This window comes from Pan troglodytes, chromosome 14 (genome assembly GCF_028858775.2).
Source record: "Pan troglodytes isolate AG18354 chromosome 14, NHGRI_mPanTro3-v2.0_pri, whole genome shotgun sequence".
In the NCBI taxonomy this organism is placed as follows: Eukaryota; Metazoa; Chordata; class Mammalia; order Primates; family Hominidae; genus Pan; species Pan troglodytes.
This window is the reverse complement of record NC_072412.2, coordinates 2,927,464-2,999,552: the sequence shown is the minus strand read 5'-3', so window position 1 is coordinate 2,999,552 and position 72,089 is coordinate 2,927,464. Positions and strand designations below refer to the sequence as shown.

The following is a 72,089-nucleotide window of genomic DNA, read 5'->3' as shown; positions in this document are numbered from 1 at the left end:
CAGAAGGAGTGATCTGGAATCCCCTGTGAGGAATAAACATTCAGAACCCTGTAGTAGTAGCCTGGAATCCGATGTGACGGACAAACCTTTAGACCCCAGCAGCATTGATCTGGAATCCTATTTGAGGGACAATCATTCAGACCCTCTCAGCAGTATTCTGTCATCCTATGTGCGGGAGAAACATTCAGACCACAGCGGGGGTGTTCTGTAATAAAATGTGACAAACATTTCGATCCTCACAGAAGTGTTCTGGAATATTACATGAGGGACAAAGGTTCAGACAATTGTAGCAGTGTTCTGGAATCCTATGTGAGGGACAAACACTCAGAACCTAGAAGCAGTGTTCTAGAATCCTATATGAGGGAGAAACGTTCAAACAACAGCGGGAGTGTTCTGGAGTCCTATGTTACGGACAAACATTCAGACCCTAGCAGCAGTGTTCTGGAATCCTATGTGACAGACAAACACTCAAACAAGAGCGGGAGTGCTCTGGAATCCTATGTTAGGATCATACATTCAGACCCCCGTTGCAGTGTTCTGGAATTCTATGTGTGGCAGAAACACTCAGAGCCAGCAGCAGTGTTCTGGCATCCAATGTGAGGGACACGCAAGTAGACTGCAGCAGCAGTGTTCTGGAATCCTATGTGAGGGACAAACATTCAGACCCCAGCAGCAGTGTTCTGGAATACTATATGAGGCACATTCATTCAGACCCTCGTTGCAGTGATCTGGAATCCTATGTGAGGGACAAACAGAACACAGCAGGAGTGTTTTGGAATCCCCTGTGAGGAACAAATATTCAGACCCTCGTCGCAGTGTTCTGGAATCCGATGTGAGGGACCAACAATCAGACGATCGTAGAAGTGTTCTGAAATCCTATCTGAGGGACAAACATTCAGACCCTTGTAGCAGTGTTCTGGAATCCTATGTGAGGGAGAAACATTCAGACAACCGTAGAACTGTTCTGGAATGGGAGTGACAAATATTCAGTCCCCAGCAGCAGTGTTCTGGAATCTTATGTGAGGGAAAAACATTCAAAAAACAGCGGGAGTGTTCTGGAATCCTACGTTAGAAACATAAATTCCAAGTATAATAATAATAAATGAAATAATATAAAATAAAAAGAAACATACATTCAGACCCTCGATGCAGTGTTCTGGAATTCTATGTGAGGGAGAAACACTCAGAACCCAGCCTCAGTGTTCTGGAATCCGATGTGAAAGACATACACATAGACTCCTGCAGCAGTGTTCTGGAGTCCTATGTGAGGGACAAACATTAAGACCCCAGAAGCAGTGTTCTGGAATCCTACGTGAGGGACAGTCAATCAGACCCTCGTAGTAGTGTTCTGGAATTCTGTGTGAGGGACAAACATTCAGAACCTCCTTGCAGTTTTCTGGAATTCAATGTGAGGGACAAACTTTCAGACCACAGCAGGGGTGTTGTGGAATCCCCTGTGAGGAACAAACATTGAGACACTCGTAGCAGTGTTCAGGAATCCTATGTGATGGACAATCATTTAAACCCCAGCAGCAGTGTTCTGGAATCCTATGTGAGAGAGAAACATTCAGACACTCGTAGCAGTATTCTGGAATCCTATGTGAGGGACAAACACTCAGAACCCAGCTGCAGTGTTCTGGAACGCTATGTTAGGGACAAACATTCAGACCACAGCAGGATTGTTCTGGAATTCTATGTGAGGGACACACACTCAGAAAACAGCAGGAGTGTTTTGGAATCCAACTTGGGGGACAAATATTCAGACCCTCGTAGCAGTGTTCTGGAATCCTATGTGAGGGGCAAACATTCACATAATCGTAGCAGTGTTCTGGAAACTTATGTGAGGGACAAACATTTAGAACTTCATAACAGTGTTCTTAAATCCAATGTGAGGGACAAACATTCAGACTGTCGTAGCGGTGTTCTGGAATCCTATGTGAGAGACAAACCCTCGGAACACAGCAAGAGTGTTTTGGAATCCTATGTGAGAGACAAATATTCAGATCCTCATAGCAGTGTTCTGGAATCCTATGTGAGGGACAAATATTAAGACTATCATAGCAGTGTTCTGGAATCCTATGGGAGGGACAATCATTCAGACCCTCGTACCACTGTTCTGTAATTCCGTGTGAGGGACAAAGCTTTAAACCAAAGAAGGAGTGTTCTGGAATCCCCTGTGAGGAACAAACATTCAGACCCTCGTATCAGGGTTCTGGAATCCTATTTGACAGACAAACATATAGACCCCAGCAACAGAGTTCTGGGGTCCAATGTGAGAAAAAAAAATCAGACCCTCGTAGCAGTGTTCTGGAATCCTATGTGGGGGACAAACATTCAGAGAATCGTAGCAGTTTTCTGGAATGCAATGTGAGGGAAAAACATTCAGACCCCTGTTGCAGTGTTCTGGAAACCTATGTGAGGGACAAACATTCAGACCACTGCATGATTGATCTGGAATCCTATATGAAGGACAAACACTCAGAACACAGCAGGAGTGTTTTGGAATCCTATGTGAGGGACATTCAGACCCTCTTAGCAGTGTTCTGGAATCCTATGCGAGGGACAAACATTGAAACAATAGCTGGAGTGTTCTGAAATCCTATGTTATGGACAAACATTCAGATCCTCATTGCATTGTTATGGAATTCTATGTGAGGGAGAAACACTCAGAAACTAACAGCAGTTTTCTGGCATCCTATGTGACAGACAAACTTTTAGACCCCAGCAGCAGTGTTCTGGAATCCTACCTGAGGGACAAACTTTGAGACCCCTGCAGCAGTGTTGTTGAATCCTATGTGAGGGACAAAAATTAAGACCCCGGCAGGAGTGTTCTGGAATCTTTTGTGAAAGACAAACATTCAGACACAGCAGGAGTGCTCTGGAATTGTATGTTAGCAACAAACATTCGCATTCTAGCAGCAGAGTTCTTTGGTCCTATGTGAGGCACAAATTTCCAGACGCTCGTAGCAGTTTTCTGGAATCTTATGTGATGGAAAAACATTCAGAATCTCGTAGCAGTGCTTTGGAATCCTATGTGAGCACAAACATTCGGACCCCAGCAGCAGTGTTCTGGAATCCTATTTGAGGCACAAACATTCAGACCCTCGTAGCAGTGTTCTGGAATGCTATGTGATGGAGATCCATTCATACTACAGCAGTAGAGTTCTGGAATCTTGTGTGAGGGACAGACATTCAGACCACAGCTGGAGTGTTATGGAATCCTATATTAGGGACAAACATTCAGACCCTTGTAGCAGTTTTCTGAAACCCTATGTCAGAGAGAAACATTCGGACCTCAGCAGCAGCGTTCTGGAATCCTATATGAGGCACATTCATTCAGACCCTCGTTGCAGTGATCTGGAATCCTATATGAGGGACAAACACTCAGAACACAGCAGAAGTGTTTTGGAATCCCCTGTGAGGAACAAACATTCAGACCCTCATAACAATGTTCTGGAATCCTATGCGAGGGACCAACATTCAGACAATCGTAGAAGTGTTCTGGAATCCTATGTGAGGGACAAACATTCAGACCCTGGTAGAAGTGTTCTGGAATCCTATGTGAGGGACAAACATTCAGAAAACCGTAGCAGTGTTCTGGAATCCTATGTGAGGGACAAACATTCAAACAACAGCGGGAGTGTTCTGGAATCCTATGTTAGGAACCTATATTCAAACCGTCGTTGCAGTGTTCTGGAATTCTAAGTGAGGGACAAACACTCAGAACCCAGCTGCAGTCTTCTGGAACCCTGTGTGAGAGACCAACATTCAGACAATCGTAGAAGTGTTCTGGAATCCTATGTGAGGGATAGGCATTCAAACACTCGTAGCAGTGTTCTGGAATCCTATGTGATGTACAAATACTCAGAACCCAGCAACAGTGTTCTGGAACCCTATGTGAGATACAAACATTCCGACCACAGCTGTATTCTTCTGGAAACCTAAGTGAGGGACAAACCTTCAGACATTCGTAGCGGTGTTCTGGAATCCTATGTGAGGGACAAACATTCAGACAATCGTAAAGGGTTCTGGAATTCTATGTGAGTGACAAATATTCAGAGCCCCGTAGCAGTGTTCTGGAATCCTATGTGAGGGACAAACTTTCAGACCCCATTAGTAGTGTACTGGAATAACATGAGAGGGACAATCATTCAGACCCTCAGAGCAGTGTTCTGGAATTCTGTGTGATGGACATACATTAGGAACCTCGTAGCAGTGTTCTGGAATCCTGTCTGAGGGACAAACATTCAGACCACAGCAGGAGTGTTACGGAATCCCCTGTGGGGAAGACACATTCAGACCCTCGTAGCAATGTTCTGGAATCCTACGTGATGGACAAACATTTAGACCATAGCAGCACTGTTCTGGTATCCTATGTGAGGGATGAACATTCAGACTCTCGTAGAAGTGTTCTGGAATCCTATGTGAGGTACAAACACTCAGAACCCAGCAGCAGTGTTCTGGAACCCTATGTGAGGGACAAACATTCAGACAACTGCAGGATTGTTCTGGAATCCTATGTTAGGGACAAACACTCAGAACACAGCAGGAGTGTTTTGGAATCCTATGTAAGGGACAAATTTTGAGACCCTCGTAGCAGTGTTCCAGAATCATATGTGAGGGAGAAACATTCAGACAATCGTATCAGTGTTCCAGAATCGTATGTGAGGGACAAACATTCAGACCCTCGGAGCATTGTTCTGGAATGCTATGTTAGGGACAAACATTTAGACAATCGTAACAATGTTCTGGAATAATATATGAGGGACAAACATTCAGACAGTCTCAGCAGTGTTCTGGAATCCTATGCGAGGGACAAACATTCAGACCTCAGCAGCAGTGTTCTGGAATCCTATGTGAGGGACAAACATTAAAACAACAGCGAAAGTGTTCTGGAATCCCATGTTATGAACAAACATTCAGACCCTCGTCGCAGTGTTCTGAAATTCTATGTGAGGGAGAAATACTCAGAACCCAGCAGCAGGGTTCTGGAATCATGTGAAGAACATACATATAGACTCCAGCAGCATTGTTCTGGAATCCTATGTGAGGGACAAACATTCACACCCCAGCAGCAGCGTTCTGGAATCCTATATGAGGGACAATCATTCAGATGCTTGTAGCAGTGTTCTGGAATTCTGTGTGAGGGACAAACTTTCAGATGCTCGTAGCAGTGTTCTGGAATTCTGTGTGAGGGACAAACTTTCAGACCCTCGTAGCAGTGTTCTGGAATCCTGTGTGAGGGACAAACTTTCAGATGCTCGTAGCAGTGTTCTGGAATTCTGTGTGAGGAACAAACCTTCAGACCCTCGTAGCAGTGTTCTGGAATCATATGTGTCGGACAAACATTTAGACCTCAGCAGCACTGTTCTCGAATCCTATGTGAGGGACAATCATTCAGACACTCGCAGAAGTGTTCAGGAATCCGATGTGAGGGACAAACACTCAGAACCCAGCAGCAGTGTTCTGGAACCCTATTTGAGGGACAAACAGTCAGATCACAGCTGTATTGTTCTGAAATCCTATGTGAGGAACAAACATTCAGACATTCGTTACGGTGTTCTTGAATCCTACGTGAGGGACAAGCATTCAGACGCCAGCAGCATTGTTTTGGAATCCTATGTAAGGGACAAACATTCAAACAACAGCAGGAGTGTTTTGGAATCCTATGTGTGGGACAAAATTTAAGACAACAGCAGGAGTCTTCTGAAATCCTATGTGAGAAACAAACATTTACAACACAGCAGCAGTGTCCTGGAGTCCTATGTGAGGGGCAAATATTCAGAACCTCGTAGCAGTTTTCTGGAATCCTAGGAGAGGGACAAACACTCACAACCCAACAGGAGTGTTCTGGGAACCTGTGTGAGGGAAAAGCATTCAGACAACAGCAGGAGTGTTCTGGAATCATATGTGAGGGAGAAATATACCACAACAGGAGTGTTCTAGAATCCCCTTTGAGGGACAAACATTCAGACCCTGGTAAGAGTGTTCCGGAAACCTATGTGAGGGGTAAGCATTTAGTTCCTCCTAGCAGTGTTCTGGAATCCTATATGGGGGACAAACAGTCAGACCACAACAGGAGTGTACTAGAATCCCCTGTGAGGGACAAACATTCAGACCCTTGAAGCAGTGTTCTGGAATACTAGTGAGGGACAAAGATTCAGACTAGAGCAGAATTCTTCTGGAATCCTATGTGAGGAACGGATATTTAGACCACATCAGGAGTGTTCTGGAATGCTATTTGAGGGACAAACATTCAGTCCCTCTTAGCAGTGTTCTGGAATCCTTTGTGAGGGCTAACCACTCAGAACCCAGCAGCAGTGTTCTGGAATCCTATGAGAGGGACAAACATTCATACCACAGGAGGAAAGTTCTGGAATCCTATGTGAGAGACAGACATTCAGACCCTGGTAGCAGTGTTCTGGAATCCTATGTGAAGGCCAAACACTCAGAAACCAGCAGCAGTGTTGTGGAATCCTATGCGAGCGACAAACATTCAGATGGCAGAAGCATTGTTCTGGAATCCTATATGAGGGGCAAACATTCAGACCCAAGCAGGAGTGTTCTTTAATCCTATGTGATGGATAAACATTCGGACCCCTGCAGCAGTGTTCTGGATACCTATGTGTGGGAGAAACAGTCAGAAACCAGCAGAACGGTTCTGGAATCCTATGTGATGGGCAAACATTTAGAGCCTAGAAGCATTTTTAAGCAATCCTATGTGAGGGAGAAAACATCCAGACCCCAGCAGAAGTGTTCTGGAATCCTTTTTGAAGGAATAACATTTAGTCCCCAGCAGCAGTGTTCTGGAATCCTATGTGAAGGACAAACATTCAGACCCTCCTAGCAGTGTTGTGGAATCCTATGTGAGGGACAAACATACAGATCACAGCAGGAGGGTTATTGCGTCTTATGTGAGGGACAGCCAGAACCCAGCAGGGGTGTTCTGGAATCCTATGTGAGGGACAAATATACAGACCACAGCAGAAGTTTTCTGGAATCCTTTGTGCAGAACAAACATTCAGACCACAGCAAAATTTTTCCAGAATCCTATGTGAGGGACAAAGCTTCAGAACCTCTTAGCAGTGTTCTTGAATCCTATGTGAGGGACAAACTTTCAGACTCCTGTGGCAGTGTTTTAGAATGTGATGTGAAGGACAAACAATCAAAACCCAGAGGCAGTGTTCTTGGATCTTATGTGAAGGACAAACATTCAGACCCTCTTAGCAGTGTTCTGAAATCCTATGTGAGGGAAAAGTATTCAGACTCTCATAGCAGTGTTCTGGAATCCGACATGAGGGAGAAACATTCAGACCACAGAAGCAATGTTCTGGAATCCTATGTGAGTAACGTTCAGACCACAGCACGATCGTTCTGGAATCCCATGTGAGGTACAAACATTCAGATCCCAGCAGCAGTGTTCCGAAATCCTATTTTAGGTACAAACATTCACACCACAGCAGGATTGTTCTGGAATCCTATGTGAGAGACAAACATTCAGACCCCAGGGGCAGTGTTCTTGAATCCTATGTGAGGGACAAACATTCAAGCTCTCCTAGCAGTGTTCTGGAATCCGATGTGAGGGACAAACACTGCAAACCCAGCAGCAGTGTTCTGGAATCCTAAGTGAGGGACAAACATTCAGACCACAGCAGGAGTGTTGCGGATTCCTATGTGAGGGAGAATAATTCAAACTCTAGTAGCAGTGTTCTGGAATCCTATGTGAGGGACAAACATTTAGAGCCCAGTAGCAGTGTTGTGGAATCTTACTTGAGGGACAAACACTCAGACCATGGCAGGATTGTTTTGGAATCCTTTGTGAGTGAGAAACACTCAGACCACAAGAGGATTGCTCTGGAATCCCATGTGAGGCAAAACCACTGAGACTACAGCAGCAGTTTTCTGGAATCCCATGTGAGGGTCAACCATTGAGACTACAATAGTAGTGTTCTGGAATCCTATATGAGAGACAATCATTCATACCACAGCAGTAGTGTACTGGAATATTATGTGAGGAATAAGCATTCAGACCATAGCAGCAGTGTTCTGGAATCATACATGAGGGACAAACACTCAGAAGCCAGCAGCGGTGTTCTGGAATCCTATTTGAGCGGCAGACATTCAGAACAAAGCAAGAGTGTCTTGGAATCCTATGTGAGGTACAATCATTCAGAGCCTCGTAGCAGTGTTCTGGAATCGTACTAGAGGGACAAACACTGAGAACCCAACAGCAGTGTTCTGGATTCCTTAGGGGGGGGACAAACATTCAGAGCATGGCAGGAGTGTTCTGGAATCCCATGTGAGGGAGAAAAATTCAGACCTTCGTAGCAGTGTTCTGGAATCCTATGTGAGGGAGAAACATTGAGACCCCAGTAGCAGTATTCTGGAATCCTATTTGAGGGACAAACACTCAGACAATGGCAGGAAAGTTTTGGAATCCTATGTGAGGGAGAAATATTCAGGCCACTGCAGGATTGTTCCGGAATCCCATGTGAGGCACAAACATGGATACCAGCGCAGGAGTTTTCTAGAATCCTATGTGAGGGCCAAACATTCAGAACACAACAGTAGAGTTCTGGAATCCTATATGAGGACAAACTTTCAGACCACATCAGGCGTGTTCTGGAATCCTATGTAAGGTATAAGCACTCAGACTACAGCAGCAGTGTTCTGGAATCCTATGTGAGGGACAAACACACAGAAGCCAGCAACAGTGTTTCTGGAATCCTGTGTGAGGGCTATCATTCAGACCACAGCTGGGTTGTTCTGGAATCCTACGTGTGGGAAAAACATTCAGACCCTCGTAGCATTGTTCTCCAATCCACTGTGAGGAAAATACATGGAGAAAACAGCAGGAGTGTTCCGGATTCCTATGTTCGGAGCAAACATTCAGACTCTCGTAGCAGTGTTCTGGAATCCTATTGAGGGAAAAACTTTTAGACTCATGAAGCAGTGTTCTGTAATTGTACGTGAGGGACAAACACTGAGAACCCAACAGCAGTGTTCTGGAATCCTTAGTGAGGAACAAACATTCAGACCACAACAGGAGTCTCCTGGAATCCTTTGTGAGGGAGAATAATGCAGACCCTCGTAGCAGTGATCTGGAATCCTATGTGAGGGAGAAACATTCAGACTCAAGTTGCAGTTTTCTGGAATCCTATTTGAGGGACAAACCCTCAGACCACAGCAGGAATATTTTAGAATCCCATGTTAGGGGGAAACATTCAGACCACAGCAGGATTGTTCCAGAAACCAATGTAAGGCACAAACACGGAGAACACAAGAGTGTTCTGGAACCCTATATGAGGGTCAAACATTCAGACCACAGCAATAGTGTTCTGGAATCCTATGTGAGGGAGAATAATTCAGATGGTCATAGCATTGCTCTGGAATCCTGTGTGAGGGACAAACATTTAGAACCCAGTAGCAGCGTTCTGGAATCCTATTTGAGGGACAAACACTCAGAACACTACAGGGATGTTTTGGAATCCTATGTTAGGGAGAAACATTCAGATGACCGCAGGATTTTTCTGGAATCCCATGTGAGGCACAAACCCTCAGACAACAGCAGGAGTGTTCTAGAATGCTATGTGAAGGTCAACCATTCAGACCACAGCAGTAGTGTTCTAGAATTCTATGTGAGGGACAAACATTCATACCCTCGTAACAGTGTTCTGGAATCCTACGTAAGGGACAAACACTAAGAACCCAGCAGCAGTGTTCTGGCATTCTATCTGAGGGACGGAAATTCAGAACAAAGCAGGAGTATTCTGGAATCCTATGAGAGGTACAATCATTCAGAACCTCGTAGTAATGTTCTGGAATCCTAGGTGAGAGAGAAACACTCAGAACCCAGCAGTAGTGTTATGGAATCCTATGTGAGGGACAATCATTCAGACCATAGATTGGGTGTTCTTGAATCCTATGTGAAGGACAAACATTCAGACCCTCATAGAAGTGTTCTGGAATCCTATGTGAGGGACAAACACTCAGAACCCAGCAGCAGTGTTCTGGAATCGGATGTAAGGGATAACCATTCAGACCACAGCAGGAGGGTTCTGGAATCCTATGTGAGGGACAATCATTCAGACCCTGGTAGCGGTATTCTGGAATCCTGTGTGAGGGAGAAACCCTCAGAACCCAGCGGCAGTCTTCTGTAATCCTATTTGAGGGACAATCATTCAGACCACACCTGGGGTGTTCTGGAATCCTACATGTGGGACAAACTTTCAGACCCTTGTAGCATTGTTCTGGAATGCTAAGTGAGGAAAAGACATTCAGAAAACAGCAGGAGTGTTCTGCAGTCTTATATGCGGGACAAACATTCACACCCTCGTAACAGTGTTCTGGAATTCTATGTGAGGGACAAACATTTAGACCTACGTAGTAGTGTTCTGGAATCGTACGTGAGGGACAAACACTCAGAACCCAACATCAGTGTTCTGGAATAATAAGATAGGGACAAACATTCAGATCACAGCAGGAGTGTTCTGCAACCTTATGTGTGGGAGAATAATTCAGAACCTCGTAGCAGTGTTATGGAATCCTATGTGAGGGACAAACATTCAGACCCCAGTACCAGGGCTCTGGAATCTTATTTGAGGGACAAAGACTCAGTCCACAGCAGGAATGTTTTGGAATCCTATGTGAGAGAGAAATATTCAGACAACAGCAGAATTGTTCTGGAATCCCATGTAAGGCACAAACACCCAGACCACAGAAGAAGTGTTCTGGAATCCTATATGAGGTTCAACCATTCGGACCACAGCAGGAGTGTTCTGAAATCCTATGTGAGGAACAAACATTCAGAACACAGGAGCAGTGTTCTGGAATCTTATGTGAGTGACAAACATTCAGAACCCAGCAACAGTGTTCTGTAATCCTGTCTGAGAGACAAACATTCATACCACAGTAGGAGTGTTCTGGAGTCCAATGTGAGGTACAATCATTCAGAACCCAGTAGCAGTGTCCTGGTTTCCTATGTGAGGGAGAAACACTCAGAACCCAGCAGCAGTGTTATGGAATCCTATGTGAGGGACAATCATTCAGACCACAGCTGGGGTGTTCTGGAATCCTACCTGTGAGACAAACATTTAGACCCTCGCAGCATTGTTCTGCAATCCTATTTAAGGAAAATTCATTCACAATACAGCAGGAGTGTTCTGGAGTCCTATGTGCGGAAGAAACATACAGACCCTCGTAGGAGTGTTCCAGAATCCTATGTTAGGGACAATCCTTTAGACCCAAGTAGCAGTGTTTTGGAATCCTATTTGAGGGACAAACACTCAGACCACAGCAGGAATATTTTGGAAGCCTATATGAGGAAGAAACATTCAGAACACAGAAGGATTGTTCTAGAATCCAACGTGAGGCACAAACAGCCAGACCACAACACTAGTGTTCTGGAATCCTATATGACGGTCAACCTTTCAGACCACAGCAGTAGTGTTCTGTAATCCTATTTGAGGAACAAACATTAAGACCACAGCAGGAGTGTTCTGGAATCCTATGTGAGATACAATGGTTCAGACTCTTGTAGCAGTGTTCTGGAATCCTATGTGATGGAGAACCACTCAGAACCCAGCAGCAGTGTTCTGGAATCCTATGTGATGGAGAAACACTCAGAACCCAGCAGCAGTGTTCGGGAGTCCTATGTAAGGTACAATCATTCAGACCACAGCTGGGGTGTTCTGGAATCCTACGGGTGGGACAAGCATTCAGACCCTTGTAGCATTGTTCTGGAATCCTATGTGAGGAAAATACATTGAGAACACATCAGGAGTGTTCTGGAGTCCTATGTGCGGGACAAACATTCAGACCCTCTTAGCGGTATTCTGGAATCCTATGTGAGGGAAAAATATTTAGACCCACATGGGAGTGTTCTGGAATCGTTCATGAGGGACAAACACTCAGAACCCAACAGCAGTGTTCTGGAATCCTAATGAGGGACAAACATTCAGACCACAGCAGGAGTGCGCTGGTATCCTATGTGAGGGAGAATAATTCAAACCCTCGTGATAGTGTTCTGGATTCCTATGTGACGGACAAATATTCAGGCCTCAATACCAGTGTTCTGGAATCGTATTTGAGGGACAAACACTCAGACCATAGCAGGAATGTTTTGGAAGCCTACGCGAGGGAGAAACATTCAGACTACAGCAGGATTGTTCTGGAATTCTATGGAGGAACAAACATTCAAACCATATCAGCACTGTTCTGGAATCCTATGTGAAGGGACAGACACTCAGAACGCAGCAGCAGTGTTCTGGAATCCTATTTTAGGGACAAACACCCAGACAAGAGCAGGGGTGTTCTGGAATCCTATGTGACGGTCAACCATTCAGACAACAGCAGTAGTGTTCTGCAATCCTATAAGAGGGAAAAACATTCAGACAACAGCAGGAGTGATCTGGAATCCCATCTGAGGAACAAACATTCAGACCACAGCTGTGGTGTTCTGGAATCGTATGTGAGGGCCAAACACTGAGAACCCAACAGCAGTGTTCAGGAATCCTAAGTGAGGGACAAACATTCTGACCACAGCAGGAGTGTCCTGGAATCCTATGTGGGGTAGAATAATTCAGACCCTCGTAGCAGTGTTCTGGAATCCTATGAGAGGGACAAACATTCATACCCCAGTAGCAGTGTTCTAGAATCCTATTTGAGGGACAAACACTCAGACAACAGCAGAAATGTTTTGGAATCATATGTAAGGGAGAAACATTCAGACCACAGCAGGACTGTTCTGGAATCCCATGTGAGGCACAAACACCCAGACCACAGCAGGCGTGTTCTGGAATCCTACGTGAGGGTCAAACATTCAGACCACAGCAGTAGTCTTCTGGAATCCTAGATGAGGGACAAATATCCAGACCCCAGCAGTAGTGTTCAGGAATCCTACGTGAGGGACAAACATTTAGAACCCAGTAGCATTGTTCTGGAATCCCATGTAAGGGACAATCATTCAGCCCACAGCTGGTGTGTTCTGGAATCCTACTTGTGGGACAAACATTCAGACCCTCGTAGCATTGTTCTGGAATCCTATGTGAGGAAAATACATTCAGAACACAGCAGGGTTGTTCTTCAGTCCTATGTGTGAGGCAAACATTCAGACCCTCTTAGCCGTGTTCTGAAATCCTCTGTGGAGGGCTAACATTAAGACCCACGTAACAGTGTTCCGGAATCGTACGTGAGGACAAACACTCAGAACCCAACAGCAGTGTTCTGGAATCCTAAGTGAGGGACAAACATTAAGATGCCAATACCAGTGTTCTGGAATCCTATTTGAGGGACAAACACTCAGACACAGCAGGAATGTTTTGGAAGCCTATGCGAGGGAGAAACATTCAGACTACAGCAGGATTGTTCTGGAATACCATGTGAGGTAAAAACACACAGACCACAGCAGGATTGTTCTGGAATCCTATGTGAAGGTCAAACATTCAGACCACAGCATCAGGGTTCTGGAATCCTATATGAGTGACAAATATTCAGAACACAGCAAGAGAGTTCTGGGATCCTGTGTGTTGGACAAACTCTCAGAACCCAGCAGCAGTGTTCTGGAATCCTATTTAAGGGGGAAACACCCAGACCAGAGCAGGGGTGTTCTGGAATCCTATGTGACGGTCAACCATTCAGACCACAGCAGTAGTGTTCTGCAATCCTATGTGAGGGACAAACATTCAGACCACAGCAAGAGTGTTCTGAAATCCTATGTGAGGGAAACATTCAGAACCCAGCACCTTTTTTCTGGAATCCTATCTGAGTGACAAACATTCAGAACAGAGCAGGAGTGTTCTGGAATCCTATGTGAACTACAATCATTCAGACCCTCGTAGCAGTGTTCTGGAACTGTATGTGAGGGAGAAACACTCAGAACCCAGCAGCAGTGTTCTGGAATCCTATGGGAGGGACAATCATTCAGAACACAGCTGGGGTGTTCTGGAATCCTAAGTGTGGGAAAAACATTCAGACCCTGGTAGCATTGTTCTGGAATCCCATGTGAGGAAAATACATTCAGGAAACAGGAGGAGTGTTCTGGAGTCCTATGTGCGAGAGAAACATTCAGACCCTCCTAGCAGTGTTCTGGAATCCTATGTGAGGGACAAATATTTAGACCCACGTAACATTGTTCTGGAATCGCACATGAGGGACAAACACTCAGAAACTAACAGCAGTGTTCTGGAATCCTAAGTGAGGGACAAACATTCAGACCACAACAGGAGTGCTCTGGAATCCTATAGGAGGGAGAATAATTCAGACCCTCCTGTCAGGGTTTTGGAATCCTATGTGAGGGACAAACATTCAGACCCCAGTAGCAGTGTTCTACAATCCTGTTTGAGGGACAAACACTCAGACTGCAGCAGGAATGTTTTGGAATCCTATGTGAGGGGGAAACAATCAGACCACAGAAGGATTGTTCTGGAATCCCATGTGAGACACAAACACCCTGATCACAGCAGGAGTATTCTGGAATCATATCTGAGGGTCAACCGATGAGACCACAGCAGTAGTGTTCTGGAATCCTATATGAGAGACAAACATTCAGGCCACAGCAGCATTGTTCAGGAATCCTTTGTGAGGGACAAACACTCAGAACCCAGCAGCAGTGTTCTGGAATCCTATGTGAATGACAAATATTTAGACCCTCGTCGCAGTGTTCTGGAATGCTATGGTAGGGACAAACTCTGAAAACCCAGCAGCAGTGTTCCGGAATCCTATGTGAGGGACAATCATTCAGACCACAGCTGGGGTTTTCTGGAATCCTACATGTGCGACAAGCATTCAGACACTCATAACATTCTTCTGGAATCCTATCATAGGAAAATACATTCAGAACACAGCAAGAGTGTTCTGGAGTCCTATGTGCGAGAAAAACATTCAGACCGTCGTAGCACTGTTCTGGAATCCTACGTAACAGACAAACATATAGACCCACGTGGCAGTGTTGTGGAATTGTACCTGAGGGACAAACACTCAGAACCCAACAGTAGTGTTCTGGAATCCTAAGTAAGGGACAAACACTCAGATCGCAGCAGGAGTGCTCTTGAATACTTAGTGGGGAACAAATATTCAGACAACAGCAGGAGTGTTCTGGAATCCTACGTGAGGGAGAATAATTTATACCCTCATAGCAGTGTTCTGGAATCCTATTTGAGGGACAAACATTCAGACCATCGTAACAGTGTTCTGGAATCCTATGTGAGGGACAAATACTCAGAACCCAGCAGCAGTGTTCTGGAATCCTATGTGAGGGACAATTATTCAGACCACAGCTGGGGTGTTCTGGAATCCTAAGTGTGGGACAACCATTCAGACCCTCTTAGCATTGTTCTGGAATCCTAAGTGAGGAAAATACATTCAGAACACAGCAGGAGTGTTCTGGAATTCTACATGCGGGACAAACATTCAGACTCTCTTAGCAGTGTTATGGAGTCTTAGGTGAGGGACAAACATTCAGACCCTCATAGTAGTTTTCTGGAGCCCTATGTGAGGGACGAGCATTTAGACCAACGTAGAAGTGTTCTAGAATCGTATGTGAGGCAAAAAACACTCAGAACCCAACAGCAGTGTTCTGGAATCCTAAGTGAGGGATAAACATTCAGACCACAGCAGGAGTGTTCTGGAAACATAAGTGAGGGAGAAACATTCCCATGACAGCAGGAATGTTCTGGAGTCCTATGTGAGGGACAAACACTCAGACCACAGCAAGAATGCTTTGTAATCCTATGTGACAGAGAAGCATTCAGACCACAGCAGGATTGTTATGGAATCCCATGTGAGGTACAAACACCCAGACCACAGCTGGAGTGTTCTGGAATCCTATGTGAGCATCAACCATTCAGACCACTGCAGTAGAGTTCTGGAATCCGATGTGAAGAGCAAACATTCTGAGCCTCGTAGCATTGTTCTGTAATCTTATCTGAGGGATAAACATTCAGACTCTCTCGGCAGTGTTCTGGAATATTATGTGAGGAACAAATATTCAGACCCTCGTAGCAGTGTTCTGGAATCCTATGTGAGTGAGAAATACACAGAACCCAGCAGCAGTGTTCTGTAATCCTATGTGAGGAACAAACATTAGGACACTCGTAGCAGTGTTCTGGAATCATATATGAGGGAAAAACACTCAGAACCCAGCAGCACTGTTCTGGAATCCTATTTGAGGGAAACTTTCAGACCACAGCAGGAGTATTCAGGAATCATATGTGAGGGACAAACATTCAGACCCTCATAGCCGTGTTCTGGAATACTATGTGAGGGAGAATAATTCAGACCTTCATAGCAGTGTTCTCGAACCCCATTTGAGGGACAAACACTCAGAAGACAGCAGGACTGTTTTGGAATCCTACATGAGGGAGAATCATTCAGACAACAGCAGGATTGTTCTGGAATCCCATGTGAGGCACAAACACGCAGACAACAGAAGGAGTGTTCTGGAATCCTATGTGAGGGTCAACCATTCACACCACAGCAGTAGTAATCTGGAATTCTATGGAGGGACAAACATTCAGAATCTCGTAGCAGTGTTCTGGAATCATATGTGAGAGACAAACATTCAGACCCTCTTAGCAGTGTTTTGAAATCTTATGTGAGGGACAAACATTCTGACCCTCGTAGCAGTGTTCCCGAATCCTATGTGAGGGACAAACACTCAGAACCCATCAGCAGTGTTCTCGAATCCTATGTGAGGGACAAACCTTCAGACCCTCGTAACAGTGTTCTGGAATCCTATGTGAGGGACAAAGACTCAGAACCCAGCACCAGTGTTCTGGAATCTTATGTGAGGGACAAACATTCTGACCATAGCAGGAGTGTGCTGGAATCTTATGTGAGGGACAAACATTCACACCCCCGTAGCCGTGTTCTGGAATCCTACGTGAGGAACAAGCACTCAGACCACAGCAGGAATGTTTTGCAATCCTAAGTGAGGGAGAAACACTCAGACGACAGCAGGATTGTTCTGGAATTCCATGTGAGGCACAAACACCGAGACCAAAGCAGGAGTGTTCTGGATTCCTACGTGAGGTCAAACATTCTGACCAAAGCAGTAGTGTTCTGAAATCCTATGTGATGTACAATCATTCAGGCCACTGCAGGAGTGTTCTGGAATCCTATGTGAGGGAGAATAATTCAGACCCTCGTAGCAGTGTTCTGGAATCCTATGTGAGGGACAAACATTCAGACCGTTGTAGTAGTGTTCTGGAATTGTATGTGAGGGACAAACAGAACCCAGCAGCAATCTTCTGTAATCCTAAGTGAGGGACAAACATTCAGGCCAGAGCAGGAGTGTTCTTGAATCCTAAGTGAAGAACAAACGTTCAGACTCCAGCAGGAGTGTTCTGGAATCCTATGTGTGAGAGAAAAACTTAGACGCTCATAACAGTGCTCTGGAATCCTATGTCAGGGTCAAACATTCAGACCCTCGTAGCAGTGTTCTGGAATCGTATATGAGGGACAAACACTCAGAACCCAGCAGCAGTCTTCTGGAATCCTGTGAGAGAGACAATCATTCAGACCCTCGTAGCAGTGTCCTCAAATCATATGTGAGGAAAACACATTCAGAACAAAGCAGGAGTGTTGTGGAGTCCTATTGGCGGGACAAACATTCGGACCCTCCTTGCAATATTCTGGAATCCTATGTGAGGAACAAACATTTAGACACATGTAGCAGTGTTCTGGAATCGTAAGTGTGGTTAAACACTCAGAACCGAACAGCAGTGTTCGGGAATCCGAAGTGAGGGACAAATATTCAGATCACAGCAGGAGTTTTCTCAAATCCTGTGAGGGAGAATGATTCAGACACTCTTAGCAGTGTTCCCGAATCCTATTTGAGGGACAAACTCTCAGAACCCAACAGCAGTGTTCGGGAACCCTATGTGACTGACAATCTTTCAGACCATATCTGGGGTCTTCCGGAATCCTATGTGTGGGAAAATCATTCAGACCTCGTTGCATTGTTCTGGAATCCTATGTGAGGAAAACACATTCAGAACACAGCAGGAGTGTTTTGGAGGCCTATGTGCGGGACAAACATTCAGACCCTCGTTGCAGTTATCAGGAATCGTACTTTAGGGACAAACACTCAGAACTCAAAAACACTGTTCTGGAATCCTAAGTGAGTTACAGATATTGACACCACAGCACGATTGTTCTGGAATCCTATGTGAGGGACAATAATTCAGACCCTCACTGCAGTGTTCTGGAATCCTATATGAGGGAGAAACACTCAGAACCCAGCAGCTGAGTTCTGGAATCCGATGTGAGGGACAATCATTCAGAACACAGCTGGATGCTCTGTAATCCTACTTGTGGGACAAGCCTTGAGACCCTCGTAGCATTGTACTGGAATCCTATGTTAGGAAAATACTTTCAGAGCACAGCAGGAGTGTTCTGGGGTCCTATGTGAGGGAGAAGCATTTAGACCCACGTAACAGTACTCTGGAATCGTACGTGAGGGACAAACACTCAGAACCCATCACCAGTGTTCTGTAATCCTATGTGAGAGACAAACATTCAGACTACAGCAGGAGTGTTCTGGAATCCTAGGGAAGAAACAAACATCCAGAATCCAGCAGGTGTGTTCTGGAATCCTATGTGTGGAAGAAAAATTTAGACGCTTGTAATAGTGTTCTTGAATCCTATGTGAGGGACCAACATTCAGACCCTCGTAGCAGTGTTCTGAAATCCCATGTGAGGGACTAACATTCAGAACCCAGCAGCAGTGTTCTGGAATCCTATGTGGGAGACAATCATTCAGACCACAGCTGGGGTGTTCTGGAATCCTACGTGTGGGACAAGCATTCAGACCCTTGTAGCATTGTTCTGGAATCCTATGTGAGAAAAATACGTTCACAACACAGCAGGAGTGTTCTGGAGTACTATGTGCGGGACAAACATTCAGACCCTCGTAGCAATATTCTGGAATTCTATGTGAGGGAAAAACTTTTAGACCCACGTAGCAGTGTTCTGGAATCATACGTGAGGGAGAAACACAAAGAACCCAACAGCAGCGTTCTGTAATCCTAAGTGAGGGACAAACATTCAGACCACAGCAGGAGTGTTCTGGAATCCTAAGTAAGGAACAAACATTCAGAGTCCAGCAGGTGTTTTCTGGAATCCTATGTGACGGACAAACACTCAGAACCCAAAAGCAGTGTTCTGGAATCCGAAGTGAGGGTCAAACATTCAGACCACAGCAGGAGTGTTCTGGAATCTCGTGAGAGGGACAAACATTCAGATCACAGCAGCAGTGTTCTGGAATCCTAAGAGAGGGACTCATATTCTGAACCTCATAGCAGTGTTCTGGAATCCTATGTGAGGGACAAACATTGAGACCCTCGTATCAGTGTTCTGGAATCCTATTTGAGGGAGAAACATTCAGACCCCAGCAGAAGTGTTCTGGAATCTTATTGCAGGTACAAACACTCAGAACCCAGCAGCAGTGTTCTGGAATCCTATGTTAGGGACTCACATTCAGAACCTCGTACCAAGTTTTGGAATCCTCTGTGAGGGACAACCTTTCAGACCAAAGCAGCAGTGTTCTGGAATTCTATGTGAGGAATAAACATTCACAGCACAGCAGGAGTTTTCTGGTATCCTATTTAAGGGACAAACATTCAGACCCTCGTAGCAGTGTTGTGAAATCCTATGTAAAGGACAAACATTCAGACCACAGCAGTAGTGACCTGGAATCCTATGTGAAGGACAAATATTCAGAACCCTGCTGCAGTGTTCTAAAATCCTATGTGACAGACAAACATTCAAATCTTCGTAGCAGTGTTCTGGAATCCTATGCGAGGGACAAACATTCAGACCACAGCAGCACTGTTCTGGAATCCTATGTGAGAGATAAACACCCAGACCACAGCAGGAGTGTTCTGGAAGTCTATGTGATGAACAAACATTCAGAACACAGCAGGAGTGTTCTGGAATCCTGTGTGAGTGACAAACATTCACACCCAGCAGCATTGTTCTGGAGTCCTGTGTGTGGGACAAACATTCAGACCACAGCAGCACTGTTCTGGAATCCTATGTGAGAGATAAACACCCAGACCACAGCAGGAGTGTTCTGGAAGTCTATGTGATGAACAAACATTCAGAACACAGCAGGAGTGTTCTGGAATCCTGTGTGAGTGACAAACATTCACACCCAGTAGCATTGTTCTGGAGTCCTGTGTGTGGGACAAACATTCAGACCACAGCAGGAGTGTCCAGGAGTCCCATGTGAGGGACAAACATTCAGACCCTCATAGCAGTGTTCTGGAATCCTATGTGAGAGAAAAACACTCAGAAGCCAGCAGCAGGTTTCTGGAATCCTATGTGAGGGACAAAGATTGAGAACCCCGTAGAAGTGTTCTGAAATTAAATGTGAGGGACAAACTTCCAGACCCCAGCAGCAGTGTTCTTGAATCTTATGTGAGGGACAAACATTCAGATCAAATCAGGAGTGTTTTGGAATCCTATGTGAGGGACAAACATTCAGATTAAAGCAGGAGTGTTCTGGAATCCTAATTCAGGGACACACATTCAGACCACAGCAAGAGTGCCCTGGAATCCCATGTGTGGGAGAATAATTCAGACGGTTGCTGCAGTGTTCTTGAATCCTATGAGAGGGAAAAACATTCAGACCCTCGTAGCACTGTTCTCGAATCCTATGTGAGAGACAAACACTGCGAACCCAGCAGTGTTCTGGAATCCAATGTGAGGGACAATCATTCAGACCACAGCTGGGGTGTTCTGGAATCCTACGTGTAGAATAAGCATTCAGAACCTCGTACCATTGTTCTGGAATCCTCTGTTAGGAAAATACATTCAGAACACAGAAGGAGTGTTCTGGAGTCCTATGTGCAGGACAAATATTCAGACCCTCGTTGCTGTGTTATGGAATCCTATATGAAGGAAAAACACTAAGAACCCAGAAGCAGTGTTCCGGAATCCTATGTGAGGAACAAACATTCAGACCACAATAGCAGTGTTCTGGAATCTTATGTGAGGGACAAACATTCAGATCCTCTTAGAAGTGTTCTGGAATCCTATGTGAGGGGCAAAGTTTTAGAACAAAGCAGCAGTGTTCTAGAATCTTATGTGAGGGGCAAAGTTTTAGAACAAAGCAGCAGTGCTCTCGAATCTTATGTGAGGGACAAACATTCAGACCACAGCAGGAGTGTTCTAGAAACCTATGTGAGGGAGAAACATTCAGTCCCAAGGAGCAGTGTTCTGGAATCCTATGTGAGGGACAGACATTTAGACCGACGTAGCAGTGTTCTGGAATCGTACGTCAGGAACAAACACTCACAACCCAGCGGCAGTGTTCTGGAATCCTATGTGAGGGACAAACATTCAGACCACAACAGGAGTGTTCTGGAATCCTATGTGATGGACAAACATTCAATACCCAGGAGCAGTGCTCTGGAATCCTATGTGAGAGACAAACATTTAGACCCACACAGCAGCGTTCTGGAATCGTAAGTGTGAGACAAACACTGAGAACCTCACAGCATTGTTCTGGAATCCTAAGGGAGGAACAGATATTGAGACCACAGCAGGAATGTTTTGGAATCGTATGTGAGGGACAAACATTCAGACGACGGCAGCAGTGTTATGGAATGCTTTGTGAAGGACAAACAGTCACAACCCAGCAGCAGTGTCCTGGAATTCTATTTTGGGACAAACACTCAGACAACAGAAGCAATGTTTTGGAATCCTATGTGATGGAGAAACGTTCAGACTGCAGCAGGATTGTTCTGGAATACCAAGTGAGGCACAGACAACAGCAGGAGTGTTCTGGAATCCTATGTGAGGGTCAAATTTTCAGTTGATAGCAGTAGTGCTCTGGAATCCTATGTGAGGGACAAACTTTCAGACCCTCGTAGGAGTGTTCTAGAATCCTTTCAAAGGGACAAACACTCAGAACCCAGCTGCTGTGTTCTGGAATCCAATCTGAGGTACCAACATTCAGAAGACAGCATTAGTGTTACGGAATCCTTTGTGATTTACAATCATTCAGACATTCGCAGCAGTTTTCTGGAATCCTATGTGAGGGAGAAGCCATCAGAACCCAGCAGCAGGGTTCTGGAATCCTATGTGAGAGAAAATCATTCAGAGCACAGCTAGGGTGCTCTGGAATTCTACGTGTGGGACTAGCATTCAGAACTTCGTAGCATTGTTCCGGAATTCTAGGTTAGGGAAACACATTCAGAACACAGCAGGTGTGTTCTGGAGTCCTATGTGCGGGACAAACATTCAGACCATTGTAGCAGTGTTCTGGAATCCTATGTTTGTGGCAAACATTCAGACCCTCATAGCAGTGTTCTGGAATCCTATGTGAGGGACAAGCACTTAAACCCAAGTAGCAGTGCTCTGCAATTGTACTTGAGGGACAAGCACTCTGAATCCAACAGCAGTGTTCTGTAATCCTGAGTGAGGGACAAACATTCAGACCACAGCAGGAGTGTTCCGGAATCATAAGTGAGGAACAAACATTCAGACTCCAGCATGTGTGTTCTGGTATCCTATGTGAGGGAGAATAATTTAGACGCTTGTAGCAGTGTTCTGGAATCCTATGTGAGGGACCAACATTCAGACCCTTGTAGCAGTGTTCTGGAGTCCTATGTGAGGGACTAACATTTAGACCCATGTAACACTGTTCTGGAATCAAACATGAGGGAAAAACACTCAGAACCCAAAAGCAGTGTTATGGAATCCTACATAAGGGACAATAATTCAGACCCTCGTAGCAGTGTTCTGGAATCCTATTAGAGGGGCAAACATTCAGACCCTCGTAGCAGTGTTCTGAATTCTATTTGAGGGACAACACTCAGAACCCAGCGACACTGTTGTAGAATGCTTTGTGTGGGGCAATCATTCAGACCACAACTGAGGTGTTCTGGAATCCTACGTGTGAGACAAACATTCAGATCCTCGTAGCAGTGTTCTGGAATCTTATGTGAGGGACAAACATTGAGACTCTCGTAGCAGTGTTCTGGAATCCTATGTGAAGGACAAACACTCAGAACCCAGAAGCAGTGATCTGGATTCCTATGTAAGGGACAAACATTCAGACCACAGCAGGAGAGTTCTCAAAACCTAAGTGAGGAACAAACACTCAGACCACAGCAGGAATGTTTTGGAATCCTATGTGAGGGAGAAATATTCAGACCACAGCAGGATTATTCTGGAATCCCATGTGAGGCACAAACACCCAGACCACAGGAGGAGTGTTCTGGAATCCTATGTGAGGGTCAACCATTCAGACCACAGCAGTAGTGTCCTGGAATCCTATGTGAGGGACAAACATTCAGAACCTCGCAACAGTGTTCTGGAATCGTATGATAGGGACAAACACTCAGAACCCAGCAGCAGAGTTCTGGAATGTTATGTGAGAGACAAAATCTCAGACCCCAGCAGCAGTGTTCTGGCATCCTATGTGAGGGATAAACACTCAGAAAGTAGCAGCAGTGTTCTGGAATCCTATTAGAAGGACAAACATTCAGATGAGAGCAGGAGTGTTCTGGTATCCTATGTGAGGTACAATCATTCAGTCCCTCGTAGCAGTGTTCTGGAATCCTATGTGAGGGACAAATATTTAGACTCTCGTAGCAGTGTTCTGGAATCCCATATCTGGGAGAAACACTTAGACCCACGCAGCAGTGTTCTGGATCCCTACGTGAGGGACAAATACTCAGAACCCAACAGCAGTGTTCTGGAATCCTCAGTGAGGGACAAACATTCAGACCACAGCAGGAGTGTTCTGGAATCCTAAGTGAGGGACAAACATTGAGACCACAGCAGGAGTGTTCTGGAATCCTATGTGAGGGACAAACATTCAGACACTCGTAGTAGTGTTCTGGAATCCTATGAGAGGGACATTTAGACCCACGTACCAGTGTTCTGGAATAGTATGTGAGGGACAAACACTCAGAACCCAACAGCAGTGTTCTGGAATCCTAAGTAAGGGACAAACATTCAGACCACAGGAGGAGTGTTCTGGAATCCTAAGTGAGGGACAAACATTTAGACCCACGTACCAGTGTTCTGGAATAGTACGTGAGGGACAAACACTCAGAACCCAACAGCAGTGTTCTGGAATCCTAAGTAAGGGACAAACATTCAGACCACAGGAGGAGTGTTCTGGAATCCTATGTGAGGGACAAACATTCACACCCCCGTAGCAGTGTTCTGGAATCTTATGTGAGGGACAAACACTCAGAACCCAAGAGCAGTATTCTGGAAACCTAAGTGAGGGACACACATTCAGACAACAGCAGGATGGTTCTGGATTCCTAAGTGAGGGAGAAACACTCAGAACCCAGCATCAGTGTTCTGGAATCCTATGTGAGAGACCATCAGAAAGACCACAGCTGGTGGGTTCTGGAATCCAAGTTTGGGACAAAGATTCAGACACTCGTAGCATTGTTCTGGAATCCTATGTGAGGAAAACACAATCAGAACACAGCAGGAGTGTTCTGGAATCCTATGTGCAGGACAAACATTAGGACCCTCGTAGCAGTGTTCTGGAATCCTATGTGAGGGACAAACATTTAGACCCACGTAGCAGGGTTCTGGAATCGTACGTGAGGGACAAACTCTCAAATCCCAACAGCAGTGTTCTGGAATCCTAAGTGAGGGACAAACATTCAGACAACAGCAGGAGTGTTCTGGAATCCTATGTGAAGAGAATAATTCAGACCCCTGTAGCAGTGTTCTGGAATCCTATGTGAGGGACAAACATTCAGACCTTCGTAGCAGTGCTCTGGAATCCTCTGTGAGGGATAAACATATAGACCCATATAACTGTTTTCTGGAATCTTACTTAAGGGAAAAACTCTCAGAATCCAACAGCAGTGCTCTGGAATCCTATGTGAGGGAGAAACACTCAGAATCCAACAGCAGTGTTCTGGAATCCTATGTGAGGAACAGTCATCCAGACCACAGCTGGGATTTTTCTGGATCCCTACGTGTGGGACAAACATTCAGACCCTCATAGCATTGTTCTGAAATCCTATTTGAGGAAGAACATTCAGAATACAGCAGTAGTGTCCTGGAGACCTACGTGCGGGACAAACATACAGACCCTCGTAGCAGTGTTCTGGAATCCTATGTGAGGGTCAATCATTCAGACCACAGCAGTAGTGTTCTGGAATCCTATGTGAGTGACAAACATTTAGACAACAGCAGGAGTATTCTAGAATCCCATGTGTGTCAGAAACACCCAGACCACAGCAGGAGTTTTCTGGAATCCTATAAGAGGGTCAACCATTCAGACCACAGCAGGAGTGTTCTGGAATCCTATGTGAGGGACAAATATTCAGACCACAGCAGGAGTGTTCTGGAATCCTATGTGAGGGACAATAATTCAGATGCTCGTAGCAGTGTTCTGGAATCCTATGTGAGGGACAATTTTCAGACCCTCATAACAGTGTTCTGGAATCCTATGTGAGGGACAAACACTCAGAACCCAGGAGTAGTATTCTGGAATCCCATGTTAGGGACATTCAGACCACAGCTGAGTTGTTCTTTAATCCTACGTGTGGGACAAGCATTCAGACCCTCACAGCAGTGTTCTGGAGTCCTATGTGCGGGAGAAACATTCAGACCCTTGTAGGAGTCTTCAGGAATCCTATGTGAGGAACATACATTTAGACCCACGTAGCAGGGTTCTGGAATCGTATGTGAGGGACAAACAGTCAGAACCCAACATCAGTGTTCTGGAATCTTAAGTGAGGGACAAACATTCAGACCATAGCAGGAGTGTTCTGGAATCCTATGTGAGGGAGAATAATTCAGACCCTCGTAGCAGTGTTCAGGAATCCTATTTGAAGGAGAAACACTCAGATCACAGCAGGATTCTTCTGGAATCCCATGTGAGGCAAAAACCCACAGACCACAGCAGGAGTGTTCTGGAATCCTTTGGGTGGGTCAACCATTCAGACCACAGCAGTAGTGTTCTGGAATCTTGTGTGAGGGACAAACATTCAGACTTTTGTAGCAGTGTTCTGGAATCCTATGCGAGGGAGAAACACTCAGAACCCAGCAGCAGTGTTTTGGATTCCTATGTGAGGGTCAAATATTCAGACCACAGCAGTAGTGTTCTGGAATCCTTTGTGAGGAACAAACATTCAGACCCTCGTAGCAGTGTTTTGGAATCCTATGTGAGGGAGAATAATACAGACCTTCATAGCAGGGTTCTGGAATCCTATTTGAGGGACAAACACTCAGATGACAGCATGATTGTTCTGGAATCCCATGTGAGGCACAAACATCCATACCACAGCAGGAGTGTTCTGGAATCCTATGTGAGGTTCAACCATTCAGACCACAGCATTGGTGTTCTGGAAATGCTATGTGAAGCAGAAACTTTCAGACCCTCGTAGCAGTGCTCAGGAATCTTATCTGAGGGACAAACATTCAGACCCTCTTAGCAGTGTTCTGGAATCTTATGTGAGGGACAAACATTCAGACTTTCTTAGCAGTGTTCTGGAATCCTATGCGAGGGAGAAACACTAAGAACCCAGCAGCTGTGTTTTGGAATCCTATGTGAGGATCAAATATTCAGACCACAGCAGTAGTGTTCTGGAATCCTTTGTAAGGGACAAACATTCAGACCCTCGTAGCAGTGTTTTGGAATCCTATGTGAGGGAAAAACACTCAGAACCCAGCAGCAGTTTTCAGGAATCCTATGTTAGGGACAGTCATTCAGACCACAGCTGGGGTGTTCCGGAATCCTAAGTGTGGGAAAAACATTCAGACCCTCGTAGCATTGTTTTGGAATCCTATGTGAGGGAGAATAATACAGACCTTCGTAGCAGTGTTCTGGAATCCTATTTGAGGGACAAACACTCAGATGACAGCATGATTGTTCTGGAATCCTATGTGAGAGACAACCATTCAGACCACAGCAGTATTGTATTGGAATCCTAAGTGAGGGAGAAACATCCAGACCACAGCAGGAGTGTTCTGGAATCCTATGTCAAGGAGAATAATACAGACCCTCGTAGCCGTGTTCTGTAATCCTATGTGAGGGACAAACACTCATATCCCAGCAGCAGTGTTCTGGAATCCTATGTGAGGGACAGACATTCAGACCCTCGTAGAAGTGTTCTGGAATCCAACGTGAGAGACAAAGAATCAGAACCCAGCTGCAGAGTTCTGGAATCTTATGTGAGGGACAAACATTCAGACAAGAGTGGGATTGTTCTGGAATTAAATAGGATGGACAAACATTCTGACCCTCGTAGCAGTGTTCTGGAATCCTATGTGAGGGAAAAACTCTCAGAACCCAGCAGTAGTGTTATGGAACCCTATGTGAGGGAGAAACATTCAGACGACAGCAGGGGTGTTCTGGGATCCTATGTGAGGGAGAATAATTCAGAACCTCGTAGCAGTCTTTTGGAATCCTATGTGAGGGAGAAAATCTCAAAACACAGCAGCAGTGTTCTGGAATCCTATGAGAGGGACAATCATTCAGACCACAGCTGGGGTGTTCTGGAATCCTATGTGTGGGACAAGCATTCAGAAACTCGTAGCATTGTTCTGGAATCCTATGTCAGGAAAATACATTCAGAACACATCAGGAGTCTTCTGGAGTACTTTGTGAGGGACAAACATTCAGACTCTCGTAGCCGTGTTCTGGAATCCTATCAGAGAGAATAATTCAGACCCTCCTAACAGGATTCTGGAATCCTTTTTGAGGGACAAACACTCAGACCACAGCAGAAATGTTTTGGAATCTTATGTGAAGTAGAAACATTAAGACCACAGGAGGATTGTTCTGGAATCCCATGTGAGGCACAAACACCCAGACCACAGCAGAAATGTTCTGGAATCCTGTGTGAGGGTCAACCATTCAGATCACAGCAGTAGTGTTCTGGAATCCTTTGTGAAGGACAAATATTCAGACAAGAGCAGGAGTGTTCTGGAATCCTATGTGAGGGAAAATAATTCAGACCCTCGTAAATTTGTTCTGGAATCCTATGTGAGAGACAAACACTCAGAACCCAGCAACAGTGTTCTGGAATCCTAGGTTTGGGACAAACATTCAGACCACAGCAGGAGTGTTCTCGAATCTCATGTGAGGAACAAACATTCAGACCCTCATAGCAGTGTTCTGGAATCATCTCTGAGGGACAAACACTCAAAATCAAACAGCAGTGTTCTGGAATCCTTCTGAGGGACAAACATGCAGACCACAGCTGGGGTGTTCTGGAATCCTACGGGTAGGACAAGCATCAAGACCCTCGTCGCATTGTTCTGGAGTCCTATGTGAGGAAAATACATTGAGAACACGGCAGGAGTGTTTTGAAGTCCTATGTGAGGGATAAATATTCAGACCCTCGTAGCGGTGTTCTAGAGTCCTATGTGCGGGACAAACATTCAGACCCCTGTAGCAGTGTTCTGGAATCCTATGTGTGGGACAAACATTTAGACCCACGTAGCAGTGTTTTGGAATCATACGTGAGGCACGGACACTCAGAAGCCAACGGCAGTGTTCTGGAATCCTAATTGAGGGACAAACATTCAGACCACAGCAGGCGTATTCTGGAAAGCTATGTGAGGGAGAATAATTCAGACCCTCGTAACAGTGTTCTGGAATCCTATGTGAGGGACAAACATTCATACCCCAATGGTAGTGTTATGGAGTCCTATTTGAGGGACAAACACTCAGACCACATCAGGAATGTTTTGGAATCCTATGTGAGTGAGAAACATTCAGGCCACAGCAGGATTGTTCTGGAATCCCATGCGAAGTACAAACACCCAGACCACAGCAGTAGTGTTCTGGAATCATATGTGAGGGTCAACCACTCAGACCACAGCAATAGTGTTCTGGAATCCTATGTGAGGGACAAACATTCAGACCGTCTTAGCAGTGCTCTGGAATCCTATTTGAGGGAGAAAACTCAGACCACAGCAGGAGTGTTCTGGAGTCCTATGTGAGGGAAAAACATTCAAACCACAGCAGAATTGTTCTGGAATTCCATGTGTGGTGCAAACCCCCACACCACAGCAGGAGTGTTCTGGAATCCTATGTGAGGACAATCATTCAGACCACAGCAGGGATGTTCTGGAATCCTACGTGTGGGGCAAGCATGCAAACCCTCATAGCATTGTTCTGGAATCCTATGTGAGGAAAATACATTCAGAACACCGCTGGAGTGTTCTGGACTCCCTTGTGCGGGACAAACATTCAGACCATTCGTAGCAGTGTTCAGAAATCCTATGTGAGGGACAAACTTTCAGACTCTCGTAGCAGTGTTCTGGAATCTTATGTGAGGGACAAACATTAAGACCCTCTTAGAAGTGTCCTGGAATCCTATGTGAGGGAAAAACACTCAAAACCCAGCAGCAGTGTTGTGGAATCCCATATGAGGGACAAACATTCAGACCGGGGCAGGAGTGTTCTGGAATCCTATGTGAGGTATAATCATTCAGACCGTGAAGGCATTGTTCTGAAATCCTATGTGAAGGAGAAACAGTCAGAACCCAGCAGCAGTGTTCTGGAATCCTATATGAGGGACAAACATCAGACCCTCATATCAGTGTTCTGGAATCCTAAGTGAAGAACAAACAATCAGAACCCAGCAGCAGTGTTCTGGAATCCTTTGTCAGGGAAAAACATTCAGATCACAGAAGGAGTGTTCTGGAATCCTATGTGAGGGACACACATTCAGAACACAGCATCAGTGTTCTGGAATCCTATGTGAGGGACAAACTTTCAGACCACTGCAGGAGTGTTCTGGAATCCGATGTGAGGGACAAACTTTCAGACCCCAGAAGCAGTGTTCTGGAATCGTACTTGAAGCACAATCATTTAGACCCATGTAGCAGTGTTCTGGAATCTTACATGAGGGAAAAACGCTCAGATCTCCAGCAGTGTTCTGGTATCCTAGGGGAGGGACACACTTTCAGATCACAGCAGGAGTGTTCTGGAATCCTATGTGAGGGAGAATAATTCAGACCCTCGTAGCAGTGTTCTGGAATCCTATGTGAGGGACAAACTGTCAGACCCGAGTAGCAGTGTTCTGGAAACCTATTTGAGGAACAATCACTCAGATCACAGCAGGAATGTTTTGGAATCCTATGTGAGGGAGACACATTCGGAGCACAGCAAGATTGTTCTGGAATCTCACCTGAGGAACAAACACTCAGACCACAGCAGGATTGTTTTGGAATCCTATGTGAGGATCAGCCATTCAGACCACTGCAGCAGGGTTCTGGAATCTTATGTGAGGGACAAACATTCAGACCCTGTTAGCATTGTTCTGGAATCTTATGTGAGGGACAATAATGCGGACCCTCTTAGCAATGTTCTGGAATCCTATGTGAGGGACAAACATTCAGACCCCTGTAGGAGTGTTCTGGAGTCATACGTGAGGGACAAACACTCAGATCCCAAACTCAGTGTTCTGGAATCCCATCTGAGGGACAAACATTCAGACCAGAGCAGGAGTGTTCCGTAATCCTATGTGAGGTACAATCATTCAGACCCTCGTAGCAGTGTTCTGGAGTCCTATGTGAGGGACAAACACTCAGAACCCAGCAGCATTGTTCTGGAATCTTATATGAGGGACCATCATTCAGACCACAGCTGGCATCTCCTGGAATCCTACGTGTGGGACAAGCATTCAGACTCTCGTAGCACTGTTCTGGAATCCTAGGTTAGGAAAATACATTCAGAACACAGCAGGAGTGTTCTGGAGTCCTATGTGCGGGACAAACATTGAGACCCTCGTAGCACTGTTGTGGAATCCTATGTGAGGGAGAAACTCTCAGAACCCAGCAGCAGTGTTCTGGAATCCTATGTGAGGGACAATCATTCAGACCACAGCTGGAGTGTTCTGGAATCCTACTTGTGGGACAAGCATTCAGACCCTCGTAGCATTGTTCTGTAATCCTATGTTAGGAAATCACATTCAGAACACAGCAGGAGTGTTCTGGAGTCCTATGTGAGGGACAAAGATTCAGAGCCTCGTAACAGTGTTCTGGAATCTTATGTGAGGTACAAACATTCAGACCCCCCTAGCAGTGTTCTGGAATTGTATGTGAGGAACAAACACTCAGAACCCAGCAGCAGTGTTCTGGAATCTTATCTGACGGAAAAACATTCAGACTAGGGGAGGAGTGCTCTAGAACCCTGTGTGAGGTACAATCATTCAGACCGCAGCAGGACTGTTCTGGAATCATATGTGAGGGGCAATCATTCAGACCACAGCTGATGTGTTCTGGAATCCTACGTGTGGGACAGGCATTCAGACCCTCGTAGCATTGTTCTGGAATCCTATGTTAAGAAAATACAAATGTAAGGCTGAAAGCTGTAAAACTCCTACACAAAAATATAAGGGAAAAATATGCAACGTTATGCCATTGAATTTGGCAGTGGGTTCTTGACTGCCAGCTCCTCCACATCCCTGGAGCATCCATCTGCTCACCGCTGCCGCGTGCTGGGTCCTTCCACACCTGTCGCGCTACTTTGTGAGGGGCTCTGAGGGGCACCAGCCAGGACCCCACGCTGAGCACAGGGCACAGGCCGGGCATTGTAGTGCTATTCGCTGGCAGGCTATCCCCATGCCCTCCTCAGACGCCAGGAGGAAGGGCGGCCTGATCCGAGTCTGCGGAAGGAGGAAGAAGCACGTTTCCTGAGCCAACAGGGACACAGAGGCAGATGCCATAAAAATATATGGCATATATTTTGAAACATGGCCGCAATTTGAATAATTAGAATATCTAAAAACTCCAAAGATTATTATGCTGAAACGGCACCAAAAATTATCATTCCAGTGACTACAGGGAATTTTTAATAGTTGCTATTTTTATAATAAAATTAAACTTTAATGAAATAACTGACTTTCAAACTTCAGCAACAGGACAAATATTCAGCCAGAGATATCAGTTCCCAGTTTCTGCCCCGGGTCTTCTCTGGTCTTCCACAGCCCCTCCTGCATCACCCAGGGCTAAAGGGCCACCTGGCCTGGCCTGAATCCCCTCGTCCCTCCGCTTCCCCACTCAGCTCCTTCAGCGCCCTCCTGGAGCAGGGGCGGCAAACTGTCCAGAGCTGGAGTCTCCCTCGACCAGGGCAGCACCGCTCCGCCCCTCTCCTCACCTGCCCAGCCCCTGGCAAAGGACGTGCCTGGGCCTGGCCCACTGCACGTCCCCCAACGCCTGCCCTGTGCCTGCAACGGCGACGCTGCCAACAAGAGGTGCCAGAGGCTGAGGCGCAACCCCCCCCAGAGCGCAGGGTTCCCACTTACCTGGGAGTGGGGACACGCCCCTCCTGGTAGGTTGTACTAAGATTATTTCCTTATTTATTTTACTTAAAACTGGTAGAATGTTACTATTATATGACGCACCCATGATTCTGCCAGTAAATTTGGGCATACGTTTATTAGTTTTTGTTAGATTAACTAGTTCTTTTGTTTCTGTTATTAAGGTGAAATTTAAATTCTATCTGAAATCAGTAAGATACAGAGAGATTTTAATGAGAAGTGAATATTTTTTTCTAAAGGGGAACTGATATCTCTGGCTGAATATGTGTCTTCTTGCTGAAGTTTGAAAGTCAGTTATTTTATTAAAGTTTAATTTTACTATAAAAATAACAACTATTAAAAATTCCCTGTCATCATTGGAAGGATAAATTTTGGTGCAGTGTTAGTATAACAATATTTCGAATTTTTAAATGTTCTAATTATTCAAATTGTGGTCATGCTTTAAAAATATATGCCATAGAAGTTATGTTATTTTAAAATACCATTCTTTATTATGGGAAGAAGCAGTAAATTCACCGTAGCAGACTCTAGAGCTGGCTAAAACACCCTTTAGAGGTTAAATTGTAATGAGGTAGACCATCAATGCAAAAAAACAGTTTTTTTAGTTGTTCTGCTACCTGTACAAAACTTATTAGAAGAATGTTCAGAAATTAAAATCTGTGTTTGTTAAGACTTGTTTCTGCTGGGGGTTTTAGAATGTAATAAAAGCTAAAAATAAAATTCTAAGCCCCGTATCAACTGAACATACTTCCTCTTGAGCAAGAAGACCCCAGAAAAAAACTTAAAAACTGAATTTCTGGCTATGACAGCAAGAGAAGTGTTATGTGCAGGAGATGCTCCAGGGAAGAAGAAAACACACACACACAATACCTTTAAAGGTCAACAAACTCGATCCCACACAAATGGCAATGCAGATATAATAAGCAAATGATAGAATAAGCAAATTGATACAATAAGCAAATTGCAGTGGGAAGGGGAGAAGGAAAAAAATGTGTATATATATATATATGAGGATAGACTATGGAGGATTCATCACCAGACCGAGAAGCAACAGCCTGGGCTCCAGAGTCAGCCACTCATCCATGCACAAAGGAACACAAAAAGGTCAATTTGCTTTTGCCGTTGTCTGTTGTTTTTCAATAACTAAAGTATAGGAATAGATTGAAATAGAGATTTCTCTGAAACAGTGCTGGATGAATGCCTCAAGGGGCTCAGAAAACCTATTCCGAGACTTGGTGACCATTATTTGTGTCCATGTTCAATTGAGTTTAAATATATTATTTAACTTTTTCTGCGTATTCGGTCCCAATTGATACTCAATTGTAGGAAAATACCCTTACAGATATACGAGGAATACATAATTGGTAGAGGTTACAGAAGCAGGGTAAGCAGAGGAGAATTAAAACACAGTTAATAAAAACCGCACCCACCAAGGCCAACGCCAATGCCAGTTGGACAGCCAATTCATGATGGGGTCCTGACAGTTAGATTCTGTTTTGCTTGTCCTTGCATGTCTTGGGCGAGGAGAGTAATATTGTGAGAACTGTCAGGGATACACACACAAAATTCAGTATGCAGCAAGGCTGAAACGCTCCTTGGGCTGCGGTAAGCATACCTAATGCCATTTGATTTTGCAACACAACAGTACACAACTGAGCAAATTCCTCTGATAACAACATAAGTCCAGTGCTACTACCATTAAGAGCTTTTTCTACACGTAAGCTTAATATTTAAATTTTTTGCTGAAGCAGAATTGTACCAGTGGCAGAGGAGAACACTGTTATAGGGTACACCCCATCAGGGATTCTGGCGCATTTGTAACCAGTGATGTTTGGAAGCATCTAGATTTAGGAAAGAGGTTGTGTTTCATTGGGGACAGTGCTGTTGATTTGGAGTATGTGTTGACAATTGTCTGGTGGGAGAAACCCCAGAGTAACATTAAAAGAGCCATTTAAGGCCTCCAGACAAAGGGGGGTGCGGTGCCATATGGAGTTCAGCTACCGGTATGGTAGGTTCCCTGTATATGTCTTTCCAGGTATATTGAGTAGAATACAAAGGCCTTTGATGCATTGCAAAAGTGGATTTCTCCTTTTGTCAGACTTGGGCAAAAATAGACTCTTTGATTTGGTTAAAAGAAGTCCAGGTGGGATTACAGGTGCTATTCTCCTGACCCCCTTGGTAGTGATGTAACCACTTGGAAATGTTGGCAGAGACAATTTTTTAAGGGAGCCCGTTCCCTGCAGCCTGTGGCAATTCGATGAATAGGCAGCACTAACTGCAGTTGACTTCTTTTGCAGCGGTGGCTACCCAGTTGCTAAATGCATTCTTGGCCTCAGACACAAAGAAGCAGGTGCTGACCATCATTCGATAGGCTATTCCTTTTAATAACAAAAACAGAGGGGAACATAATATTGTTTTTAAAATTTTACTACTCCCCTCATTTTCTGCCCCCATACTGTGGCCCCAGGATTTAAGCTGCCCACTTTGGTGGACCCAAATCCTCCAGTTCTATATGATGTTCCTATTGGGGCAGAAATTTCCTCGGGGGTTAATTGGTGACAGGGTACTACCAGTAGCTGAGCAATCTGCATCTGCGGCTTTATGGCAAAAGAATTTTCGGTGGTATTGTGTTAAAAGATTTTTAACTCTCCCTGGTAATCACTATCAATTACACCACCATACACTATAATGCCTCTCATTCCAATGCTTGGACGTGTTGTAATCCATTCATCCACATTTGAGTTTGCAGTTATGGTGGAAATTTTGGCCTGTTGACCTGCCTGCTGATTAATTAGTCTGCCAAGAGAAAGCAGAGATGCATGAGCATCAACATAACAGTGTTAATGGTAGGGTGCACAGGGATTCAGATATCTTCCCTGTATTCTTTCCCCAAACCTCTCTATTCCCAATTAACCATTTGCCTCATTGCCATTGAGGCATCTAGGTAGTAAGACCATTTGCTACTGACCAAGAGTTGGTATACAAGTGTCAAATCCCTCTGGCCTTCTTCTGAATAGCTGGGAAGATGGCTACTAGCTCAGCCAGCTGGCTGCTCCCATCCCTTCCTTCATCAGAAATACTTATGTTTTTAACAGGATTATAAGCCACGGCCTCCCCGCATCGGGTCCCACCAATGTATTTGGCAGATCCATCAGTAAACCAAGCATGTTTCTGATGCTTTTGATGAGGCAGGTCTCTTTCCCTGCCTGCAGGACTTGTTCGGTGGCTTTCTGAGTTGGCAAATTTTTTAAAAACGATACCCCCTTTGGTCCTGGCTTTGCCCTATCTTGTACATACCATTCCATTATGTGATGCTACTTTCTTGAGCATGCCCTATTCGATGGGTTTTGGTGGACCTCATGACCCAAGTCATAATAGGAATTTCAGGCCTTATGAAGACATCATGGTTGAAACAGAGAGTCTCCATTTCCAGCAAAGCCCGATAGCAAGCTAACAGTCGCTTCTCAAAAGGATTATAAGCTTCGCCAGCCTCTGGCAGCTTCCAGGTTTGAAATCCCAAGAGTCCCCTCTTCCCATCTTGTTTCTGCCAAAGGCTCCAATTAGCATGTTAATCCAGGACACTTGTTTGCAATTCTACTGGCCCATCCCATATGGGCCATCCAGGGCCAGATGCACTGCTTTCTTAGCTTGCTCAAAGGCTGTGCTCTCTTTCTACCTCCAGTGAAAGTCATTATATTTTCTAGTGACTGCATACAGAGGTTGTGAGATGTTACCCAAATTGGGAAGATGTCTCCAGAATTCAAACAAGCCAATAAATTTCTGGGCCTCCTTTTTAGTGGTAGGGGTTGCAAATTCTAGTATTTTAATGATAGCCTTTGGTAAAATGGACTTTTTCCTTGCGTTCCATGGGATGCAAAGCAATTTTATAGTTTGTGCAGGTTCTTGAAATTTGTAAAGGCTAATTTCACATTCTTCAGATAGGAACTGGGTTTTTACCCACTCCAAGCCCCAGCTGACTCGTTCTTCAGTTTTACCCTGACCACACCACTTGCACAGCTGTTTTTTTCATCAATAATCTGTTAGCTTTGAGCCTGATCAGTCAAGACATAGGCCTGAAATTGAGCCAGGGCCAGTCTGGAAGTCAGAGTAGTGTTTTCTTTTTCCAGCTTACATTTATCTTGTAGCAATTGATTTCTATCTCAACACATTAACTTATAAGCAGTAAGCAAGCACCATCTATGCTAAGAGATCCCCCTGGCATCTCCTTTGCTGACTGAAATCCCCTGCAGCACTTCATGCACAGTCAAAGGTTCAAATTCCACTAATTTAGATACCCAATTTTCACTAAGGTCAGTTCCCCCGGACCATTCAATTGCCAAGAGGGAGAACTGAAGGAGTTTCTATCCTGGAAGGTGGGAAGTCCCTGAGCTTCCAGCCGTGATCTTGAAGCTGAAAAGTGAATCCTCCATAGTCTGGTGGGTGTAGTAGCCAACTCTGGAGCCTAGGCTGTTGCTTCCCCATCTGGCCATGAATGGTGTATAGTCTGGTGAGTACATATACATAGATATAGATATAGAGAGATAGATACATACATACATAGATATAGATAGATATAGATATAGATATAGATATAGATATAGATATAGATATAGATATCTGCAATGCCATTTACATGGGATAAAAAGTTGTTTACCCTTAAAGGTATTGTGTGTGTGTCTTTTCTTCTCCCATCAGCATCTCCCACACAGAACAGGAGGAGACAGACAGGCCTTGTTACACACCTGTTTGCTGTTGTACCTCTGTTTGCTCTTTAGGTACAACAAATCATCAGCACTAATGTTAAAATAGAGATCATAAGACTGACAAAACTGACTCTGTGGCAATATAATACCAAATTATTGTCACAATTTAAGGCAGTGCAAGGCAAGTGTTAAGCCATGCCTGCAGGTCAGCAATCTTGCTACATAGCATCCCTATCTCCACTTAAGAGTTAAAACTTTTATATCTGCTGACTCCAAGTTTTAGATAGAACATTACCCCTTTAACAGTTAAGCAAGAGGGAGGAGCCAAGATGGCTGAATAGGAACAGCTCCGGTCTACAGCTCCCAGCCTGAGCGACGCAGAAGATGGGTGATTTCTGCATTTCCATCTGAGGTACCGGGTTCTTCTCACTAGGGAGTGCCAGACAGTGGGCGCAGGTCAGTGGGAGCGCACCGTGCATGAGGCGAAGCAGGGCGAGTCATTGCCTCACTCGGGAAGCAAAAGGGGTCAGGGAGTTCCCTTTCCTAATCAAAGAAAGGGGTGATGGACAGCACCTGGAAAATCGGGAAAATCGGGTCACTCCCACCCAAATACTGCGCTTTTCCGACGGGCTTAAAAAACGGTGCACCACGAGATTATATCCCCGACCTGGTTCGGAGGGTCCTACCCCACGGAGTCTCGCTGATTGCTAGCACAGCAGTCTGAGATCAAACTGCAAGGCGGCAGCGAGGCTGGGGGAGGGGCGCCCGCCATTGCCCAGGCTTGCTTAGGTAAACAAAGCAGCTGGGAAGCTCGAACTGGGTGGAGCCCACCACAGCTCAAGGAGGCCTGCCTGCCTCTGTAGGCTCCACCTCTGGGGGCAGGGCAAAGACAAACAAAAAGACAGCAGTAACCTCTGCAGACTTAAATGTCCCTGTCTGACAGCTTTGAAGAGAGCAGTGGTTCTCCCAGTACGCAGCTGGAGATCTGAGAACCGGCAGACTGCCTCCTCAAGTGGGTCCCTGACCCCTGACCCCCGAGCAGCCTAACTGGGAGGCACCCTCCAACAGGGGCACACAGAAAACTCACACTGCAGGGTACTCCAGCAGACCTGCAGCTGAGAGTCCTGTCTGTTAGAAGGAAAACTAACAAACAGAAAGGACATGCACACCAAAAACCCATCTGTACATCACCATCATCAAAGACCAAAAGTAGATAAAACCACAAAGATGGGAAAAAAACAGAACAGAAAAACTGGAAACTCTAAAAATCAGAGCACCTCTCCTCCTCCAAAGGAACGCAGCTCCTCACCAGCAAATGAACAAAGATGGATGGAGAATGACTTTGACGAGCTGAGAGAAGAAGGCTTCAGACGGTCAAATTACTCTGAGCTATGGGAGGACATTCAAACCGAAGGCAAAGAAGTTGAAAACTTTGAAAAAAATTTAGAAGAATGTATAACTAGAATAACCAATACAGAGAAGTGCTTAAAGGAGCTGAAAACCAAGGCTCGAGAACTACGTGAAGAATGCAGAAGACTCAGGAACCGATGTGATCAACTGGAAGAAAGTGTATCAGCAATGGAAGATGAAATGAATGAAATGAAGTGAGAAGGAAAGTTTAGAGAAAAAAGAATACAAAGAAACGAGCAAAGCCTCCAAGAAATATGGGACTATTTGAAAAGACCAAATCTACGTCTGATTGGTGTACCTGAAAGTGATGGGGAGAATGGAACTAAGTTGGAAAACACTCTGCAGGATATTATCCGGGAGAACTTCCCCAATCTAGCAAGGCAGGCCAACGTTCAGATTCAGGAAATACGGAGAATGCCACAAAGATACTCCTCGAGAAGAGCAACTCCAAGACACATAATTGTCAGATTCACCAAAGTTGAAATGAAGGAAAAAATGTTAAGGGCAGCCAGAGAGAAAGGTCGGGTTACCCTCAAAGGGAAGCCCATCAGACTAACAGCGGATCTCTCAGCAGAAACCCTACAAGCCAGAAGAGAGTGGGGGCCAATATTCAACATTCTTAAAGAAAAGAATTTTCAACCCAGAATTTCATATTCAGCCAAACTAAGCTTCATAAGTGAAGGAGAAATAAAATACTTCACAGACAAGCAAATGCTGAGAGATTTTGTCACCACCAGGCCTGCCTTACAAGAGCTCCTGAAGGAAGCACTAAACATGGAAAGGAATAACTGGTACCAGCCGCTGCAAAATCATGCCAAAATGTAAAGACCATTGAGACTAGGAAGAAACTGCATCAACTAACGAGCAAAATAACCAGCTAACATCATAATGACAGGATCAAATTCACACATAACAATATTAACTTTAAATGTAAATGGACTAAATGCTCCAATTAAAAGACACAGACTGGCAAACTGGATAAAGAGTCAAGACCCATCAGTGTGCTGTATTCAGGAAACCCGTCTCACGTGCAGAGACACACATAGGCTCAAAATAAAAGGATGGAGGAAGATCTACCAAGCAAATGGAAAACAAAAAAGGCAGGGGTTGCAATCCTCGTCTCTGATAAAACAGACTTTAAACCAACAAATATCCAAAGAGACAAAGAATGCCATTACATAATGGTAAAGGGATCAATTCAACAAGAAGAGCTAACTATCCTAAATATATATGCACCCAATACAGGAGCACCAAGATTCATAAAGCAAGTCCTGAGTGACCTACAAGGAGACTTAGACTCCCACACATTAACACCCCACTGTCAACATTAGACAGATCAATGAGACAGAGAGTCAAAAAGGATACCAAGGAATTGAACTCAGCTCTGCACCAAGCAGACCTAATAGACATCTACAGAAGTCTCCACTCCAAATCAACAGAATATACATTTTTTTCAGTACCACACCACACCTATTCCAAAATTAACCACATAGTTGGAAGTAAAGCTCTCCTCAGCAAATGCAAAAGAACAGAAATTATAACAAACTATCTCTCAGACCACAGTGCAATCAAACTAGAAGCCAGGATTAAGAATCTCACTCAAAACCACTCAACTACATGGAAACTGAACAACCTGCTCCTGAATGACTACTGGGTACATAACAAAATGAAGGCAGAAATAGAGATGTTCTTTGAAACCAATGAGAACAAAGACACAACATACCAGAATCTCTGGGACACATTCAAAGCAGTGTGTAGAGGGAAATTTATAACACTAAATGCCCACAAGAGAAAGCAGGAAAGATCCAAAATTGACACCCTAACATCACAATTAAAAGAACTAGAAAAGCAAGAGCAAACACCTTTAAAAGCTAGCAGAAGGCAAGAAATAACTAAAATCAGAGCAGAACTGAAGGAAATAGAGACACAAAAAACCCTTCAAAAAATTAATCCAGGAGCTGGTTTTTTGAAAGGATCAACAAAATTGATAGACCGCTAGCAAGACTAATAAAGAAAAAAAGAGAGAAGAATCAAATAGACGCAATAAAAAAGGATAAAGAGGATGTCAGCACTGATCCCACAGAAATACAAACTACCATCAGAGAATACTACAAACACCTCTAGGCAAATAAACTAGAAAATCTAGAAGAAATGGATAAATTCCTCGACACATACACTCTCCCAAGACTAAACCAGGAAGAAGTTGAATCTATGAATAGACCAATAACAGGAGCTGAAATTGTGGCAATAATCAATAGCTTACCAACCAAAAAGAGTCCAGGACCAGATGGATTCACAGCCGAAATCTACCAGAGGTACAAGGAGGAACTGGTACCATTCCTTCTGAAACTATTCCAATCAATAGAAAAAGAGGGAATCCTCCCTAACTTATTTTATGAGGCCAGCATCATTCTGATACCAAAGCTGGGCAGAGACACAACAAAAAAAGAGAATTTTAGACCAATATCCTTGATGAACATTGATGCAAAAATCCTCAATAAAATACTGGCAAAACGAATCCAGAAGCACATCAAAAAGCTTATCCACCATGATCAAGTGGGCTTCATCCTTGGGATGCAAGGCTGGTTCAATATATGCAAATCAATAAATGTAATCCAGCATATAAACAGAGCCAAATATAAAAACCATATGATTATCTCAATAGATGCAGAAAAAGCCTTTGACAAAATTCAACAACGCTTCATGCTAAATACTCTCAATAAATTAGGTATTGATGGGACGTATTTCAAAATAATAAAAGCTATCTATGACAAACCCACAGCCAATATCATACTGAATTGGCAAAAACTGGAAGCATTCCCTTTGAAAACTGGCACAAGACAGGGATGCCCTCTCTCACCACTCCTATTCAACATAGTGTTGGAAGTTCTGGCCAGGGCAATTAGGCAGGAGAAGGAAATAAAGGGTATTCAATTAGGAAAAGAAGAAGTCAAATTGTCCCTGTTTGCAGATGGCATGATTATATATCTAGAAAACCCCATTGTCTCAGCCCAAAATCTCCTTAAGCTGATAAGCAACTTCAGCAAAGTCTCAGCATACAAAATCAATGTACAAAAATCACAAGCATTCTTATACACCAACAACAGACAAACAGAGAGCCAAATCATGAGTGAACTCCCATTCACAATTGCTTCAAAGAGAATAAAATACCTAAGAATCCAACTTACAAGGGGTGTGAAGGACCTCTTCAAGGAGAACTACAAACCACTGCTCAAGGAAATAAAAGAGGATACAAACAAATGGAAGAACATTCCATGCTCATGGGTAGGAAGAATCAATATCGTGAAAATGGCCATACTGCCCAAGGTAATTTACAGATTCAATGCCATCCCCATCAAGCTACCAATGACTTTCTTCACAGAATTGGAAAAACTAGTTTAAAGTTCATATGGAACCAAAAAAGAGCCCGCATCACCAAGTCAATCCTAAGCCAAAAGAACAAAGCTGGAGGCATCACACTACCTGACTTCAAACTATACTACAAGGCTACAGTAACCAAAACAGCATGGTACTGGTACCAAAACAGAGATATAAATCAATGGAACAGAACAGAGCCCTCAGAAATAATGCCGCATATCTACAACAATCTGATCTTTGACAAATCTGAGAAAAACAAGCAATGGGGAAGGGATTCCCTATTTAATAAATGGCACTGGGAAAACTGGCTAGCCATATGTAGAAAGCTGAAACTGGATCCCTTCCTTACACCTTATACAAAAATCAATTCAAGATGGATTAAAGACTTAAACGTTAGACCTAAAACCATAAAAACCCTAGAAGAAAATCTAGGCATTACCATTCAGGACATAAGCATGGGCAAGGACTTCATGTCTAAAACACCAAAAGCAATGGCAACAAAAGCCAAAATTGACAAATGGGATCTAATTAAACTAAAGAGCTTCTGCACAGCAAAGGAAACTACCATCAGAGTGAACAGGCAACCTACAAAATGGGAGAAAATTTTCGCAACCTATTCATCTGACAAAGGGCTAATATCCAGAATCTACAATGAACTCAAACAAATTTACAAGAAAAAAACAAACAACCCCATCAAAAAGTGGGCGAAGGACATGAACAGACACTTCTCAAAAGAAGACATTTATGCAGCCAAAAAACACATGAAAAAATGCTCATCATCACTGGCCATCAGAGAAATGCAAATCAAAACCACAATGAGATACCATCTCACACCAGTTGGAATGGCAATCATTAAAAAGTCAGGAAACAACAGGTGCTGGAGAGGATGTGAAGAAATAGGAACACTTTTACACTGTTGGTGGGACTGTAAACTAGTTCAACCATTGTGGAAGTCAGTGTGGCGATTCCTCAGGGATCAAGAACTAGAAATACCATTTGACTCAGCCATCCCATTACTGGGTATATACCCAAAGGACTATAAATCATGCTGCTATAAAGACACATGCGTATGTTTATTGTGGCATTATTCACAATAGCAAAGACTTGGAACCAACCCAAATGTCCAACAATGATAGACTGGATTAAGAAAATGTGGCACATATACACCATGGAATACTATGCAGCCATAAAAAATGATGAGTTCATGTCCTTTGTAGGGACATGGATGAAACTGGAAACCATCATTCTCAGCAAACTATCGCAAGAACAAAAAACCAAACACCACATATTCTCACTCATAGGTGGGAATTGAACAATGAGATCCCATGGACACAGGAAGGGGAATATCACACTCTGGGGACTGTTGTGGGGTGGGGGGAGGGGGGAGGGATAGCATCGGGAGATATACCTAATGCTAGATGACGAGTTAGTGGGTTCAGCGCACCAGCATGGCACATGTATACATATGTAACTAACCTGCACAATGTGCACATGTACCCTAAAACTTAAAGTATAATAAAAAAATAAAAAATAAAAATAAAAAATAAAACAACTGCCCATTTTACCATCTCTTCAGTCCTTGACAAGCACCATTCTAACTTTTTTTTCCTGTGAGTTTGTCTACTTAAGATACCTGATTATGAATGGAATCATAGACTGTCACTTTGTTCCTGGCTTATTTCAATTAACATGATCTTCTCCAGAATTATCATATAATGTGTCTTTTTAAAGACTGAATAATATTCGACTTTGTGTATGTGCCACTTGTTATTAATCTGTTCATTGGTCAAGGGACATCTGGATTGTTTCTGCCTTTTGGCTTGTGTTAATAATATTGCAATAAATTTGGTTGTGCAAATATCTCTTCCAGATCTGCGTGGTATATTTTAAGTACATAGCCAGAAGGGGGTTTGCTGGATTATATAATAATCTCATTTTAAATTTTTTGAAGAGCTGTCATATTATTTTAAATATCGGCTTGAGGCCATAGATTATTGTGACTTTGTTTTGCATTTTTCTAGAAGAGTGATGTCGAGTATCCTTTTATTTTTTTATTTTATTTTTTTAATTTCATAAACATTTATTCACAGCCCCTTTAAAAGTACAGCAGTGAAGTAAAACCCCAATTAAACAACTGCCCATTAACTTGTTACTTAAAATGTAGACTTAAAAACCAATAGACTTTTTTTTGGTGTGTATGCAATTACTTTCATAAACACAGTTTAGGTTGGAATAAGGAAGTCCTAATTCATCATGTTGGAACTTGCCCTCACTGCTGCAGGCTGTTGAAGTGAGCCTCCTTCAAGGTCTGGTTGATATGGGAGTAAAGACCTTGGCATGGTACATACCCCTCATGCAAGAACTGGGGAAAGTTTGCATTGGGTTCAGTAACAATGTGGTTTAAGTTGCCTTCTGGTCCACCTGCTGTCTCTGGGATATTAAGGCGGCTGCTGCTCCTTTCATTATCACTCCATGAAAACTGTGTCTTGAGAATCCTGAAAGATAGGGTTTCTCTTATTCCTTTTGGGCTGGGTGGAATGATGGTTGCCCTCTTTACTGCCATTTCTTCTTCTTTTCCGTACAGGGCAGCCTCCCATAGTCCTGCCCTCAGACGAGTATCCTTTTAAATACCTAGTTATTTCTATGTCTTCTTTGGAGAAAGGTCATTTCAAACATTTACCATTCTAAATCAAGTTATTAACATTTTGTTGTTGTTGAATTTTAGGAGTTTATATCTTTCGGAAATTAACACCTACCAAATATGTGATTAGAAAATATTTTTACATTTTTTTGTTATATGTATGTATGTATGCACATATATTACCCTATACAAGACAGGGTCTTGATATATTTTCATGGCTTGTCTCAAACTTTTGGCCTCAAATGATCATTCTGCCTTGGCCTCCTAAATTTCTAGAATTATAGGCATGAGCCAGCATGCCCAGGTTTCACCCACTTATTAGGTGACATTTGTATGCCACTAAATGTTTTCTTTGATGTGTAGAATACTTGAAGGTTAATGTAGTTCCTTTCTTTTTTGTTCTTTTCCTTGTTTCTTATGAATTTGATGTCATACTTAAGCAAAGTTTTAAGACTTATGTCATAAACTTTTCCCCTATGTTTACTTCTAAGAATTTTATTAGTTTTTATGTTTAAGCATTAAATCCATTAAAAAACAACTTTTCTTTTTATATATAATACAAAAGAAGCATCCAACTTTATTTTTGCTCTGTAAACATTCAATTTTGAAAATTCTTTGTTAAAGAGATTCTTATTTTTCTATTGCATGGTCATGAAAAGCATATGGAAGATTATTTTATCACGTATGCGAGGGTTTATTTCCAGGATGTCTATTCTGTTTCATCATCTATGTATCCGTTTTTGTGGCAATACCATATTGTTTTTATTTTTGTAGCTTTGTATCATGATTTTAAATCAGAAAATGTAATAACTCTTTGTCCTTTTTAAAGGATGTTTGCCTAGTCACAGTTCCTAAACAACTTTTAGAATTATACACAAAAATTCTGCAAAAAAAATACCATTGGGATTTAGATGAAAATTACATTACATTTTTATATCATCATGGGTAATACTGACAACTTTTTTTTTTTCCTTTGGAGATGGAGTTTTAGTGAGTCACTCAGGCTGAAGGGCAGGGGTGTGAGCTGTGCTCACTGCAAGCTCTGCTTCCCATGTTCAAGCAATTCTCCAGTCTCAGCCACCAGAGTAGCTGGGATTACAGTCATGCACCAACATGTATAGCTAACTTTTGTATTTTTAGTAGAGATAGGGTTTTGCCATGTTGGCCAGGCTAGTCTCAAACTTCTGATCTCAAGTGATCCACACACTTTGGCCTCCCAAAGTCCTGGGATTACAGGCATGAGTCACGCGCCGGCCCTGACATCTTAACAATATTAAATCACCTGACACTTGAGCAAGACTATATGTAAGATTTTGCTTAATTTCCTCTTATTTACGTATCTGAAACATTTTCTTGCTTTTGATTTCTAGTTTCATTTACATTGCATGACTTCAGTTTTCTTAAATTTAATAAGACATGTATCCTAACAGAATGTACCATGTGTGATTGAGAATATTGCATATTTTGCTGCTTTCGATCGCAGAGTTCTGTAAATGCTTGTCAGGTCTATAATGTTCAGGTTTGGCTTTCTTACTGATATTACATCTGACTATTCTAGTCATTATTGAAAGTGGAGTCTTGAAGTCCGCAATTGTTGTGTTGCTATATATTTCTTGCTTGATTTCTGTCAATATTTGTTTTACATATTTGAAAGACGAGAATCAGTTGAACCTGGGAGGCGGAGGTTGAAGTGAGCCAATCGCGAGATCGTGCCATTGTCCTCCAGCCTGGGAGACAGAAACTCTATCTCCAAAAAAAAAAAAATAAGAAAGATATCAGTGTTATTTATAGTAATATAAAAATTTAATGTAATTTTTATCAAAATCCCAATGGTATATTTTTGCAGATTTTTCAAATTATATATATGATTTCTAAATTATTGTTATGGATTTCTTGCAAGTTAATCCATCTCACCGTTACATAATAACAATCTGTCTCTTTTTAAAATTTTTAACTTAAAATATATTTTGTTTAATATAATTATGACCATGCCCCTCCAATTGTAGCTACTCTTTGCATAAAATATATTTTCTTTATACTGCTACTTTCAACTTATTTGAGTCCTTAGAGCTAAAGTGACTCTTGTAGAGAGTACATTGCTGGATCTTCTGTGTTCTTAATCCATTAAATCATTTTATGCATTTTCTTTAAGGTATTTAACTTTTTGTATTTGAAGTAATTACTGTAGTTAATGAAGTTACTATTATTATTTGTAATTGTCTTCTGTGTTTCTTGTAGATGTGTTATTTATCATTTTTTTCTCTTACTGCTTTATTTTTCTTCATTGATTTTGTAGTGACATGATTCAATTTCTTTCTCATTTGCTTCTGCATACCATCTACAGGTTTTTTTGTAATCATCTTGAGAAATAAAGACTTCATAAAACATCTTAAAGTTATGACAATATATAATGACTATATTTCAATGGAATGCAAAGCTTTACCTCTTTATACCCCCACTTTGTTATTAATATCACTTGTTATCTTTTCTTATTGAGTATCTATGAACCCATATTTATGCAGCTTTCTGCTTCATTTTTTAAATTCCATAGCAATAACGTGAAAGTTTTGTGCACCATCATTATGACAGTAGAGATTTCTATAGCTGTTTATGTATTTACCTTTAATAGAGAGCTTTCTATTTTCATATGCTTTTATGATGCTGTGCAGTATATATTGTCATTTTTGGACGTGATAGACTTTCTTTTACATTTCCTTTAGCACTGTTCCAGTGGTTAGTAACACACTCAACTTTTATTTGTTTTGGAAATGCTTAACTTTTTTTTCTGAAGTGAAATTATTCCAGTTGAAAGTTTTTGTTTAGCATGATTTCTTCTTGTTTAATTACCTTGTCATCTAGGGAGTTCTCAGCTACTTTTTAAAAATATCCTCTTTATTATTTTTCTCCTATACTGTTTTTCTAAGACTCCTTTTATAAATACAGTGGTCCACTTGGTGGTGTGCTGTAAGTCCCAATTTTCATTTTTTCTCTATTCAGTTTAAAAAATTTGTTTTCATGAATCAGTATTTATAAGTGCAATGTTATCAACTGTCTAATTTTTTCTGCTTTATTAAATCTGCTCTTCTGACTGCTGATTAAATTTTTAATACAGTTACTGTGTTCTTCAGAGTCACAATTTTTCTTGGTTTTTAAAAATCTTTTTATTGATATCTCGTTTTCTTCATGCATCACTTCTAATATTCTTTTGTTGTCTATGTTCTGTTTTTGTTCATTAAGAACTTTTTTCTAATTACATTTTAATGTAATTAGAATGTCCACCTTTACAATACACAAATACAGTAACGGTAACTCGCACTAAAACAAAGCATACTTCTGATAGTCGTTATTTTTCTCTTTGGGACAAATTTAAAGTTTTTCTTTTGTCACAAAAACAGGAATGTACTTATACAAAGGCTCAAAATAGGCCATCTTTTTAAACAAAAAGGCAATGATTCACAAAAGACTATGAATAGAACATGTAACTAATTGATACAAATCTAATAGGATTTGTGAAAATCAGCCACATCCAATACATCTGAAGTGTTCTTGTATAAAATATCACGTGAAGAAAAGAAGACTATCAATATCTTAAAAAGTGGGTTTGTTCATAGTCTGACAAGTTACCATTAAAAGTGTTTCCTGTGACATAAGGAAATGCAATATTATTTTTCTTGAACCCTTTCAGCGCAAGACTTTCCACTCAATAAAATCGCAGAGGATCTGAAACTGAGAAAATATACTTGATTACTAACAGCTTGTGAAACTTAATACTTTTTTTTTTTTTTGCATCATCAGCGGCTTTTACTGAACTTACAACCAACTTGCCCCTCAATATGCAGCTCAGATGTGAGAGACGCGTCTCTGTACAGGAGCCGGTACTGTCTTCAATCCTTCGCATGCAGGTGTTTACCACAGGCAAGCAGTTTACTCCACATTTTCTAGTAATGTAATCTTCCTATTAGCAAAAAGCGGTAACCAGTCCCTGTAGACTGAAGGGACTCAAGTCACAGGATGCAGATTTCCTCTTCATGGTTTTTATTTTGATATTTGAACTGCTGATGCAACATATAAGCAGGGTGTTCAGGACCTGCTGTGCCTAAGGGACTGATAAAGGGAAAAGTTCTATTTATTCTTTGTGATTTGATGCACAGATGAAAAACTTAACACACAATAATAGAAGTTGGTCGTTAATAAATCACACCCTAGTCTTTCAGAGCTTCCGTAAGCAGACGACATTGTCAGTTTTCTAGCTCTTGTTTTAACACTGCAACAACAATGATGCATATGTCCGGAATCAGCTAAAAAGGCCGTCAGATTCTTTTTCTCTTAGATTATCTATTTTTCACTGTTCCCAAGTATATCTGAATAATTACCTTCCAGCATTCTCTGCTATTGCTCGTTGGGATGCTCTCGATTGTCCCCGTGTTTTGTGGGCTGTTGGGAGAGGGCCCTTGGGAAGGATGTACCACTGTTGGGAGGTTGTCAGTCACTGGGATGTCTCCAGGGATGATGCCTTCCCTGGCTGCAGAAGTCCTCCTGGAGCCACGCCCACCATGCCTGGCAGATATCTGTAGGTAGCACCACTGAGCTCAGGATGAATTTCTTGCTGGTCTATTACGGACCAAAGCGCTGATGTGACAAAGAATTCCTTGTTCACACAGTTTCTTAAGCTTCCCGGGATGCGACTTATGATGGCTTGGCGGATCTCAGTGGCAACTGCCTCGCTCATCTCCAGTGACACCTGCTGGCTGTAGCAGGCAGTGAGAGGAGTGCAGATGAGATTCCAGGCATCTTTCAACAGACCCTGAGCAAAACTAAAGTGTTCCGACTCATTCACGTCGAGGGCTGCCCCTCGTATTCTGCCCTCCTTGAGGGTGTGTGCTCAGGCTTTCTCGTCCACCAGGCCACCACGGGCTGCGTTCACAAAGAATGCTCCCTGCCTCATCTGCTTTATGGTAAAGTCATGGATAAGGTGGTAGTTTTGTTCGTTGAGATTGCAATGCAAGGAGACGCAGTCGTTCTGATACAGCAAATCCTGCTTGGTGTAGACCCTATGCACACCCAGGGACCGCTCGATCCCATCCTGCAAAGGCCTTGGCTCGAACTGCAACCTCCTGCGTGCGACCGAAGCCGATGAGGCCCAATATCTCCCCACGAATGCGGGCCTTTACTGAGGCCACCTCGCCAATCTGCTCCACGCTCTGAACTCGCTTGCCTTCCCTCAGTGCCTGGTACAGCGACCTGTTCCCCCAGTACAGATTGAGGATGTGGCCGGTGGTGGAGTCGGCTGTCTCTTCCACGGCTGCGGACGGGATGCTGCACACAGCAATTTCGAGCTCGCCAGCAGCCTTGATGGCCACGTTGTCGTAGCCACTGCCCACCTGCACGATCACTCTCAGGGCCTTGAAATTTTCCAGGTCCTCCCTGGTGAGGGAGAAGGTGTGGTACATCATGGAGCCCACGACTTCGTTTAGAACTTTCTCGTGGATCTCCTGCATGGACTGAGCCTCACAGAAGGCCAGGTGGCCAGGTCCTTCAGGATGGGCATGTCCACAGTGCAGTCCCGTCCATCCAGCAGAGCCACCACGAGGCGGGGTTCAGGGTGACTTTCATGATCTGGGGGCGAATTCCTCACAAATTCTGTCCAATCGCTGTCTCTTGACTTAGCGCTTATCCACAAGGGCCATTCTTTAGGGAACTTTGCAACTCTCAGATCAAAAGGCAAAGCAGTCCTCTAAGAACTTAGGGGAACTCGCAGGAGTCTGCGTGCATGACGCCACTATGAACCCAATATAAATTTGTTCACAAACTCTATAATTCACACGATGGGCTGTCCGTCTTTTTAAGGGAATACAGCTTCTTTGGTACAAAACCATTTAAGGTGATGAAACCCGTTTGCTTGCAACTCCGCCACAATCGCGCAGCCACCAACGAATCTCACCACGACACCAGGCCGAAGACGCCTCCATTCCCAGGGATCGCGGACTCCGGGCGCTCTAGACCTGGGGTCGTGGTGAGATTCTCCCTTGGATGCCCCTGTTCTACAGTAAAGGAAATATCTTTTGAACGTAAAAAGAGAGAGAATAATAGGCATCACCCCAATAGGGAAGAATGAACAAATAACAAAGATGAGAGGTGCAAAGGCCAAGGAGGAAACTTTAAAAATGTGATGTGGGAAGTTCTGCTTCAATGAAATTGGTTCTGGAAAATCCTAGATTTACTTCTTTTGCTGCCACAGATGGACATTTCCTACCCTATGCTTATTATGCTCTTAAATCTTCTAAGGCTCCTCCTGTCCCTCCACTAACATTCCAGGGCATTCACAGTGACAGCCAAAGTTCTCCTCTTCTTTCTGTTATTCCCTTGAAGGCCTTGTGGTCTGAGTGCTTTTCCATTGTTTTGGAGGATCTGGGGAAATCTGCACATTTTGCGAGACTTCTATATTAAGCTATTTGGTAAAAATCTGTGCCTCATGTCAGAAGTTTTTGAGAGTAAAAGTGCAGGCATTGGGGTTTGGTTCACATATTTCAGAAACACCAAGGACAAATGTTTCTGCTTCATAATTTTCAGTCCTATGATTTCAAATGTGATCCTGCAAAAAAATCGGAAAAACTTTTATCAGAGCCCAAAACACCTCAGCACATATGATATAGTGAAGCTTCTATTTCACTTTATTCTTTTTTTTCATCTCTGGTAATGTAGGTCAAAAAGTTTTCTTTTCTTTGGTAGAAATTAACTTAAAAACGTGAACTCTCTATGCCAAGCACCTCACCTGTGGAATAGTTTATTGTATCTACTCACCTCAAAGAATTTTTAAAGACCTTAATGCCATAGAAAAACTTAGAAACCTGCCAAGAATAGAATAAATTCTTAATTGTTACATTATTTCTTATTGAGTTACTTTATTATTTAGTCTTATATAAAGCTTAGTGGGACTGTGATCTGCACGTTTTCACTTTTTGATTTTTATATATCCCAAATTAGCCTATAATTTTAGCTTCAGGGATTTCAGAATAGCATACTTGAATTTATATGTTATATAAAAAGTGAATTACTTAGTATGCACCTCATATTAATAAAATTTCAGTTTGTGTGTCTAAGTTTACTGCATAGAAAAACTTATCATTAGTGTTTCTATTTACTTTCCTCAACATTATCTGAATGATAGTATAATTTATTTCTCATTGCTTATTTAATAGTAGTGTTTCATTGCATATTTTTCAATATTCATGTTTTTCCCATATTTAAAAATGTAAAGCTTTTCTTTACTTAAAAAAAAATAAATTATAGGCCAGTGCGGTGGCTCATGCTTGTAATCCCAGTACTTTAAGAGGCTGAGGTGGGTGGATCACAATGTCAGGGGTTCAAGACCAGCCTGGCCAACATGGTGAAACCCCGTCTCCACTAAAACCACAAAAAGAATGAGCAGGGCATGGGGGCGGGTGCCTATAATCCCAGCTACTCGGGAGGCTGGGGCAGAGAATTGCTTGAGCCTGGTAGGTGGAGGATGCAGTGAGCTGAGGTCTCGCCACTACACTCCAGCCTGGGTAACAGAGCGAGACTCTGTTCTCTAATATCATTGAAATCTTCATTAAAATTTTCTTCTAAATGTTCTTTATAGAAGATTATAGTGCATTTGTTGTGAAATTTTGTTACTCTAACCATATGCTAATAATTCAAAATCTGTTCTTTATGGGTGTCCAGTTATGGTCGAATATTTCAGTTATCTAGAAAGAGTCTTCTTCAGTTGCATGATTTGTTTATTCAGTATTTCACAGGTTAATGTTTATCCAATTTTGTTTTGTAATATTTTATATTCCTGTATTTTCCTGTTAGGATAGGCTGTCTTACATCATTTAATTGTGTTTTTAGTTTCTGCTTATATGTTATAATTTTTTATGACTATATTTAACTGTGTACACTTTAAAACAGTGTAGAAAAAAGTCAAATATGAATCAACCATATGTGTATTGCCAACATAATTCTCTGTTCGTTTGACTGTATAAACATTACTCATGCTTTATTTATGACTTCTGTATTTATTTAATTAGTTGGTGGTCAATTATTTTTTTAATCCTCTCTGGGTGAGTAGTTGTGGAAATTGCCCTAATTTCCACATCTATGTATTAATGAATCTATATTACGTTTGCGTGAGGAGAACACCTCTGTGATGCGAGGGTAATTTTTTTTTTTTTTTTTTTTTTTTTTTTGACCACAGAAGTTTTTATTGCCCTCCTGCTCCGCAAAGGGACCTTGCTTCTGCTGGCTTAGCACCTCAAGACGTCTGTGATGTTGGTCTCAGACACCATTTTGCCGTCCTCTATCCTGTGGGTGTTGGTCTTTTGGAGGCTTTACAGGTATTTGCTGCTGTCCAGAATACCACCAAGATTGAAGTCCTCCCTATCTTCTAGCAGGCGGCAGTAGGTGGCAATCTCTGTGAAATGGGACACAGAGATCCAGGAGCCCCAGACCCCATGCCTGCATAGAAGCTCGCCGCGCTGCTGACCTGCTGAGCACTTTAGCTGGGCGACTGGACAGATCCCAGGGACAGGTAGTAGTTGATGGAGAAGGTGCGGAGCAAGTGGTGAAGCTCGCTGTGTACGGGGAGGAAAGCGAGAGGACAGGACTCAGGTTTTGCCGAGGTCCTGAAGATAATTATTGAAATGCATTAAAACGGTATCTCACTTAGATATTATTATTGTTTACATTGTTATAAGAAACATATAAAATTGACAATTATTTACAATTTTACAATAATTTACAATGACAATAATTATATAGTTTAGACTTTTCAGCACATTGACATTATTCGACATAACTCTAGAACATTTTTATCTTACAAAACTAAAACTCAATACACCTGAAACAACTGCCTGTCTTCTCCTTTGTTCAGCCCTTTACAAATGCTATCTCATTCTCTGTTTCTAAGGATGTTACTACTTTAGATATTTTATACATGTGGATACACTCAGTATCTGTCTTGTAGCTGGCTTATTTTATTTAGCATAATGTCATCAAGATTTTATTTTTATTATAGATAAAAGGTTTTCTTCTTTTCAAAAGCTGGGTAATATTCTATTGTTTTTATATTCCAAATTGTACCCATTCATTTGTTTGTTGAGGGAAGTATGGATTGCTTTAACCTATTGATTTTTGTAAGTAAAGCTACAATAAATATGTGAGCGTTTACATCTTTTTTGCATTCTGTTTTATTAGTCTATTTGTCTGTCTTTATGCCAGTAACAAACTACTTAGATTACTGTAGATTTGTAACAGGTTTTGAAAACAGGAATTGTAATGTTTCCAAAATTTTTCTCTTTTTGAAAACTATAGAGTTCTTTGTGGTCTCCTGAAATTCCATATACTTTCGGGAGTCACATTTTCTGTATCTGTCAAAAATAAAATTAAGAATTTTATAGGGATTGTATTAAATCTGTAGGTCACTTTTGGCATTATAGACATGTTCAAAATATTAAGTTTTCTAACTGTTGAACAAAAGCATGTTCAAGAGTAAATTGCTTAATTTTTACATATTTGTGAATTTTATTAATTTTCTTCTGTTATCGATTGCTAGTTTTAATCCTTTTTGGTCAGAAATTATAGTATGTAACATTCAATTTTTTTATTATACTTTAAGTTCTAGGGTACATGTGCAGAACGTGCAGGTTTGTTACACAGGTATACATGTACCATGTTGGTTTGCTGCTCCCATCAACTCATCATTTACATTAGGTATTTCTCCTAACGCTATTCCTTTCATAGTCCCTCACCCCCAAACAGGCCCCAATGTGAGATGTTCCCCGCCCTGTGTCCATGTGTTCTCATTGTTCAACTCCAACCTATAAGTGAGAACATGCGGTGTTTGGTTTTCTGTCCTTGTGATAGTTTGCTGAGAATGATGGTTTCCATCTTCATCCATGTCCCTGTAAAGGACATGAACCCATCCTTTTTATGGCTGCATAGTATTCCATGCTGTATATGCTCCACAATTTCTTAATCCAATCTATCATTGATGGACATTTGGGTTGGTTCCAAGACTTTGCTATTGTGAATAATGCCGCAATAAACATATGCGTGTGTGTGTCTTTATAGTAGCATGATTTATAACTCTTTGGGTATATACCCAGTAATGGGATTGATGAGTCAAAAGGTATTTCTGGTTCTAGATCCCTGAGGAATCACCACACTGTCTTCCACAATGGTTGAACTAATTTACACTCCTACCCACAGTGTAAAAGTGTTTCTATTTTTCCACATCCTCTCCAGCATCTGTTGTTTCCTGAAATTTTAAAGATCGCCATTCTAACTGGCGTGAGATGGTATCTCATTGTGGATTTGATTCGCATTTCTCTGATGACCAATGATGAGCAATTTTTCATATGTCTGTTGGCTGCATAAATGTCTTCCTTTGAAAAGTGTCTGTTATATCCTTTGCCCACTTTTTGATGGGGTTGTTTTTTTTTCTTGTAAATTTGTTTTAGCTATTTTTAGATTCTTGATATTAGCCCTTTGTCGGATGGGTAGATTGCAAAAATTCTCTCCCATTCTGTAGGTTGCCTGTTCAATCTGATAATAGTTTTGTTTGCACCCTGGTTTCGAACCAGGTACGCTACGGTCCCGGGGCCGTGAGCAAGGGCTGATGAGAAGGCACTTTCGTGCATGGGGGACACAGGCCCCGCTTCTCGGCTGTGAGGTTTTTCTTTTCTTTTTTTTTTTTTTTCCCTGCCACTTGTGACTCACCTCCCCTCCCTCAAACCTAACCTTCCCCTCAGGGGCCTTCTGCCCGCTTTGGGGTACCCATAGCGGGACCGAGACGCTCCCTGGGTTCGAACCAGGGTCCGGGGCCATGTGCAGGGGCTGATGGGAAGGCACTTTCGTCCGTGGGAGACCCAGGAACGCTTCTCGGCGGCGCGGTTGTTTTTTTTTTTTTTTTTTTCCTGACACAGGTGCTTCACCTCCCCTCCCTCAAAACTTACCTTCACCTCAGGGGCCTTCTGCCCGCTTTGGGGTACCCCTAGCTGGCCCGAGAAGTTCCATGGGTTCGAATCAGGGGCGCCAGGTTCCCTGGGACCCAGAGCAGGGGTTGAAGGGAAGGCAGTTTCGTGCATGGGGGAACCAGGCCCCGCTTCTCGGCGGCGCGATTTTTTTTTTTTTTTTTTTTCCTGCCACAGGTGCCTCACATCCCCTGCCTCAAACCTAACCTTCCCCTCAGGGGCCTTCTGCCCACTTTGCGATACCCCTAGCGGGCCCGAGGCGCTCCCTGGGTTGGAATCAGGAACGCCAGGGTCCCCGGGTCCCAGCGCAGGGATTGAAGGGAAGGAACTTTCGTGCGTGCGGGACCCAGGAACGCTTCCTAGTGGCGAGTTTTTTTTGTTTTTTTTTTTTTTTTCCTGCCACAGGTGCTGCACTTTCCCTCCCTCAAACCCCACCTTCCCCTCAGGGGCCTTCTGCCCGCACTGGGGAAACACTAGCGGGCCGAGATTCTCCCTGGGTTCGAACCAGGGACGCCAGGGTCCCAGGGCCATGCGCAGGGGCTGATGGGAAGGCACTTTCGTCCTAGAAGGACCCAGGAACGCTACTCGGAGGCGCGCTGTTTTTTCCTTTTTTTCCTGCTACAGCTGCCTCACCACCCCTCCCTCAAACCTTAACTTCCCCTCAGGGGCCTTCTGCCCGCTTTGTGGTACCCCTAGCGGGCCCGAGAGGGCCCTGAGTTGGAACCGGCGATCCATGGTAACCGGAGCCCAACCCAGGGACTGATGGGAAGGCACTTTTGTCCGTGGGGGACCGAGGCCCCGGTTCTCCGGGGCGCTTTTTTTTTTTTTTTTTTTCCTGCCACGGGTGCCTCACCTCCCCTCCCTCAAAGCTTACCTTCCCCTCAGTGGCTTTTGTCCGCTTTGGTGTACCCCTAGCCGGCCCGAGACGCTGCATGGGTTCTAAGCAGGGACGCCAGGGTCCCCGAGGTCCAGCACAGGGGCTGATGGGAAGGAACTTTCGTCCGTGGGGGACCCAGGAACGCTTCTCGGCGGCGCGTTTTTTTTTTGTTTTGTTTCGCGTTTTTTTTTTTTTTCTGCCACAGTTGCCTCACCTGCACTCCCTCAAACCTTACCTTCCCCTGAGGAGCCTTCTGCCCGCTTTGGGTACGCCTAGCGGGCCCTTTACAAGAAGCTCTTTAGTTTAAGTAGATCCCGTTTGTCAATTTTGGCTTTGTTGCCATTGCTTTTGGTGTTTTAGTCATGAAGTCTTTGTCCATGCCTATGGTATTGCCTAGGTTTTCTTGTAAGTTTTTATGGTTTCAGGTCTTACATTTAAGTCTTTAATCCATTTTCACTTAATTTTTGTATACAGTGTAAGGAAGGGATCCAGTTTCAGTTTTCTGCATATGGCCAGCCAGTTTTCCCAGCACCATTTATTAAATAAGGAATCCTTTCCCCATTGCTTGTTTTTGTTAGTTTTTTTCAAAGATCGGATAGTTGTAGATGTTTGGTGTTATTTCTGAGGCCTCTGTTCTGTTCCATTGGTCTATGTATCTGTTTAGGTACCAGTACCATGCTGCTTTCCTTGCTGTAGCCTTGTATTATAGATTGAAGTCAGGTAGCGCGATTCCTCCAACTTTGTTCTTTTTGCTTAGGATTGTCTTGACTATGTGGGCTCTTTTTTGGTTCCATATGAACTTCAAGGTAGTTTTTTCCAATTCTGTGAAGAAAGTCAATGGTAGCTTGGTGGGGATGACATTGAATCTATAAATTACCTTGGGCAGCATGGCCATTTTCACAATATTGATTCTTCCTTTCCATGAGCACGGAATGTTCTTCCATTTGTTTGTGTCCTCTTTTATTTCGTTGAGCAGTGGTTTGTAGTTCTTCTTGAAGAGGTCCTTCACATCCCTTGTAAGTTGGATTCCTAGGTATTTTATTCCCTTTGAAGCAATTGTGAATGGGAGTTCACTCATGATTTGACTCTCTGTATGTTATTGTATGAATGTGTGTGATTTTTGCACATTGATTTTGTATCCTGAGACTTTGCTGAAGTTGCTTATCAGCTTAGGAGATTTTTGGCTGAGACGACGGAGTTTTCTAAATATACAATCATGTCATCTGAAAACAGGGACAATTTGGCTTCCTCTTTTCCTAGTTGAATATACTTTATTTCTTTCTCTTGCCTGATTGCCCTGGCCATAACTTTCAACACTATGTGGAATAGGAGCGATGAGAGAGGACATTCTTGTCTTGTGCCGGTTTTCAAAGGGAGTGCTTCCAGTTTTTGCCCATTCAGTATGATATTGGTTGTGAGTTTGTCATAAATAGTTCCTATTATTTTGAGATACATTCTATCAATATCTAGTTTATTGAGCATTTTTTAGCATGAAAGGCTGTTGAATTTTTTCGAAGGCCTTTTCTGCATCTATTGAGATAATCATGTGGTTTTCGTCATTTGTTCTGTTTATGTGATGGATTATGTTTACTGATATTCATATGTTGAACCTGCATCCCAGGGATTAAGCACACTTGATCTTGGTGGATAAGCTTTTTGAAGTGCTGCCTGATTCGGTTTGCCAGTATTTTATTGAGAATGTTTGCATCGATGTTCATGAGGAATATTGGCTTAAAATTTTCTCTTTTTGTTGTGTCTTTGCCAGACTTTGGTATCAGGATGATGCTGGTCTCATAAAATGAGTTAGAGAGGATTCCCTCTTTTTCCTTTGATTGGAATAGTTTCAGAAGGGTTGGTACCAGCTCCCCTTTGTACCTCTGGTAGAATGTGACTGTGAATCCGTCTGGTCCTCGAATTTTTTTGGTTGGTAGGCTATTAATTATTGCCTCAATTTCAGAACCTGTTATTGGTCTATTCAGAGATTCAACTTCTTCCTTGTTTAGTCTTGTGGGGGGCGTATATGTCCAGGAATTTACCCATTTCTCCTAGATTTTCTAGTTTATTTGCGTAGAGGTGTTTATAACATTCTCTGATGGTAGTTTTTATTTCTGTGGGAGCAGGGGTGATAGCCCCTTTATCATTTTTTATTGCTTCTCTTTGATTCTTCTCTCTTTTCTTTATTAGTCTTGCTAGCAGTCTATTTTGTTGATCTTTTCAAAAAAATAACTCCTGTATTCATTGATTTTTTGAATTTTTTGTAACATTCAATTTTTCAAAAATTCTGTTAAGAATTGTTTTTTGGCTTAATAGTTATTTTTAGGAGAATGTTTCATGAGCTTTTGAGAAGATTGTGAGTTTTGTTTTTGTATAGAGTGTTCTCTATGCGTCTGGTATATCTAATTGCTTTACAGTATTTTCATGTCGTCTGTTTACTTTTTAATATTCTATCTGGCATTTTTATTAATTACAGAACTGGTGTATTAAAATATTATACTTTTAATATATTGCCATTTTTGCTTATGTTCTGTCAAGATATTATTGATATATTTAAAAATACTCATGTAAGGTGCATACATATTTGTGTGTATACATAATTAGATATATACACAGAATTATATAAATGTGTATAATTGTCATAGGTTTCCAGTGAATAAATCCTTTTATTATTTTGTCCTTTGTTTTTTTGACAATTTGATTTCATAATATATTTTATAAACTAAGACAGTTATTTAAAAAGCATTTTGCATACTATAATTGTGACATAGTCCTCATTTGGTTATGATTTGCATAATTATTTGGATGCATCTTGCCACATTTAGTCTGTTTTTGTTACTATAGAGTAAGATGGCTCATATCTGTCATCCTAGCATTTTAGGAGATTGAGGTGGGAGGATCACGTGAAACCAGGAGTTTGAGACCAGCCTGGGAAACAAAGCAATATCAAGTCTCTAAAATAAATAAATAAATAAATTGAGTCCCTTTAGACAGATGTAGTTAGATTTTCTTTCTTTTTTTTTTAATTCCTATACTCAATTTATGAATTTTGGTTGAGAAGTTTAGTTTGTGAGTAGTTACTTAATTTCCTGCATTTGAAGGAATTACTTTTGACACTTTGTGGAGTAAAATTTAAATATTAAATTTGAACTCAATTGAATCTGGACTCAAACAATGGTCACCAAGTCCTGGAACAGGTTGTGTGAGCCCCTTGAGGCTTTCATCCAGCGCTGTTTCGGATAAATCTCTATTTCAATTTATTCCTATATGTTAGTTACTGAAAAACAACAGACAATCACAAAAAACAAGTTGACCTTTTTCTTTTCCTTGAGCCCAGAAATGAAGGGCCCTCCTGACTGGACGTCATGCCAGATAACTCATTACAAAAAGAGCTAGGGTTCCAGACTGTGCCAAAACTTCATGAGATCTCTTCTCATCTGTTCACGGACAAGTGGCCAACTCTGGAGCCCAGGCTGTTGCTTCGCAGTCTGGTGATGAATCCTCCATTGTCTGATGAGTGTAAATATATATATCTCTTTTCCCTTCTCTCCGTCCCATTGCAACTTGCTTATTATATCATTTGCTTATTATATCTGCATTGCCATTTACATGGGATACAGTTTGTTTACCCTTAAAGGTATTGTGTGTGTGTGTGTTTCCTTCTCTCCTTGAGCATTTCCTGCACAGAACATTTTTGGCTTCACGAACAGGATCCTAAAGCAAAAGCATGCCATTTTTTGGTGCAGGGACCAGACTGGGAGCTCGGGGACTTTCCATATCTTCAGAAGGGAACTCCCCTAGTTCTTCCCCTTGGCCATTCAGTGGTCCAAGGGAGCTGGCCTTTGTGAAAATTGGGAATCTAAGTTAGTGCATTTTGAATCATTGGTTGTGTGTGAGGAGGTGCAGGGAATCCCAGTTGGTAAATGGGATGCTGAGGGAATTTCCCAGCATGGATGGTGCTTGCTTACTGCTTATAAGTTAATGTGTCAAGATAGGAATCAGCTGCTACAACAGAAATGTAAGCCAGAAAAGAAAATGCTAATCTGACTTCCAGGCTGGCCCTGGCCCATGGCCAGGCCTATGTCTTGACTGATCAGCCTCAAAGTTATCAGCCTATTGCTGAAAAAAAGCAGCTGCCTGAGTGGCCCAGTCAGGGTAAAACTGAAGAATTAGTCAGCTGGGGCTTGGATCCGGTAAAAACCCAAATCCTATCTCAAGGATGGGAAGTTAACCCTAGTAAAATTCAAGGACCTGCACAAACTGTAAAGTTCCTTGGCATCCTATGGAATGCAGGGAAACAGTCCATTTTACCAAAGGCTATGGCTAAAATACTAGAATTTGCAGCCCTACCACTGAAAAGGAGGTCCAAAATTGTATTGGTTTGTTTGGATTCTGGAGACATCATATTCCCCACTTGGGTAACATTTTACAACCTCTGCATGCAGTCACTAGAAAACGCTATGACTTTCACTGAAGACAGAAAGAGAGCGTGGCTTTTCAACCAGCCAAACAAGCAGAGCAACAGTATGGCCCTTACAGGATGGGCCAGTAGAACTGCAAGTAACTGTCCTAGATCAACACGCTAATTGGAGCCTTAGGTAGAAACAAGATGGGAAGAGATACCTTTGGGGTTTTAGACCCAGAAGCTGTCAGAGGCTAGCAAAGCTTATACTCTTTGAGAAGCAGCTGTTGACCTGCTACTGGGCTTTCCAGGAAACAGAACACCTTTGTCTTAATCATGATGTTTTTATGAGGCCCCAAATTCCTATTATGACTTGGGTCATGAGCTCCCTCAAACCTCATTGGATAGGGTACACTCAAGAAAGTAAATGGAAATGGCACATACAAGACCAGGCTAAGCCGGAACCAAAACAGGTATCATTTTTAAATGAGGATGTGCAAAACTTGCCAGCTCAGCAAACCACTGAGCAAGTCCTGCAGATAGGGAAGGAAACCTCCCGTGCCCAATGAGGCAAATCCTTTAAAGAACCAAGCCCAGACGATCAGAGACATGCTTGGTTTGCTGATGATTCCACCAAATACATTGATGGGACCCGATGCTGGGAGGCCGTGGCTTATAATCCTGTTAAAAACATAAGCATTTCTGAGGAAGGGAGGGGTGTGAGCAGCCAGCTGGCTGAACTAGAATCTGTTCTCTGAACTATTCAGGAGGAGGCCAGTGGGATTTGTTACTTGTATACCTACTCTTGCTTAGCAGAAAATGGTCTTACTACCTAGTTGCCCGAATGGCAATGAAACAAATGGTGAATTACGAATAAAGAGGTTTGGAGAAAACAATACTAGGAAGATATCTGAATCCTGGTGCACACTACCATTATTGCTGTTTTCCACATTGATGCTCATGCATCTCTGCTTTCTCTTGACAGACTATTCCATCAGCAGGTAGATCAACAGGTGTGAGATTCGGAACCTTAACCTTGGGCTGTGTTCATGTGAAAAGATGACAATTTTTGCTCTTGGCTCAGTGTACATATGAGTATCACAATCTCACCTTTGTTCTGGGCCCTATCAGGACACTCTCTTCACCGCATGAAGCCTTTATAGAGTATGCATGAATGTAACAATTCTCTCTGAAACCTTAAGCAGGCACGGACCCCTCCTTGTACCTTTAGCTTTAAGCCCTGGTATGACAGTCAACATCTTTCTGCTTGGATGGGTCCAAATAAGAGTTCTTAACTGCCTATGATTTGCGTTTAAAAATGAGTCACCATCCCACCTGTGGCTGGATGTTCACATATGAAAGTCAGAATCCCAGTTGTGGACTATGTCTGCATGTGTAATTCAGGACCTCAAGAGTGGGCTCTCTCCACGTGTGATAGAGACCATCCTGAATATTGGTGTGGTGTGAATCTGAGAAGTATAATCTCACCAGTGTGCTGAGCCCTTTGGTGACAATTTATCTACCATAGTTTACACAATATGCAAGACAATGGTACTCCTCCGTGTGACGTATAACTGGGTCTTGCACACAGGTAATGTGAGTCTCCTCTCCTGCCTTGAAATGCTCACAGGAGGCATTGGGACATACCACTGAACCTGATATTCAGGTTATGTGACTGTCTTTCCTGTGCTCTGTCCATGGGCTTTTGTGACATATTTCTGGGTCCAAAACACAGGCGACATAGCTCTCCTGTCTGGATCCTGCCTAGAGAGGGCATGGTGGCATATCCCTGCACCAGCCACCAGATGATATAACTCTATCTTCTGTCTAGTCCCTGCTTACAGGGTGAATTGTGACTTATCGCTAGGTGCAGCGTTTAGCTAATATGACTCTTCCCTTTTTTCACGTTCTGCCCACGGGGAAGATTGGGACATATCGATGGGTAAAACACCAAAATGAGCTTACTCTTTTCTCTTTGTTCTGTCCTTAGAAGGCATTGGGACATATTGCTGAACCAGCACCAAGGTAATGTAAGGGTCCTACCTGAACCCTGCCCACAGGGAGCATAGTGACATATCTCTGAGCCCATGAACTATTTGATATGGCTCTATTCTCTTACCTGGACTTTGCCCATGAGAAAGATTGTGACGTATTTCTTGGTCCAGTGCTTAGGTAATGTGATTCTCCTCTCCAGCCTGAAACATGCCCACAGAAGTAAGAGTGACATCTCTGGGCCTAGCCCACAGGTGATGTGACTCTTATCCCTTCTTTCTGCCCAGGGGAGTCATTGTGATGTATATCTGAGACCATTATAAGAATGATGTGACTCTCCTTTTCTTACTGCGACCTGTCCACAGTGGGGATGATGATGTATCACTTAGACCAGCACATATGTGGTGAGACCCTTCTCATGCCTGTGCCCTGCCCCCTGGGCTAATTGTGACATATAACTGGGCCCCTCCCCTAGGTTATGCAACATATCCCTGTGATAACACTCTTTGTACCATTTAAGGGCTTTATATAATATAAGAGAGAGTGGTATTCCTCTAAGACCCTCATACAAAGAGAAGATTTAGGACCTACCGATTTTCCAAAGCCTCACTAGGAAAAACAGCATTTCTCTTAGTGGCAGGTTTGAGGTATGAGAGTCATTATTACACCTGTGAGCTGGCCAAGATATATGTTTCAATCTCTCCTGTGCATAGGGAGTGAGCAGGAGAGTCGCATCACCTGGATGCTTGGCCAGAGATCTGTCAATATCTCCCCTGATGACAGGGACCAGGTAGGAGAGTCACATACCTAAGGCTGGGCCAGGGATATGTAACAATCTTTTATGAGGTCGGAGGCTAGGAAGGGAGTCCCATTACTTCTATGCTCACCCGGGATATGTTACAATCCCCTCCTGAAATCAGAGTACAAGCAGCAGAGTCAAATCACCTGAATATTGATCTCAGTGATATGTCACCACACTCCCTGTGGGTAAAGCCATGGCAGGAGAGACACATCACCTGATTACTGATTACTAGGCCCAGTGATATGTCAGAATCTTTCCTGTGGGCAAGGTGCAGGCAGAAGGGAGAGTCACATCATCTGGTGATGGAGGCAGAAATATGCTACAAGGCAGAAATATGCTCTGCCTCCCTGTGGGCAGAGTTGAGGCAGGAGCCCCCAATCTCCTAGGTGTTAAGTTCAGTGATATGTTACAATGCTCCCTGTGGGCAGCACAAGGCGAGAGAATAGAGCCACATCACCTACGTTCTAGGTCCAAAGATATGTCCCAATTTTATTTGTGAGCTGGGCTTAAACAGAAGAGTCTAGTCACTCAGGTGCTGGACAAATGTGTATGTTTGTCACAATGACACCTGCAGGAAGTTCTAGACATGGGATGAATCCCGCACATATTCTGGTTTTAGGCATGAGAGTGAACACCTTCTGTATGTTTGATCTAAGTACACAAGTCACTATCTCAATAGTGGACTAAATTTGTGCATGGCAGCCCCATTTTCTCTTGCAGACTTTCTCCCCTAATTGAAATCACGGCTTCACAGGTGTGCCGACTCATGATATGAGAGTCATCAACATATCTGTGACTCTCACATATGAGAGTCAGTTTTTCAACTTTTTTTATTGTACTTTAAGTTTTAGGGTACATGTGCACAACGTGCAGATTTGTTACATATGTATACATGTGCCATGTTGGTGTGCTGCTCCTATTATCTCCTCATTTACATTAGGTATATGTCCTAATGTTATCCCTTCCCCCTCCCCCTATCCCACAACAGGCCCCGGTGTGTGATGTTCTCCTTCCCATGTCCAAGTGTTCTCATTGTTCAATTCCCACCTAGGAGTGAGAACATGCCGTGTTTGATTTTTTGTTCTTGCGATAGTTTGCTGAGAATGATGATTTCCAGCTTCATCCATGTCCTTACAAAGGACATGAACTCATCATTTTTTATGGTTGCATAGTATTCCATGGTGTATGTGAGCCACATTTTCTTAATCCAATCTATCATTATTGGACATTTGGGTTGGTTCCAAGTCTTTGCTATTGTGAATAATGCCACAATGAACACACGTGTGCATGTGTCTTTATAGCAGCACAGCATGGTACTGGTACCAAATCAGAGTACATGGTACTGGTACCAAATGGAGCAGAACAGAGCCCTCAGAAATAGTGCCACACATCTGCAACTATCTGATCTTTGACAAACCTGACAAAAACAAGAAATGGGGAAAGGATTCCCTATTTAATAAATGGTGCTGGGAAAACTGGCTAGCCATATGTAGAAAGCTGAAAATGGATCCCTTCCTTACACGTTACACAAAAATTAATTCAAGATGGGTTAAAGACTTAAATGTTAGACCTAAAACCATAAAAACCCTAGAAGAAAAGCTAGGATATACCATTCAGGACATAGGCATGGGCAAGGACTTCATGTCTAAAACACCAAAAGCAATGGCGACAAAAGCCACAATTGACAAATGGTATCTAATTAAACTAAAGAGCTTCTGCACAGAAAAAGAAACTACCATCAGAGTGAACAGGCAACCTACAGAATGGTAGAAAATTTTTTCAATCTACTCATCTGACAAAGGGCTAATACCCAGAATCTACAAAGAACTCAAACAAGTTTATAAGAAAAAAGCAAACAAACCCATCAACAAGTGGGCGAGGATATGAACAGACAGTTCTCAAAAGAAGATATTTATGCAGCCAAAAGACACATAAAAAATGCTCAATTTTTCAACTTTTGAAACTGCCTTTGGGTATGGGATTCAGAGCCTCAAAAGTGAACTATGATCATGTGAAAGAACGACAATCTTTAATGTTGGCTGGGTGTGCATCCCAATGTCATTATATTACTGTGTGCTGAGCCCTATTAGGAGTTTCTGTGTTGCACCTGAGGGCTTTATATGGTATGCATGACAGTCTCAATTCTTTCAGAGATTTTCATGCTGGTATGAACCCACGATCAAACCTGTGGCCCTAAGCCTATATATGAGTCAACATCTTTACAATTGGTGGGGTCCAGATAAGAGAATCATCACCTTTCTATGCGGTGGGTTTATAATGAAGTTCCCATTCCAACTGTGGCCAGTTCTTTACATATGAGATTCGCAATTCCAACTATAAACTGCATTCATGTGTGAAATTCAGGACCTCACAAGTGGGTTCTGTTTATATGTGAGGGTGAAAATCATAATGGCCAGGAAGGTGCAGGGGGTGCATACGAGAAAAAAATTTCACCTGTGCGCTGGGCCCTGTGATGAGACTCTGTACCACCTGAGGGCTTTATGTAATATGTGAGAGAGTGGATGATCTTAACGAGGAGACCCAGGGATTTTTTTTTTTTTTTCATTTCCCTAAGTGTCGGTAGGAGAAGCAGGATCTCTCCTATTGGCTGGTTTGACATATGAAAGTCATCATTGCTCCTGTGAGTTGTGCTCCAAGATATATGTCACAATTACACCTGCATATAGGAAGAGAGCAGGAAAGTAAAATCAGTTGGACGCTGGGCCAGGGATATGTCGCTTCCCTGAGAACAGGGACCAGGGAACAGAGACATATTACCTGAATGCTCAGGCATGGGTATGTAGCAATCCACTCCTTAAATTAGGAACCAGGCAGCAGAGTCACATCACCTGGGTGCTGGATCTAGCAATATGTCACAATCCTCTCTGTGGTCAGGATGCAGGTAGGAGAGTCACATCTCCTTGGTGATGAATGCAGAAAAACGTCACAAGTTTCTCTGTGCATAAGGTAGAGGAATAAACCTTTTATCCCCTAAGTGTTGGGCCCAGGGATATATCACAATACCCAAAATATGCAAACTCAGGCAAAAGAGAACATTCACATCACCTTGGTGGTAGGGTCACTGATATGTCACAATCCCCTCTTTTGGAAGGGCCCAGATAAGAGTGGAGAGTCACATAGCCTAGGCAACAAATAGAAAGGTATGTCATAATACCCCTGTTGGCAAGACCTATGCAGAAGAGTCACATCACCTATGTGTTAAACTCAGATATATGTTACTGTACACCATGTATGCAGGGCCCAGGCAAGAGAAAAGGCCACATCACCTCGGTTCTGGGCCCAGCAATATATCACAATACCCCCTAAGAGGAGGTAACAGACAGGAGAGTCACATCACCTAGGTCTGAGGAGCAGAGCTATATGATAATGCCCTGTGTGTGCGCCCCAAAATAGAGGAGAGTTACATCACCTAGGTCGGAGGAGCAGAGCTATATGGTAATGCCCTGTGTGTGTGTGCCCCAAAATAGAGGAGAGTTACATCACCTGAAGACTGTACCCAGCTATAAGTCACAATGACCCCTGTGGGTAGCACCCAGACATGAGAAGAGAGCACCATCATGTAGGTGCCATGCCAGGCTGTATTTCACAATCTCCACTATGGATAGGTTTCAGTGGGAAGAGGACCGTCACATCGTCTAGTTGATGAGTCTGGAGATATGTCAAAATGACCCCTCTGAAGAGACCAGGATGCAGAATCAGGTGACCTGTGTGCTGGGTCTAGGAATAACCCACTCTCCCTTCTGTAAACATGGCCACGCAGAAGATGAGGGTCACATATTTAAGGTGATGAACGCGGAAATATTTCACAAGTCTCCCTGTAGGCAAGACCCAGACAGGAGATTCCCTTCCCTCAGTTGTTGGGACCAGAAATACATCACAATGTGGGGCTCAAGCAAAAAAACTAAAGAAACATCACCTATTTTCTGAGTTCAGAATTAGTCACAATCTCTCCTATAGGCAAAGCCTTTGTTAAAAAAGAAGAGTTTTATCAAATAGTTGATGGGCTCAGAGATATGTCCCAATGCCATATGTACAAATTGCTGTAGGCAGGCTTCAGGCAGGAGATGGGCCTAATAATGTGTCACAGTGCTTTCTGCTTGCAGGGCAAAGTCAACAGAGTAATGTCACCTCGGAGTTGGACCCACCAATGTATCACAATCTCCTTCCAAACAAATCCTAAAAAACAAAAGAAGAGTAACATGAGCTAGGTGCTGGGCACAGTGATATGTCACAATCCCTCCTTTAAGCAGGGACTAGGCAGGAGAAGAAAATCACACCACATGAGTGATGGGCACATAGGTATTTCACAATGTCCCCTTAGGCAAAACTCAGGAAGGAGAGGTAGATCATCTAGGTTTTGGATGCAACCGTATGTCACAATGGCCATTGTGGCCTGAGCACCGGCAGAAGAGTCACATAACATGGATGTGGGACCCAGCAATACATCACAACGCCCCGGTGAGTAGCACTAATGCAAGACAGAAAACATACATTACCTAGGTGCAAGGCCAAGTGATATGTCCCAGTGTCCCCTGTGGGCAGCACCAAGGCAGGAGGTAAGAGTCACATAACCTAGGTGCTGGCTTCGGTGATATATCAGAATCCCATCTGTGAGCTGGGCACAGGAAACAGAGCTAAAATACTCGGGAGCTGGGCAGAGATGTATGTCACAATCCCACCTGCAGAAAGCGACAGGGATGAGATGAACAACTCCACACATGTCCGGATTCCAGGTATGAGAATTTGCATGTTGGGCCTAAGTACATCAGTCTCAATCTCAACAGTGAACTGGATTCATAAATGTGTCTTCTCTGGCTGACCGTGTCCCCTTAGGAGAGTTACAGTCTCACAGATGTAATGAATTTTGGTTTGAGAGTCACCCACCTACCTGTAGACAAGATCCATATATGAGAGTCAGTTTTCTTTTTTTTCTTTCTTTTTCTTTCTTTCTGTTTCTTTCTTTCTTTCTTTTTTCTTTTCTTTCTCCCTTTCTTTTCCTTCCTTCCTTCTTTCTTTCTCTTTCTTTCTTTCTTTCTCTCTGTCTTTCTTTCTTTCTTTCTTTCTTCTTTGCTTTCTTTTTTTTTTTTTTTTTCTCCCTTGAGATGGAGTCTCACTCTATTGCCAGGCTGGAGTGCAGTGGGACAATCTCGGTTCTCTGCAACCTCTGCCTCCTGGGTTCAAGCGACTCTCCTGCCTCAGCTTCCTGAGTAGCTGGGATGACAGGTACATGCCACCATGCCCAGCTAATTTTTGTATTTTTAGTAGAGATGGGGTTGCCAGGCGCAGTGTTCCATGCCCGTAATCCCAGAACTTTGGGAGGTCGAGGTGGGTGGATCACTTGAAGTCAGGAGTTTGACACCAGTCTAATCAATATGGTGAAACCCCGTCTCTACCAAAAATATAAAAATTAACTGGGCATGGTGACATGAGCCTGTAGTCCCAGCTACTCGGGAAGCTGAGACAAGAGAATTGTTTGAACCTGGGAGGTGGAGGTTGCAGTAAGACTAGATGGTGCCACTGCACTCCAGTCTGGGTGACAGAGCAAGACTCTGTCTCAAAATAATAATAATAATAAATAAATAGTAGAGAGGCGGGGTTTCACCATGTTGGCCAGGATGGTCTTGATCTCCTGACCTCGTGATCCACCAGCCTTGGCCTCCCAAAGTGCTGCGATTACAGGCCTGATCCACCGCGCCCGGCCGGTTGTGCTCATTTTTTAGGATAACTTTTATTGTCACCAGAGTGTGCATGAGTGTTAGAATCTCACCTGTTTGCTGGGCCCTGTTAGGACACTATGTACCTCCTATGGGCCTTGTCGAGTATGCATTAAACATAATACACTCTGAGGTCTTCATGCTGATATGAACCTATGATCACACCTGTGGCCATAAGTCCAGGTATGAGAGTCAACATCTCTCCAGCTGGCTGGATCCAGATAAGAGGATATTTACTTGGCTGTAAACTGGGTTCAGAAATAAGTCACTATCCCAACTGTGACTGGATGTTCACATGTGATAGTTACAATTCCAGCTGTGGACGGCATTCAGGTATGAGATTTAGACCTCCCTAATCAACTCTGTTCCTGTGTAAGAATGACAATTCTAATGATTGGTGGGTGTGTATACAGAGAACAAAATCTCACCTGTGTTCTGGGCCCTGTGATGACACTGTACCATCTGAGTGCTTTACATGATGTGCAAGAGTGCTTATTTTCTCTGACCTTCATAGTAAAAGAAGACCCATAATTTTGTACATTTTGTAAAGCCTGGCTATGAGACAAAGTATCTCTCCTATTGGTTGGTTTAAGGTATGAATGTCATCATCACACCTACATGCTAGGCCAAAATATATGTGACAATCTCACATTTGAGTAGTCAGCAAGCAGGAGGGTCTCATCACCTGGGTCATTGTCAGGGATATGTCACATTCTCCCCTGAGGACAGGGACAAGGCAAGAAAGTCACATCCCTAGGTATTCTGCTAGGGATATGTTCTTGCCCCCTCCTGAAAGCATGACACATGCAGCAGAGTCACCTCACCTGGCTTCTGGGCCCAGCAATATGTCACAATTTTCCCTGTGAGCAAGGCACAGGCAGGAGAAACACATCACCTGTTTGCTGGGCCCAGAAATATGCTACAGTTTTTCTTGTGAGCAGGGCTCAGGCAGAAATGGGGGGATCACATTTTCTAGGTGATAAATGCAGAGCTATGTCACAAGGTCCCCAGTAGTCAGGGCCTTGGCAGAAGATTCCTATTGTCTAGGCGATTGGCCCAGTGATACAACACAATAGTTAAATTATGCAGGGCCCAAGGCAAAGAGGAGAGTTGCATCACCTAAGTGATGAACAAAAAGATACGTCATAATACCCAGGTGGAAATGGCCCATGCAAGTGAGTCACATTACCTAGGTGTTGGACCCAGTGATATGTCACAATACACAATATATGCAGGGCCCAGCCAAGAGGGGAGAGTCAAATCACCCAGGTGCTGGGCCTGATGATACATTGTAATCTCTCTTTGGTCAGCGCCCTAGCAGTAGAAGAAACTCACATCACCTCGATGCTGAGGTCAGCCATATGTCACAATACCCCTGAGAAATGAGCCCAGGAAAAGAGTCACATCATTTAAGTGAGAGGCCCATAGATATTTTGCAATTCCTCCTGTGGGTAGTCCTCAGTAAAAAGACAGTCACATTACTTAGAGTCTGTCCCCAGCGATATGTAAGAATCCCAGCTGTGAACAGGCACCAGACAGGACAAGAGAGTCCCATCACCTGGGTGAACAGTGCACAGATATGTCACAATGACCCCATGTAGGCAAAGTCTAGACAAGAGTTACATCACCTGGGTGTTGGACCCAGCAATATGTCACAATGGCTCGTGTGGGCAAAGCACAGGACCGAGTCATATAACAAAGTGCCAGGACCAGTGTTAGGTCAGGATACCCATTATGGGCAGTGCCAAGACAGGAGATTAGATTCATATTAATTAGATGCTGGATTCAAGGATATATCACAATCTCATCTGTGGGCTACACCCAGGCAAAAAAGTCAAATCACTCAGGAGCTGGCTAGAGGTGTACGTCAGAATCACACCTGCAGGAAGGTCCATGGACGAGACTAACAATCCCTCATAAGTGCCAGTTCTGGATATGAGAGTGAACGCCTCCTGTATGTTGCATCTATGTGCATAAGTCACAATCTCAATGGAGGAATGGGTTTTTTCCATGAGAGCCTTAATCCCTTTTGAAAACTGAGTTATCTTAGTGTAGTCACAGCCTCACAAGTGTTTTGGATCTTGGTCAGGGAGTCACAAACCCACTTAAGGACAATATCCACTTATAAGAGCCAATTTTCCAACTTTTGACTGCCCTGGGTGTGAGTTTCAGAACCTCATTTATGTTCCATGTTCGTGTAGGAGAATGACAATTTTGACAGATGGCTGGGCTCAGGCAGGAGCCTTTCATCCTGCAGGTGTTGAGACAAAGGATACATCACAATACCCAAAATATGCTGGGTGCAGGCAAAAGAGGAGACTCATATTAGCTGGTTGCTAGGTCCAGTTATATGTCACCACCTCCCTTTTTGGCAGGGCTAAGGAAAAAGAGGAGAGTCAGAGCTAAAGAAATGTCATAATGTCCCTGTGGGTAGGGCCTATGCATGAGAGTTGCAACACCTAGTCATTGAACCCAGCCATATATTATAATACACAATGTATACAAGGCCCAGGCAAGAAAGGAGAGTAATATCACATAGGTACTAGGTCCAGCAATATGTCACAATACACCCTGAGTGGAGGCTCCAGGCAACAGGGTAACATTACCTAAGTGAAGTGCCCAGAGAGATGTTTCAATGCCCCTGGTGGGTAGGATTTTGAAAAAAGAGAAGTTACAGAACCTAGGGGCTAGGCCTAGCTATGTGTCACATTCATCTCCAAGACGGAGCCCAGACATGAGAGAAAAGTCACATGATGTAGGTACTGGGCAAAGTAATATGTCACAATCCTTATGTGAACAGGCCCTAGGAAAAAGTAGAGAGTCACATTACCAGGCTGATGAGCACAGAGATATGTCACAATGCCCCTGTAAGGCAGGGCCCAGACAGTTGGGTTACA

General features: G+C 43.2%; 1 protein-coding gene and 1 pseudogene across 1 annotated transcript; both read right to left on the bottom strand.

The window, feature by feature from the left end:
* Window positions 1–44,132: 44,132 nt before the first annotated feature.
* LOC134808100 (protein VCF2-like) lies at window positions 44,133–44,399 on the bottom strand. The gene has a single exon (XM_063791893.1). The coding sequence runs from the start codon at window positions 44,350–44,352 to the stop codon at window positions 44,221–44,223; it is 132 nt and encodes a 43-aa protein (XP_063647963.1). The 5' UTR covers window positions 44,353–44,399; the 3' UTR covers window positions 44,133–44,220.
* Window positions 44,400–48,654: 4,255 nt separating this feature from the next.
* Window positions 48,655–50,220, bottom strand: LOC134808099 (C-terminal-binding protein 2-like; annotated as a pseudogene).
* Between the last annotated feature and the right edge of the window lie 21,869 nt (window positions 50,221–72,089).

Coding starts and splice junctions, on each gene's coding strand:
- LOC134808100 (XM_063791893.1), bottom strand. CDS start 44,352: ATGGGAGGCTGCCCTGTACGGAAAAGAAGAAGAAATGGCAGTAAAGAG.